Source organism: Vulpes lagopus, chromosome 8, assembly GCF_018345385.1.
Source record: "Vulpes lagopus strain Blue_001 chromosome 8, ASM1834538v1, whole genome shotgun sequence".
In the NCBI taxonomy this organism is placed as follows: Eukaryota; Metazoa; Chordata; class Mammalia; order Carnivora; family Canidae; genus Vulpes; species Vulpes lagopus.
In genome coordinates, this window is record NC_054831.1 from 121,244,717 (window position 1) to 121,315,602 (window position 70,886).

A 70,886-nucleotide genomic window follows, 5' to 3' on the forward strand; every position below is an offset into this window, starting at 1 on the left:
AAAGCAATCATGTTATCCATGTTACCTCTTGTAACTTTGTAGGTAGAGTTTTTACCAATACATTCTTTTCTCTAAATGGGCAAACTATGATTATTTTTGTCTCTAATTAGCTACTGTCTATGTATCTAATGACTTCTGTGTTCATTAGCAAATGCCCCAGAATGAAAATATTCTCTAAAGCCTAGTGAAGAAATATGTTTTTTTGTACTTATGTTTTTGTTCTAATGTTTGAATGCAGAACTTCATGATTTGCTAATGAAAAAATGAGTCATTAAGGAAATGAACTTGTAGTGACAGGAAGCAGAGAGTGGTTGTCTCGGGGAACACATGAAAAGAGATTGGAGATTCGCTGCAAAGGGTCACACTGGAATTTGATTTGGGTGGTGTTGCATAGGTGTGCTCTTGCCAAAACTCATGGAACTGTGTGCATTTAAAACCTATGCATTTTTTAAAAAATAAAAATAAATAAAATAAAAATAAATAAATAAAACCTATGCATTTTATTGTAGGCAAATTATACTTTCATAAGTTTGATTTGAAAGGAAAAATAAATTGGGGTAGGGAAGAGCAGATTAGAGAATATCAACCAGAAGGGGAAGACAGTAGAGCTCAGAGGGTCCTGCTTTGGTTGGTCTGTGACTTTGGATCTTTGCTTCTCCAAAATCTTACCTATCTTTTTTTAAAAAAAATATTTATTTATTCATGAGAGACACACAGAAAGAGAGGCAGAGACATAGGCAGAGAGAGAAGCAGGCCCCATGTAGGGAGCCCAATGTGGGACTCGATCCCAGGACCCGAGGATCATGCCCTGGGTGGAAGGCATGTGTTCAACCACTGAGCCACCCAGATGTCCCAAAATCTTACCTATTTTTAAGGCCTTGCTGAAATGCCACTGCTCTAAGGAAGTTACCCTGGCTTCCCCAGCCCATGGAGATTTATCTTTGATGTCAATGCTGATTCTGTATATTAATACAAAAAAAATCTTCCATCAACAAGTATAGTGCTTTCAGTTTATTAAATACTTTCAGCTCATTATCTCAGCTGATTCTCACCTTAACCACCATTCAGGGCAAGGGCTATTTTTCCCATTTAGAGTTGGAGAAACTAAGGCTCAGGAAAGGAAGTAACTTACCTAAATCTACAACCACAAGTTAAACAGAACTTGAACTAGAATCCCGGCCTCCCGTGCTTCTTCCCCTGGAAGGCAGTGTGGGTGGAAAGAGCACTGCCCAAAGGGTCTAGAACTCCTACGAATTTGGGAAATTCCTGGGCAATATTAGTTTTGCTAGATCTCAGTTCCTGCAGCTATCAAATAGGTGAAATCCCTGCCCTTCCTATGTCCTAGGCTTGTGGTTAGGATTGCCTTGAACAGTCCTCCTTGTTCACTGGTTCCAGTGTGACCCTTTGCACCGAGACCCCAGCCTCTTTTCACTGATAAGTATCAATAAATATTTAATGCAAAAAAATATTTAATGCAATTAACCAATATGTACTGAGCACTTACTCAGGAACTGTGGTGGATGGTGGGGATGACCAGTGAACAAGGAGATGGGTGAGAAAAGAGATGGCGGGGTAGAGTCAGGTTAAGAAACAGGAATCAAGTCAGAAGTCTGATGAGGTGATGTTCAAGGTGAGAAGTGAAGGTTTAGAAGGAGCTAACCACACACAGGTCTGAGAGAAGAGCATTCTAGGTCTTTGGAATTCTGTATTATCTTGCATTTCGCAGCTCCTCTTCACAGATGAGGAGACTGAGGCTATTAGTCTACAGAAATAACATTGACCCAATTCCTGTCTTCCACTGAAGGGACTCAAGCACTCTATCAATATTTTCTCACTTGATCCTAACAACAATAATTGTCGATGGTAATGTTCCCATTTTATAGGTGAGGAAATTAAAGAAAATCAAATCTCATATAGGTACTTGGTTCTGTTTATTTATACTATGCTGCCTTGTTCCAGATGGACTTGCACTCAAATGTGAGCCTCATCTATCTGGTTCCAAAGTCCAAGCTCTTTCCCCAACATCAGCCTGACGCAGAGTGTCTGAGAGCTGGCAACGTAACAACCAGCCAGGCAAAGACAGCCAGAGCAGAGGCCAAGTCCAAAACGTGGGGGAGGTTGTTATTTCTGGAACATCCCCTCCCACCCAGATCCTGCACTATACTAAGCATCCTAGTGGATGGAAATATATATATATATATATATTTTTGGAAACATATATTCTACATATTTTATTTACTCAGTCCCTACTACCTGCAAGGTCCTGCTCTAGGCTCTGGAGATAAAGCCTTGAACAAAAGCTTCTGCCCCCACCGGGCTTGCAATTAAATGCGGAGATGAGTGAGCTACATGAATGATTATCAAACTAGACAGAAAAAAAAATGTCTTGGAAAACCAGAAGGATTTGGTAAGCTTAGGTGAAAGCAGGAAAATGTATACCCAGGGTAGAGATGGGGAGCCAGAGAAAGCTTTCTGGATGAGGGGATTTTTTTTTATTTTTTTATTTTTATTTTTTTAATTTATTTATGATAGTCACAGAGAGAGAGAGAGAGGCAGAGACACAGGCAGAGGGAGAAGCAGGCTCCATGCACCAGGAGCCTGATGTGGGATTCGATCCCGGGTCTCCAGGATCGCGCCCTGGGCCAAAGGCAGGCGCCAAACCGCTGCGCCTCCCAGGGATCCCGAGGGGATTTTAAGTCTAGGTTCAATTATGCTCATCCCTGAAACAGAGTTAATAATAGGCTTTACTATACAGGGCTGTCGTGAGGATCAGATAAGGTCATGGCCATGATGTGCTTCAGTGGAAGCGCCCGGCACATGGGAAATCCTAAATAAGTCTTACTAAGTTCTCTGTTCCTTCTTCCAGTAAATACTATCTATGGTCTAAGTTTAGCTGCTATAACAAAAATACCTTAGTCTGAATGGCTCAAACAGTAGAAATTTCTTTCTTGTGCTTCCGGAGTCTGGGAAGTCCATGATCAAGGTACCAGCCAATTTGGTTCCTGATGAGAAAACCCTTATCCAGGTGATGTCCTCACAGGTCTGGGTGGGGACAGTCACTCTCCTGTCTCTTCTTATTAGGACGCTAATCCCACCATGGGGGCCCCCAGGCTCATGACCTAATTCCCTCCCAAGCCCCCATCTCCAAATACCATCATCCTGGAGATCAGGGTTTCAGCATATGAATTTGAGGAGGACATGAACATTCAGTCCATAGCATCTATTTTGTGCTACGCAACCAAACCTCCTTTGAAGACTTCCCATGGCCCATAGGATAGGGCCCAAAATTCTAACACGCCTGCCAAGGCCATGACTGATCTGGCCTAGGCTTCCTTCTGCGCCTCGCCCTTCCTCGCGTCCTCCCTGCTCCCTCTGTCCCCACCAGGCTGCCTTCTTCCTGCTTTTCCAGATCTTCCCCCAGGCTGCTTCCTCTGCCAGAAATCTTTGCACCACACTCCTCTCTCCCCTCCCATCCTTGGCCAGCCCTTTCTTATCTGCCCGGTCCAGGGTATTTCCCAGGGAACTGCCACAAGTGTGGGAGTCCCACTGCTATAACTCTCTCATAGCTGTACTTTTTATTCTCCCAGGACTAATCACAAGTACTTGTGTGTTTTGTCTTTTCCACTGGACTTAAAGGAGCATGAGGGCCAGGACTGCGTCTGTCTCATTCGTGGGTGCTGCCAGCATCCGGTAGCATCTGGAACATAGTAAGCAGTCGATAATATTGGCATGACTCCTCTTTGAAGTATGAGTTCAGATACTCAGAACTGGGACAGAAGCTCCAGGTACCCCCCCACACACAAACCAGCAGTGAGGTCAGAGGTGGTTCAGACATGAGGGGTAAGGATCTCTGCTGCTATCAGCAGCTGAGCCCTGGCTTTTCTCAGGGGCAGAGCCATGGCACACAGGCAGACTTGGGAGAAGATGGGGACGGCCAGACAGGGTACTTAACCTTCTACCCACAAACGGGAAGTGACCAGCCCAAGGTCTCCAGCCACGGGAGTGGGGATGGGAGGGAACATCTCTTCTGGCCCTTTCACACTGCAGCTGTTGCCTCCAACCTCAGGAAGAGGAGGTTGAGACAGGAAGTTGTGGGACTGATGCAGGTGGTTACCAACTATGACAAGGATCTGAAGGCTCAGGCTTGTGAGACCTCAAGTAAGTCATCTCCCCTCTCTGCTCTGTGAGCAAACTCTGAGGTGGAAATTTGTAAACAGGGGGTTTAGCAGGGATCAAAACCAGAGGGCAGAGCACAGTAGGACGGGGCACAAGTTGGGCAGGGGTGTAGCTGCAGCATTGACCTCATAAAGGGGGCCCTGGAGCTGGGACAACCCTTCAGAGTTGTTTCCAATGGGGGCAGGCAGCCAGGCCTTTGTATTCTCCTCTCCCATCCACCAGTCATTGAAGGCAGGCTAGACTGCCTGGCATGGCCCTGACCATCAGCCAAGTAGTTCCAGGGCAGTTCCCAGAGAGGGGCTCTGCTGAGATTGTGCAGCAACCTACACTCCCAATGGGGTGGGGGTGCAGGATGAAATGAGGGCCAGGGTCCCGGTTGCACACAGCAGCACCCATTAGTAGGAATGTAGATTAGCAGCTTTCCAACTGTCCCATGGAGCCCTCGTGTCCCAAGAGGGTGCAGTGGGTAAGAAACTGCTCTTCTGGAATGTGTTTTAGTTTCTGCAAAGGTCCCACATATTTCCTTGGAAGAAAAAGCTCTGTTGCTAGTTTGTAAATGCTCCTACAGCACCTCCCTATTTCTCCTTTCAGGTACTGATCACATTTAGAATAATTTTTAAAAATATTTTATTTATTTATTCTTGAGAGACGGGAGGTGTGGGGGGCAGAGACATAGGCAGAGAGAGAAGCATGCTCCAATGCAGGGAGCCTGATGTGGGACTCAATCCCAGGATTCCAGGACTTCGCCCTGGGCCAAAGGCAGATGCTTAACTGCTGAGCCATCTAGGGATCCCCCTAGAATTTTTTTTTAAGATTTTATTTATTTATTTGACAGAGAGCGAGAGCACAGCAGGCAGAGGCCCACTGAGCAGAGAGCCTGAAACAGGACTCGATCCCAGGACCCTGGGATCATGACATGAGCTGAAGGCAGATGCCTAACCAACTGAGCCACCCAGGCCTCCCCACAATTATAACTTTTTTCCCCACAATTATAATTTAAATAATTAGTTGTGTGCTAATCTAATCTGTCTCTTCCTCCGACAATAAATCCCCAAAGGGCAGTAACCATGCCTGCCTTGTTTCCTGCTCTATGCCCAACATTATCTATGTAGTCAGTGCACAAGATCTGTTGACTGAAAGGATGCCCCTGGCATGGGAACATCAGGAAAGTTGCTCAAGATGCAAATTTCTCAGCTCTACCTCCAAACACTGGTCCTCTGGGAGGTTACAAGGCACAAAAAGTTTGAGAACCACTTTGTTCCACTTGTCCCAGAGCTCTGGTGAATGTTTGGAACAGCTGGCAGAGACTCACCCAGCTCCTGCCTCTCTACCCATTACCAGCGGTCCTCAATCCCAGCGTGGCTTCAAAAGCCAAACAAAGAATCAAGCCAAGGGCAACCCTAAACAAACTCCAACCTCGATAGGTAGGTCCAGGTCCTGGATTACAAGATGCAGAAGCCTAAAATGGATTCATTAGACCCGATCTGGAGCCCAGAGTTTTCAATTCCACATGCAAATTTTTAAAAATGCAGATTGAGGGCCTAGGGAGTTTGGGCACAAAAGCAATGATCTGGAATCAGACTGACAAGGGTTGAAATCCTACGCTGGGTGATGTTGGGGAGATAACTAAATACTCAATGGCTCACTGGGGCTAGGTGCCAGGCACCTGAACTGTGTGAGGTGTTTCTCATGCACTATTTAATCCACACAAGCCTCCTGTGTCCATGGTATTGAGGATTGAACTAATTTGCTTTTGGTCCAGACAGACTTTAAATATTAAAGCTGGAATTTGAACCTGGGTGTAACTGTTAAGTTGGTGTTCCATAGACTCTCCCTTGAGGCTCCTTTTCCACATCTGTAAAATGGGAACACCACTCCTTTCTCACAGGGCTGTGAAGATGGAGATACCAAATTCGAAAACATTCGGCAAAAGTCATTCAATAATGTGATCTGGAGAACTGAAGACACATCGCCTCTGTTTTCATGGCAGAGGAAACTTAAGTCAGGACCAGAATCCCAGTTTTCTATTCTAGTCTGGTTTGTTCTCTCAACACCCTCTCAAATGACTTTAGAAAGAAGAACAAGTATATAGGACGCCACAAAAATGAAGAGAGGAAAGAGAAAGGGAACGTGAAGTTATCAGGGGGGGCTTCCTGGAGGAGACCCCAGTTTTCATTTTATGATGGCAGTGTTCGGAGGAAGTGGGAAGCCAACAGAAGAGGTCTTGGTTCTTAGTCATAATGTGATTTCCCTGATACGCTTTACTAAAGTTCCCGGTGCCCAGAGAAGCTAAGAAGCTTGACCGAGATCACACAGCTGCTGAATGGCAGTGGCACCATGTGGAGATCACATCTAACCCTCTTCACCTGGTTCTGTCTCCTTGGTGCTGAGAAAGTGATGAGAAGCAGATAAGCACAATGTGGTGGGGCAGGGGACACAAGGGAGGGATTCCCAGATATCTCAAAAACTTCCCTCTGCTACAGGGGGAGCCCCGCAGTGGGGAAAAGCAGCAAGGTGAAATGCTGAGGCCTACAAGTCAGGCAGACCCTGGTTGGAATCCTGGTTCCACCAGTGACCACCTATGTGGCTGTAGCAATGTCACTTTATCTCTGGGTCTGAATTTTCTCACAGATTCAGAAAAATGGCCTCCAAGTACCCAGTCCAAGGCCAGGCTTAGTGAGATAAATAACATGGCCATTATTCTCCCACAGTGGCAGGGCTGGGCACCCAAGGGACAGAATAGACTTTTAATGCCAACTACTCTCAACCCAGCAGTCACTGGGCACAAGTGCCCAGCAGGGTAGGGGCCAGCAGGTCAGGTCCATGATGCAACCACGGCTTGCTGTTGATGCTAAGAGATGAACCATGACCCTTGGAAAAACAGCCCATTAACAAGAAGTACAAAACAAAACCTCAGTGAACTTTTATTTTTCATCATACAGAACTGGTAGCAAAGCCGAAGATTTCTGCACTTGAACACTAGATATCCCTCCCTATCCCCCCGGGGGGACATTTACAGAGTCATCATGTCCCTTCTAGAATCCAAACCCCAATGCTGGGGCCTCTTCCCTCCTGCCCAACTTCATTGCAGGGAGGGCTCTGAGGCCGGAAGGGGGTGCCAGTCGCTTCCCCATGCCTGCATGGGTTTGAAATGTGGCACGCTGACCAGGCTCCGTTCTTGCCCCTCTCCAGAGAGGAGGGTCAGAAGCAGCAGCAGCATGACCCCCGCCTTTCTTCAGTCACCTCCAAACTGGTCAGAGAGGAGGCACTGCCAGAAGAAGGGCATGGGATGTCACCATTCACAGCTTATTTGCTACAGAAAGTGCCTGGGATCGGTCCTTGGCTGCTTCTGCCTCCAAGCAATCCACCTAAAATCGAGGAAAGGACAGAAACTGGGATTGGGGGGTGGGGATGGGGGGGCTATCCTAGGAAGGCAGCCAGGAGAGACTGCCTGCCAAGGGGGCAGGCTATCCCTAGAGGCCTTTGAGATTCTGCAAGCTTTGCAGTTTGCTGCTGGCAGGTTGGCCTGCGAAGCCCAGAGTAGACTCAGACATCACAGAAAGTCTCAGCCCTCCGTTGCAACTATATAAATGGAGGTCAAAAGGGTTTGGCAACGTAGCTATGGTCACACAGGTGAGTTTGGGCAGGACCCAAACAAAAACCCTGGCATCTCCTGACTCTCCCCCTGAACCCCTGCCTCTGAAACCATCTAGAAAGGCTCACTTGGTGGGAAATGTCTGTAGCAGAGCCGTGAGAGGTTGGAGAGTGGGGTGCCAGCACCTGCAGAGCAGGCCCAGTTCTGGGGAGAACAGATTTCTCCCTGTGCCCCTCCTCTCAGGCATTGACTGTGGCTATAGAGGTGTGGTCCTGAGAACGTTCCCCTTAAAGAACCGAAATACAGAGAATTGCTAATGCTCCCTCCTCTTCAGAAGGCAAAGGGACCCACAGAAGACCCAAACCCTCTAGAGATAATCTACTTTTTTGATGTGCTTGGTCTCTCTTATGGGGCCTCCCACCACCAGGTATGGGAGAGAAGGGGAACAGGGGTGGGTAAGGGGAGGTCAAAGGAGCTAAACCAGGATCAGGATAACTAGGGAAAAGGGGCCTTCAGGCTGCCCGAAAGAACAGGCTCTGGGGGAGCCGAACACACAGACCAGCTGTGACACTGAGTTTCACATTGACGGGTGAATGGCAGGTGGGAGGAAATGAAATCTGGGAGTGAGGGAGGAGGCGGAAAGGCAAAGCTGCTTGGAGTGTCAGCCCCTGGAGATTTTGCCCCCTCTCCTTCAGGGGCCAGCCAGGGACTTCCCAGTCCAGGAAGGCCACCATACTTGTGATGCCCGTGGCCCAGCCTGCTGGCACATAAATGAGCTCAGTTCATTTCCCTTCTTGTGCCTTTTGCCTCTGGGGTCAGGGACAGGAAGAAGGGCATGGTCCCTTGGGATCTGCTGGTCCTCTTCCAGCTCCAGGGGCAGAACTGAGGTCCCAGAGTCAGTGCAATGATCCTGTCCATTCCAGTGAGAAGAAGAGAGGGGACAGCTCAGGGGCTGCACGTCACACACAAGCCCACCTCCAGCGTGGGGTGGGAGGCCTGGGACAGAAAGGGATCAGGGTCTGTCTCCAGACAGAGAAGTCCTTGCAGGGAGGAGGATGCCCCCAGGGTCAGTTGCTCTGGGCCCAGATCCTGCTTGGAGTCAGGTCATGTAGCGGGTGATGGCACGGAGGGCGTAGAGCAAGGCAGCCTGCATACGGGCCTCCAAGAGCAGCAAGTTCACGTGGACCTGGGGTGTAGACAAGGACTTGTTGGTGACTGATGTCACTCCTCACCATTCCTATCCTGACTAATCTCTTTATTTCCCAAAGTTAAAAACCAGAGCTGCTCCTGGGCATTCATTTTCTAATTTCACCCTCCCAGCAACCTTGAAATGCAGGCAGTGTTTGCTCTTATTATAAAGTTAACTAGCTCAGGGGGCAAAGCAACTTGCCCAGGGTCACCAGGCTACTGAGTGATCATGTCAGGCTGGCTGCCACTGAGGACCTTGTGAAGCATACTCCCATTTTATAGGTGAGTAAATGGAGTCAGAAATCACACAGTGGGACCAGGACTTGAACCCAGGATGGTACACCCAGGTGTCCCAACTGGTGGAAAACTCAGCCTGGGAAAGCACATTGGGTCCTGACCCCATTCTCTCCTGTACCTTCTCTGAGTGGCGGAAGTGCCTCCAGAAGAGGTTGTACATTCTTCGCGTGGTCTTCTCTGGGTAGCAGGCCACCGTCTTGATATAGACCTTGAGGTTCCGTTCCAAGAGCTGGTTCACCTCCCCGTAGTCGTAGTCATCATATCTGAATAGAAAGACCTTGATAGCATCACTCTCCAAGTGACTTCTCTCCCCTACCCCCACCCTATAGAAGGAGGAACAGAGTGTAGCAAGAAAAAGCAGAAGGTAGGAAGCAAGTAAAAGCTTGGTTCCTCTTAGAAAAACAGCTGATGTCATATGTTGTAGGCCACTAGACTGGTAGGGGACCACTCCAAAGACTGCAGACAATTAGCATGCCATATTGAGTACCAGTCGTGTGCTGTGTGAATATGTGCTCATGGAATCCTCAAAACTACTACAGAAGCTGTCTACAGAACTATTATATATAAAACACCATATTCATCAGCCCCATTGTATAACTGAAAGGGAAAGAGAGAGGTGAAATCACTTGTCCTGGGAATGATTTCAAACCCAGCTCTGCCCAGCTCCAAGGTCATATTCATTACAGTAAAAGCCATGGAAGAAGGGGCAGGAGGTCAGTACAACTACTTTCCCTGGAGAAGGCAGAGAGAAAGGGAAAAAGAAGTGGTACTCGTTTTACAGATGGCCAAACTAAGGCCTGGAGCAGATAATTAACTTGTTCAAAGTCAAAGAGCAAGTTGGTGACAAGTCTGGAAGCCACTTTGTCACTCTCCAGTCCAGTGAGCCAGTGAGTCATCACAGATCAGTTTGGATGGGGTAAATTGGCTGAAAACTGGAGGACAGATTCAGTAGACAGAGGCATGAGAGCAAGAACCATGCTGGAGAATGGGGAAGCGTGGACTAGGGAACTGGGCAGAAGCAGCCTGTGTCACACTCTAAGACGCTTGTCCCTCTTCTACCTCCCCTGGGCTGGAAAACTGTCCATGACTAGCAAGAAGATGCCCAATTAAATACAAATGAATCCACCCAGTGAAATATAATTTACAGCCAGTAGTACAAAAACACACATTTTCTACAGGGAACATTTACCTTTCTAAAAACGTAGGGTTTTTTTTTAGATGCTTGGACTAAACCATTAAATGAAAAAAGCAAGATCACATATTCAAAATAGCCACAACACATTTGATTAAATGAGTAAAATAAGTGAAATGAGTAGGGAGAAAATCTTGTTTGTAAAATTATGTGTGTTTTGGTTATTGGCGTGTGGAAAAAAGCCAGGAGAGAAATACTTGACAATAAGAAGAGCAGGTGGGATCATGGATGATCTTTATTTTCTCCTTTTTGTTACTTCTATTTTCTAGATTTACTATAAATCTAGTTCTCTCTATAAACATCAAATACACATTTAAAAAATGTAATAACTGTTATAACTCCAACTACAGAAAAGCAACTACATCTACATTAGAAAGAAGAAAAGCAACGGAGAAAGACTGTCACAGGATGGGGATGTGGTTGTTAAGTAGCTGAATTTGGGAAATGTTTTTTTTTTCCCTTAATTCTCTGAATTTCTTACAATGTTATCCATTGTATCCATGTTATCCAATCGCACTCTTCCAGAGTGAGATTTCTTAAAAAAAAAAAAAAAAAAAATTGGTCTGGGGGCACCTGGGAGGCTCAGTCGGTCTGACTCTTGGTTTTGGCTCAGGTCATGATCTCAGGGTCATGAGATCAAGCCCCACTTTGGGCTCTGCACTCAGCCTGGAGTCTGCTGGAGATTCTCTCTCTCTCTCCCTTTGTCCCCCCCCAGCTCACACACTTGCTATCTTTCTCCTTCTCAAAAATAAATAAACACAATCTTTTTAAAAAATTAATTTTTAAAAAATACGGGTGCCTGGGCAGCTCAGACAGTTAAATGGCTTAAGATTTTATTTACTTATTTGAGAGATGAAGAGAGAGTGACTGAGAGAGACCACATGAACTATTATATATATAGGGTATATATATATTATATATATATACCCTGGCAGGGTACCTGCCAGGCTCGATCCTAGGACTCTGGGATCACGATCTGAGCAAAGGGAGATGCTTAACTGATTGAGCCACTCAGGCACCCCATGGTCTGTGTATATTCTTGACAATTTCACATCTAGGGATCATCTATAAGGACTTAGGTATAAGGGTAGCCAGTGCACATGGTGTTTTTAATAGTGAAAAACTGCAAACTATCTACACGTCCAATAATTGAGGCGTGGTTGAATTAAGCTATATCCATAATGGAACACCATTCAGTGGTTAAAAAACATAAAAGATCTATTCATACTGACAAGGAAGGCAGTTCACAATAGATGACTAGGTGAAAAAAAAAAGCAAGTTGTAGAATATATCAAGCATGATTCCATCAATTAAAAAAAATCTACTTAAATCAGAAAATACTTAAATAACAAGATGAAAATGTTAATTAATCATACAGTATCCAGAGACAATCATTATTAATTAACATTTTAGTGTGTAGCCTTCCACACATTTTCCATGCATGCACACATTTTTAGTAAAGAAAAGGGGGGAACAAAAGGAAGATTCTGGTTGGTAACCAGCTTTCTTTTTTCTCAATAAATTTTGTACAATTTCCTATAGCAATATAAAAAAACCATTATTATAATTTGTAATAGCTGCATACTTTTTCACTGAGTGGATATAACGTTATTTGAAGTCTTCCTACTGATGTGCATTTATGTCATCCTTATTTATTGTAAGAGAAGAGCTCCTACTTGGAATGGAAACACACACTCTCTCTCCCTCCTGACTCTTCTAAGTATCTCCTTAGTTATCTCTAGAGGGTGGGATTAAAGAGTTTCCTTTACAAGGTTCAAACAGCACATCTATTGTCTTTTATAATCAGCAAAGAAATGAATTTGCTTTGAAAAATACTATAGGCAGGAAGAAGGGAAAAGAAATAAACAAAGAACAAAAGGAAAGAGCTGTGAGCTGAGATTGAGGGTTTGTAGCACACATGCACACTGGATGAGGGGCTCTATGCTCACCTGATCCCAAAGACACAGTGGATGTAATTCCAGATGGCCCTTCGGAGCATGGAGGTGTCTACTCCACTGTGCATGGCAATGGTGTTGTAGGTAAGGCTATAGGCTGCCTGGAACTTCTCATCCAGCAGCTGCCCACCCTCAGGGTAAAGCCGCTGGATCAGTGAATAGCCATGGTCTTCCCAGGTATAATCCTGAAAAATGCGGGAAGGGGTCAGGGAGTATAATCTTGGGGGTCCAAGGTTGGCCATAGGGACCCCATCCTCTGGAGCACAATTTCACTCTTTATAGTTTCTTTCCTGCCCCACATATCTAACCTGCTGCTTGATTTGGGCCTGCTGCTTGGTCTGGGAGAAGCCAAAGAGAATGCACCTTGGTGATGACCTTCTCCCTGTGACCAGGATCCCCTGAGCGTAGGGCACAGATAGGTCCTGACACGATCTAGGGTCTCCCATTTCCCTCACAAAATCTCAAGGGAGAAGATGCCTGGCTTTCTAACCACTCAAGCCATCCACCCCTTGCTTGTTTGTAAACCCAGTGCAATGCCAACAAGAGCCTAGAGAACCTACCTGGGCACGGAAGGTGGGGGGCGCCTCAGCCCCTCGCCGGGTAAAGTCCTCATATCCGAAAGTCGGGTCCTCCACAAAGCACAGCATGTCTGGGTGTGGAGAAGGCTCCAGGATGTCGGCTAAGGATGTCAGAAACAGGTCACAGTGAGCCCAAGGCATGGAGTACAGGAGCATCTACTCCTGATTAATCAGTAATGGGTGGGGGTAGATGAGGCTGCCCATGGACCCGGCAGATAAGGCCCCCAGTAATAATCATAGCAATCCTGACAACAGTAGTTATTCGTGGAGCCACTTACTCTGTGCTAAGAGTTTTGCTTCCATTGTCCCATTTACCCCACAAACCAATTCTTCACGTGGGAGGAGACTGAGGCCCCAAGAAGAAAGTGAATTCTCAGGGGTCACATTGCCAGAGGGGCTGACCCTAAAGTCCATGCTCGGAACCTCCTAGAAGAAGTGGTTGAGATGTGGCTGCCTCCAAAATATAAGAGGGGCCATGCATGGAGTTGCCTACTCCGCAGCAGAGATGGTGTAAGAAGGGGGCAGCCCCTGGAATCTGGCTTCCTGTGACGCTGTACCTGAGGGAGTCACCAGAAGGCTCTCCGACTTCTCCAGCTCAAAGCGGCTCTCCATCTCCTCCTGGGATGCTCCCTCATCCCGTAACAGACTCTCCTGGAGCTGCCTCATGCGTTCCATCAAAGCTTCCACATCTCGGGCAGCCTCAAAGCCCTGCAGGAGGGACCCCGTGGTGACCACTTACTCCTCAGCCCCAGGAAATTCCACACATCCTTCCCATAAGCCAGGCCATCCCGAGCGACCACAGGGGCACACTGCCTCCCAAGGCAGCCAGTGGGCCGGGCAGCTAGTGTGTTGTGCTTTCCAAAGCGAAGTTCAAGGGGCATCTGGGTGGCTTAGTCGGTTAAGTGTCTGCCTACGGCTCTCAGGTCCTGGGATCAAGCCCTGCCATATCCTGGCTCCCTCTTCTGCAGGGAGACTGCTCTTGCCTTGCCCTCTGCCCCTCCCCCTGCCTGTGCTTGTTCTCTCGCTCTCCCTAATAAAAAAATAAAATCTTTAAAAAAAAAAATGATGCCTGGGTGGCTCAGCAATTGAGCATCTGTCTCTGGCTCAGGGCGTGATCCTGGAGTCCTGGGATCAAGTCCCACATTGGACTTCCTGCATGGAGCCTGCTTCTCCCTCTGTTTGTGTCTCTGCCTCTCTCTCTGTGTCTCTCATGAATAAATTAAAAAAATCTTCAAAAAAAAAAAAGTGAAGTTTAAGAAGCTGTGGAATAGACACGTCTTCTCTGACCATCAACCTCCCTCACTGGAAAGGGGATTATTAAAGTATCTGTAATTTTATATTAAAACAAACAAGGCAATCTGATGGAGTAAGAGGCAAACTTTCTAAAGTGCTAATACTCAGGAGACCTTATGCCTAAGACGCTACATGCCAAGGGGCCTACCACATGGTTATTTCATTTGATCCTCACAACCCCTATGAAGTAGGGGTCTGTAGCCTCATTTCACAGATGAGGAAACCAAGTTTCAAAGTCAACTAACTTTTCTGAGGCCTCTCAGTGTGAGATAGGGAAGCACTGGCTTCCATGCAAGGACCAGAGGCCATGCGAGCTTCTTCTCCCAACAAAACCCAGGCCCACGACTTACCCCAGAGTTGTTCATTGGGTCCCTGCTGGGTGGGCTACTCTGCCCACTGGGGGGTGAAGGTGCCTGGGGGGCAGGGCTGCCCTCTAAGTCCCCCTCAGGGAGGATGCCACAGCCAAACACAAAGGAGGCCAGTGAATGGCAGTGGGTGAGCAGGACCAGTGCCTGGATGAGCTCTGCCAGAGACCAGCTGTGCTCGCCTGTCTTCAGCAAGGCCTGGAGAGGAAAGAAGGCCAGACTGGCTCAGTGCCTGGCCCTGGGCTGACTGCCTGACATGCCCCAGCCCGGCCCCTTTGCTCCCACTGCCTCTCTGCCCACAGCACCTGGATATGTTCCTTGGTGATGAGCCACGGCCGGTGTGCCAGCAACTTGTTGATCTCACTGAGCTTGCGTAGCTTCTCGGGGGCACGATGGAGACCAAGTAGCCACTCAGGGTCACCACCCGTCTGCAGAAACTCAGCCATGTGAGAACCCACCAAGTAAGAACACTGATGGCGGGCGGCAGCCTGTGGAGGGGGTGGACAGATCCTTGCTCAGGGTAGATACCCCATGGAGGGAGAAATCCCAGACCTCACTGTGGCCAGAGAGGCAGGACTCTGAGGTCCTGACCCCAGGTCCACTAGTTTGCTCTCCTTCCTTGGGCAGGTCACCTGACTCCTTTGTGCCTGTTTCCTTCTTCATAAAGTAGGCACTAAAAATGCCTCTTTGGAGTGCCTGGGTGGCTCAGTCAATTAAGTATCTGATTTGCTATCAGCTCAGGTCTTGATTTATCTCAGGGTTATGAGTTCAATCCCTGCATTGGGCTCCATGCTGAGTATGGAGCCTACTTAATTAAAAAAAAAAAGAAAGAAAAAGAAAGCCTCTCTTTATAATTCTGTGGGTGATTAGATAAAGTGAGGGCTTTCCTCTGCACTGTGCAACCTTACCTCCTGGGCTATGAAATGAATTTAGGAAGCACCCAGCAAAGAGATCTCAAGACCAAAGCCCCCCATGTGGCCAACCCTACAAGAGTTGGACTCAGACAGGCTCACCATGATGGCAATGTAGTGGCGCCAGGAGCTGGCCAGGGGCCCGTCTGTGTGCAGCAAGAGGTAGTGCAGACGCCAAAAGCAGCTAAGATAGTCAGGGTGCAGGCCCATCACCACTGCCAGATTGTCCACCCGTCCAGAGGACATCAGTGCCTCTAGCCTCAGGTGCTGCTCCAGGCTCTCAGCTCCCTCCTGAAGGACCTGCCAAGCAAAGGAGAGAGGGTGAGTTCCCAGACCACCCTCCACATCAAAGAGACCAATGTATTCATTGTGTTGGGACTATAATAGCCGAGAAACTAAAAACTGACCATCATGTCCAAAAAAAAGGAAAATAGGGGAGGAAAAGAGAATTCTTTAAGTGATCTCTTTGCTCAAGGTTACAGATCTAGTAAATGACCAGAACGTGGATTCAAATCCAGATTAGCACCAAAGCCTGTTTATTTCCTTCATTATAAAAGAGGACTGGTTATTTACAAATGAAAAAGAAAATACAAGAACAATACTTGAGTTTAAAAACTCTGGGCTGGATATAAATAATCAGCAGGTGGTTGTTTGCTTTCCATTTACAAAGGGTGGAGAGGGAACTGGGGGTGGAGAGGGGGGCAAGTTAGACATTTGTTAACAGCTCATTAACTGCTTGGCTACACATTTAGGAGAGCAAACAGGACGACAAAACAAAACATTTATTTTTGTTCCCTGAAGGCCAAAGAAATAGGAGGAAACTATTATTTTAAAATTCTTCTGGCATGTAGTTTGAAGGTAACGCCCCTCCCCCCCAACCCCATGCTAGAATGTCGTCAGCTCCGTGATGGCAAGGGTTTTGGCTGTCTGGTTCTGTCTTAGCCCCAGCACCTACAACAGTGCCTGACATGGATTAATCATTCAATAGATATCTGTTAAATAAATGAATAAATGATCTGACTCAGTGGATAAATTATGTCTCTTGTATTAGATGTTTCTTGTAGTGATGAAAATAAAGAACATGATGATAACCGCCTCCCCCATATGTTGTAAACTATGACCTTGGTTCTATATGAAAAAAAGCCCCAAAACAGTGATAAACAGTTAAGTAACAGTGATTATCTCTGTGGGAGGTCGGATTACAGGAGACCAGAGCCTTCTGAGACATTAAAAATTTTCTTATAATGAACATAATATCACTTTTGAAGTTGAAAAAAAGTAATTTATGTACAGTCAAAGAAGAGCAGTTAATATAGACAGTTTATCTTTTTAAAGAACAGGCCTGGGGCACCAGGGTAGCTCAGTAGATTAAGCGTCTGCCTTTGGTTTAGGTCATGATCCCAGGGATCGAGCCCCTGTGTCAGGCTCCCTCCTCAATGGAGAGTCTGCTTCTCCCTTTCCCTCTGCCACTCGCCCTGCTTGTACTTTTGCTCTGTCAAATAAATAAAATAAAATAAAATAAAATAAAATAAAATAAAATAAATAAGGAAGGAAAGAAAGAAAGAAAAGAAAGAAAAGAAAAGAAAAGAAAGAAAGAAAAGAAAAGAAAAGAAAGAAAAGAAAAGAAAAGAAAAGAAAAGAAAAGAAAGAAAAGAAAAGAAAAGAAAAGAAGAAAGAAAGAGCCTTGTTCTGGGAATCAAAAGTTTGTTCATTACCTAGCTGTGTCATTATCACTTTATCTCTTTGAGCCTGTTTCTTCCCAGCAACGTGGGGTTGATATGCATGCTTCACAGAGCTGTTTGTGGGTTAAATGAGTCAAGAACCTGAAGCTAGTTTCAAAGCTGCTATTTCAAGAGACAGGAAAAGACCCCCACCCACACAATGTCCCATGTCCTTTCTTCCCAGAGTCCAAAAATTCCTAACCCCTTCCAAGCCTACCTCCTCTACTGGGATGAAGGCACTGGGCCCTCGGGGGCCTCGCCGAGCCCGGCTTTCCCTCTGCTCCTAGAAGGAAACACATCATGATTATTGGAGGTAAAAGTGAGGACTTATGAGTATAGTTATCTCTCCAGCTTTTTCTTCCTACTCAAGGGGGCACACAGAGCTTTTAAAACCACTCTTTGGGGCAGCCCGGGTGGCTCAGCGGTTTAGCGCTTCAGCCCAGGGTGTGATCCTGGAGACCCGGGATAGAGTCCCACATCAGACTCCCTGCATGGAGCCTGCTTCTCCCTCTGCCTGTGCCTTTGTCTCTCTCTCTCTTTCTCTCTCTCTCGAATAAATATTTTTAAAAATAAATAAAACCACCCTTTGGTGCACACTGTACGGAAGAGTCAGGTGGGAGATATACACATGTTGGCAAGTGGAGAAAGGATAAGCAAGGAAGAGCTCACCCTACAGGCTGAGGTTTTCTTTTCTTTTCTTTTTTTTTTTTTATTTATTTATGATAGTCACAGAGAGAGAGAGAGAGAGAGGCAGAGACACAGGCTGAGGAAGAAGCAGGCTCCATGCACCGGGAGCCTGATGTGGGATTCGATCCCGGGTCTCCAGGATCGCGCCCTGGGCCAAAGGCAGGCGCCAAACCGTTGCGCCACCCAGGGATCCCAGGCTGAGGTTTTCAGGAACTGGGCAGGGACCCAGGAGCCCCAGTTTTAGGTGGGAGGGGGATGGGAAGGGGAAAAATATATAGCAACCATGGTACACATCTCTAGGAGGCCACCTTTTTAGTAGCCCTGGAGATCCCATACAAGAAATCCTGAAACTAGATTAGCATCTACCTTACTTAGATTCCTATGATACAGCCTCAATTGCTTTCCAACTGTCACTTCTTCATCCCTCCCACTTCCATCACCTTAGACTACACCATCCCTTGTCTGGACCGCCACCCACAGCCCTACCAATGTTCTTCCTGCTTCCATTGCCCTGCCCTCTCCTACCTATCCTCCAACAAATGAACAAAACAAATGCATAAAGAAAATATCCTGCCCAAACTACACCTCTAGAACTGGAAGCACATTTAGTGAGTCCGTGACACTGGTGATTTCTAGGAGGGCAAACTTTCTGTAGCCAAGGGAAATTTTCTCAAGTGCAAATCTGGTCAACTGGCTTAAAACCCTGCCTCTAGTACTCATACCTTTCCAGGAAAATTAGTAGTCCTGGCCTACTGTTCTCCCACTGGTCACTCCTTTTGCCAAATTAACTCATAGTCTTCCAAGGCTGGGGAACCTTCTTCTGACCCTCATCTGTGACCCTACAATTCCTGGTGCTTTTGCTTCTGATAACATTGTCTTCTAATTGTCTGATTCAGATCTCCCACTACCAGATCACATTTTGAGGACAGCAGGGCTAGGTCATTCATACCAGCCTGTGAATGAATAAAACAGAGAAAATAGAGAGGAATGGAGGGAATCTAAGCAGGGCATACAAGGCTGACAGTAGCAGTTCTTCTGATGTCATGCACTGGAGTCTCTTTGGAACCCACCATTCATGTACTCACTGAATCTGCTCCTAGTCTGAGAGGTAGGGTTCAGAGAGAATGTTTTATTTATTTATTTATTTATTTGTTTTGATAACTGGGAGGGGAGCTCTCAGTACTGGCCTTGGAAACAGTTTACCCAAATCAGAGTCATGCTCTACTGGACAGAGACAGTATCCCCCTAACTCTCCCCTCACTGGAAACCAGACTGAGTATCAATCCACAGGTGTCCAGGGACTAAAGATTATAATTGAACTTCCTTCTCAGATGGCCAAAACACCCCAGAGAGAGACAGAACTTTGGGACTCTGAAAGACCACACAGAAAGAACAATGGGATCTGGAAGTCCCAGGTCTGAGGACCAATTCTGCTACTAACTTGCTGTTTGACTTCGAGAAAGTGACCTAGACCCTCTGGGTCTTAATCTTAGACAAAAAAGGTAGTTGGGCTAATTGCTCAGCCCCTTTCAGCCCACACTTCTGGGAGCTACCAGGCCAGGCTGGTCCAAGTCCAGTACAGAAATCCCAGCAATCTCCAAGTACTCTCTTTCAGCTTCCCTCCTCCCTCACCAAAGAAAAAAAGCCTAACAGCTCTGTCTAGTAGGAGATAAGGACTGCTGACTCCACATTCTGGGCCTCTCCCTTAGGGGACCTGAGGACAGATAGAAAACCAGGGTGGGGGTAGGGGTGGGGGACCTGGAGGGCCCCTCAGGGTGCTGAGGAGGTACAGGGACCAGCTTTGGGTACCCCTTGTTACTCTAAAATTTGCCCCAGGACCTGTTAAGGGAAAGATCTGATGCCTGTAGGTCTTTAGGTGATAAGTCGGGACCCACCAACATTTTCAGTCCTGAGCAGGATGATGATGATGATGATGATGGTGATGATGATGATGATGATGGTAACAGCCATGATGGTAATTATAGAGTACAGTTAAAAGATACAGGTTCTTGGCCCAGAATTCCTGGGATCATATGACAACTCCACAACCTATTATCTGCTAGCTATGGGAGCCTCGGTTTCCCCACCAAATAATGGGGATAATAGTAGCCACTTTCACTGGGCAGTCATGAGGATTTAATGAGATAATGCCCCTATAGCCTTTACCTCAGTACCTCTGTCACACAAAGCACTTAATAAAAGGCAGCAGTCAGCGATCATTAACCTTGTAATTTTCAAACAAGGACTTCACAACCCATGAGGTACAAAACCCCTTTGAGAAGCTTTCAAAAAGATGCCAATGCCAAGGTCCCACCTCCAGCAATTCTGATTTAATTGGGTGGGGCCCAACATAATTTACAGCTAGGGTGGAGGGCCACGGTTTCACACCCTTTATTGATCATTTTCTCAAGTCTAAGGCACTGTGCTAAGTGCTTTCCAGGTGGAACCAGAATTAATTTGTTCATTCAACAAATATTTTTGATGAGTATAATGCAGACAGCTAGAGAACAGGAATGAAAAGACAGTCTCAGCCTTCACAGAATTTATGATCTAAAGGAGAATGACAGATGAATAGGATTTTAAATCATAGATTGTGTAAAGTAAATGAAATAGAGAACGAGACAGTGTATGATGGAGTGGGGGTGTACCTCAGACCTCAGTCGGAGGAAACAGGGAAAGCTACTGGGGAGCTAACCTTTGTGTCAATATCTAAATATCAAATATCTAAATAAGTTGATGAGAAGGCAGCAGGGCCCATAGAGATCTAGGGGACCAGCATTCCAGCCACAGGGAACAGAAAATACAAAGTCCTGAAGGCAAGACCAAGTAGATTCTAATCCAGAGCTCCAATACCCCGAAAGCTTCTCTGATCTTGACACCCAGAACTTCAGGGGGAAGTAGACAGAACAAGGTCCCACTACCGAGAGATGATGCCCCCAGCTCAGCCCTCCCCTATTTCCCAGGGTAGGGAGTCATAATAACAATGGTAGATAACACTACCGATTACCATCAGCTAGGCGTTTTTCATGCACTTAAGGTAGGATCTACTACTACTCCTAGAGCTCCCATTTTACAGATGGTGAACAAGTCCCAGGGAGGTCAAGTCAGACTTTGTTCCTGCGGTTCACCAGGAGTGAGAATCTCCTTCTCCCTGGCCACGTTCCCTGGGATCCACTGCTCCCAGTCACAGCACCTGCATATTGTGTTTTTTCTTACTTGGAGGGCACACTGGATCTAGCTCCCTGTGACCCCAGTAACACTGAAGTCAGCCCTCTCAGTGGCCACTGAACAGGGAAGGCTTTAGGCAAGTTGTAAAAGGGGGATAATCACCCCTCAAGCTCAGTGCCAGGCTCCTAATTTAAATACTCGCTAAATGTTAATTTTTATATTAGCTCAGGCATTTGCACTCAGGTTCCATTGACTCTTCATCAGTTTTGTGGGTAAGGGCTGGGGGTCTCTATGTTGCATACAAGATTAAGGTTCCAAAGGTTAAGCACCAGCTGACAAGTGGCCAGTTTGAGATGGGAGCTCAGTTCAGTTTGGCTTCCAAGGGAAGTGATCACCCACATCAGCCTCTTGGAGTAGCCCCAGCCTTTATTCCCAGTATCCTATCCAGAGCCTGTAACCCCCAGGACTCAGCTACACACACCTATGAAGTCATTCGGCCAGCTGGGAAGGGACAGAGACTCCCCCAACCTCACTCCACGGCAGAACTCAGGTACCTGCCACAATTTACACATGAGAGGGAGACCAACAGCCCAAGCAGCCTCTTACTCCAGCCTTGGAAGGAGGGGGTGTGAGTGGCGCCATGGGCTGGGCACTAGGCTAAGTGCTTTACACATATGATCTGGCTGATTTTTCACAACTACCCTGAGGGAAATAGGTCTTATTCCTTCTTCAGAGACAGCTCATTGAGGCTCCTTCTGAGTCCTGTTCCAGATGTGCACAGCTCAGATCTGACTTCAAAGCACATGCAGGTCACAAGGGTCAGCTAAGCCAACAAGGGACAAAGAGTTAGGAGCACTTACTAGGTGCTAAGAACAGTGCTGGAAAGGTGACCAACAGAACGTTTCTAGTCTAGCAAAGGAGACACACAAAATGCCGATTACATGACTGTTACACTATAAGTGGATTAAAGCTCCAACAACCGAATTGAAGGAGGGTATGCAGAAGGGCCTTATCGGGTGGGGGAGGGAGAGAGTTTCCCTGAGGAAGTGATGTTTGAGGAAGTGATTCTAGAGCTCAAGAGGGCTCAAAACATATACCATTGGTCCTAGAGTGAAGTCCTAGGGTCTGTAGGCTTTGACCCCTTTAGGTTAAGGGCATGTGGTGAAATGCTGGGAGGTGAGGGGCCAGCATGTCTGGTGTTCCCTTGGGCACCAGGCTCTGTAAGTTCAGTGCCCTATAGTCTTCTAAGGGTGCTGCTTAAAGCAGGCATCTTCCCAAGGTCCTCTTCTTGAGAGAGAAGACTATGTGGACAGTGTTCAGATATCTTGCTGCTGACAAGTGGCTTCCATCTAAAGGCCACTCCCTAGAGCCTGCCCAGACCACCTGGGGCACTCTCTTCTCCCCAGGCCACTTCCCAGGCACTAGGAGAGGGATGGGCCAATTCTCACCTCAGGCAAGAGGGACAGGTTCAGGCACTCCATTGTGACACACTCTGGGGAAAGGGAAATGACCACATTCTAGCGATACCCAGCATCTCTGACTCAGTTACTATGTTCCAGGAGTTGTGCTTTAGCCTTTGCTTGTATTATCATTTCTCCCAACAATCCTCAGAGATACTATCAAATCTCCATGGGAAGAAGCTGCAGGAGGGAAAAATGATCACTTGGCCAAGATCACACAGCAAATGAATGAGAGGGCTGGGATATGAACCCAGAACGCTCCCCTCTAGGGGCCAGGTGCCCTCAATAATTCTGTGATTCACCCAGCCTCCTCCAGAAAGAACTAGACTCAGAGTAAAGTGACTTGGTCAAAGCCACTTGGCAAAGTGACAGGATGGGTTTCATTCCTCCACCTGGGGTTCTTAAACCATGATGGCGAAGGGCAGAGATCCCCACAGAAAACCCAGGACACAAACCATCCACCGCTGGAGGTAGGACCCCAAGAAATCATGCTGCTCCGAGAAGGGCAGCAATTTTCCCAGGGTCACCCAGGTTAGGACTAGCACTTGTCACACTCCCAGCCCCAGCAATATACTTACACCATGCTCCAGGCCTGGAACCTAAAACAAGCTAAATTCTCTGTAGTGTCAAGCACACTACGGAATCCCAGATACGCCCAGCAAAGAGCTACTTGGTGGGGCTAGTGAAGGAAGTCCCTCCTGGGCCTCAATTTCCTCACCCTGGAAAATGGGGCTATAGTGTAGCTCTATTTAGCTAGTTTAGTACTTGAGGACTCAGAAAAGGCAAAACCCGAGACCAGCACCTAGTAGTGCTAGTTGCTTAAATGATAAGAAGTCCCCTGTCGCTGGGGGGGGGGGGGGGGGTGGGGGGGGTTGGGGAGGAGGCAGGAGGTGTGTCAGATTAGGCCCGGCCTCTTCCTAGCTTCACTGCAAAGAGTTCCTGCGAAACAAACTTCTGGGACCTCAGACCGCTTAGTAGGGCTCGGCCTAAAGGACGCTTGCCTTCCCGAGCCGGGTCCAGGGTTTCTTCCCTCTTCCCCCAGCTTTGGCCGCCGCCGCGTACCCCGCGGCCAGCCGAGGCCCGGGAACGCGGACGCTCCCCCGCTCCCAACTGGGGGTGCAGGCGTGGGAGGGGGACGCGCTCGACCTCGGCTGGCAAGTCCCAGGTGCCCCAATCCCCGCCCTGGGAGACGGGAACCGGGTCGTACCCTGGAAAGAGTCCTCCGCCAGCAGCCCCAGCCTAGAGGAAGGGAATCTGCGGAAGGGGGCGGGGAGGAGGAGTGGTCCGGCCGCAGCGCCGGGGATCTGCCTGGACTTGAAGATTCTCCCGTCGAGAGCCCAAACCCAAGATAACCTCGAGAAGGCTCCCCTCTCATTGGCCGGGAGTCCGAGGGAGCCAGGGAAGGTTCCACAGCCCTGGGGGGGGGGGGGCGGAGAGGGCCGCCACTGCCAGTTGATGCAACCCCATTCCCAGGTTACGCGCTCCACTCCGCCTCCCCCCCCACCCGACCCCCGAGCCCGGGGCGTTGTGGGGGGGCCGAGGGGGGGCTGCGCAAAGACTCATTTCGGGACTCAAACGAAGAGTGGCGTCGCTCGGCCGCTGCTTACCTCTCCCGCCCCGGGGCCGCCGCCGCCGCCGCCGCCGCCGCCGCCGCCGCCGCCCGGGGCGAACGGCAGGTAGCCCTTGAGCTCTGCGCGGCACTCGGAGTCTGCAACGATCATGGTGTGTGCCAGGATCTGGCCACGGCTCGCCGGGCACCCGAGGGGGGTTGGCACGCACGCACCCAGGAAGCCGGGGCTAGGGGCCGCTGGGGAGGTCCTAGAGCCCCGGGGAGTCTCTCGGGGTTCCAGAACGCTCCGAGAGCCCAGAACCAGCGACCGCGCGCTCCTCCGCCGGACTCTCCCGTCGGCCGCTTCTGGAAGGCTGAATGGCCTCGGGAGTCGGGGACTGGCCGCGGCCCTGGGGTTTTCACGGCCCGGAGTGCCTCGGAAGTCCGCAGTGGCCACGGCCGCTCGCCAAGCCAGCGCTCCCCAGCATCCCCGCCGCGGAACTGCCAGCGCTCGCCGGGCTCTGACACCAGCAGCGCCGCTCAGCCTGCTGCGGTCCCCGGGGGAGGGCGGGGACACAAAAGCTCCGCGCCGCAGCCAATCAGAGGCCTGTTTCCCGGGGAGGCGGGGGCGGCACCGCCCCCTGGAACCCAACGCCCGGCCAATCCGCACCGGGAAGCGCCCGGGAACTCTGGGAGCTGTAGTCAGCCGGGATGCATGCTGCAAACTTTTGCAAAAGGGTTTAGTCAGATTGTGGGCAGTATCAGCCGAGAGTGACAGCCAAAAGAGTCATTAGGGCTGCGTGATGAAACGGGACTTCACCGGGCTGGGCCGGAGAGCCGGGTGTGAAATCCCTCCCAAGTTCGTTCTTCAGCTTTTCAGTTCCTGCAGGGACTGGTTAGGGTTAGGAGAGGTGGTGCTAATTACAGAGCTGAACCCCAGATTTTTGGAGATTAGAGGGCACAGCCCTGCCCCCCACCCCCTTACCCCCCCACCCCCGGCCTCCGGGAGAGCTCCGTCTTAAAATGTACCAGGCACTGGGAATCCATCTATTTGTGGAGTCCCTGGAAAAGCCTCCATTCGTCGAAAGGTCCTTGGCAACCTCACGTCTAACCTCAATCCCTAATGCTGCAGTTTTCTCTCGTGCTTCCTTGGGGTTTCCTCCAGGCCTGTCTTCCATACCCACCACTCCCTTTTTAGAAACTTTGAGGCAAGGTGTCCTACTGGGTCTTTTCTCACGTCTCTCTCTGGCCACTCCTTCTCTGACTCTCTGGAACGTGGGTGTTCCTCAGTTTCTGTTTTTTTCCCTCCTCTCTCCAGACACTCCGTCCCTCTCTGATCTCATCCATTTCCTGGCCTTCAGTAATCCTTTTGGGAGTAAGTTGCTTACACCAGAACCTCAGCACCTCAAAGTGAATTCATCTCTTGTTCCCTTCCCACAGTCTCTTCCTTCAGTTTTTCTTTAGAGTTCCACTGTTTGTTTCCATCTTAAAGTCATTTACTCTGGATAGGAAATCCTGGGTGGGCTAGATTACCTCCAAGTTTCTCCCTGGGACTTTCTGAGACTAGGCTTACCATTCCAAGGATGACCCTCTGATTTGGCCTGCTGCCTCCAGCTCTTGGAAGAAGAAAATGAATTTCACCTTTTGTTGAGCAACAAAGGCACTTGGGCTAGGGCTCTATCATAACACTTATCCCACTCTACTTTATACTGTAATTTTCTGTGTACATGTCTTATCTCACCTTCTTGACTATAAGCTCCTTGAGGACAGGGTCCATGTCTTGACACCTTTGTCTCTGCCCTATGCCACCAAGGGTGTCCTGCCAATAAAATGCCCTTGGTGACTGAATCTTTCTTTGAATTGTATTCCCCTCTAAATTAACATATTTCAGATTCAGATTTCATTTTTTTAAAAAAAGATTTTATTTATTCATTTTGAGAGGGGGAGCACAGGCTGGAGTAAAGGCAGAGGCAGAGGGAGAGAAAGAATCTCAAGCAGACTTCATGCCCTGCAAGGAGCCCAATGCAGGGCTCTATGTCACAACCCTGAAACCATGACCTGAGCCAAAATAAATAGGTGCTCAACTGACTGAGCCACCAAGGCACCCTAAGATTCATTTTTAAAATCTACTCTGTAATATCAATGTTTAAAGATTTATTTGAGAGAGAGAGAGAGAGACAGAGAGAGGAGGAGCAGAAGGAGTTGGAGAGAGAATCTCCAGCAGATTCCCCACTGAGTGTGAAGACTGATGCAGGGTTCCATCGTAGGACCCTGGGATCACCACCTGAGCCAAAAGCAAGAGTCAGCTGCTCAACCGACTGAACTACCAGGTAATGTTTAGATCATAAAGCTTTACTGGTATTTCATCGGCTACAGAATAAAGGTCAAACCTCTAGATTGACATTCAGTATCTGCCAAGATCTGCCCCAGTCTACCTTGCCAGTCTTATCACCTGCCACATCCATGTTTCTTGTTTGGCTTTCAAACCTTTTTTCCAGTAGTTCTCTCTGCAAATCTCTGCCCACTGGAATCCTACCCAGCATTCAATGCTTTCATGTGTGTTTGTGGCCTGAATGATGCCTTCAAAATGCCACTTCCTACAGAAAGGTTTCTTTTTCAGCTCAGCTGAAAATAATCTCTTCCACTCCTCCACTCCTCAACACATTGTTTCTACCTCTCTATGCCACTGATCTCCAAATTTGAGGCAGCCTTGTTATCATCTCTGCGTGTCTTACCCTTCTTTCTAACTGACAGTGGAATATATTACCGATCACTTTTGCAAAGCGAGGAAACTTGAGCTCAGAAAGGTAAAGCTTCATGTCAAGGTCATACAATATCTTCTTTTGACTGCACCAGGCTGTGCTAGAGCTCTTTGAGGCAGTGTCTGATTGCCTTTGCATCCCCCATTAGCGTATTGTGGGTCCTCAGCAAATATTTTTGAATGAATAAATATGAGTGATTGTCTTCTGTAGAATACTCCCATAGAATCTTCAAGGAAGCCACTAAATCATTCCCATGACTTCACTTACAAAGTTAGTGATTTTGTGAAAAGGAAAATCAAAGGATACTGATATTCTCAATTTGATGAACTTTTGTGACCCAATCTCCAAGGAAGGAAAGCTCAGAAGAGGCACAGATACTAACATTTACTGAGCTCCAATAGTAGGCCAGGATGCATCTATTATCCCATGTAACTCTGACCACAACCTGGTGAGGTATGCATTATGCCCCCATTTGACAGAGGAAGAAACTAAGGCTCAAGACGTTTGTTGGACAAGATAGCTTAGGTATGTGTTGAGGATGGATTTCAAACCCAGGCAGAAATGACTCCAGAGCAGAAACTACACACACCATGGATGAGAGAAGGACCAGTAAGAACCAGGCTGGCACAAGAAGTAATGCATAAAGCAGAATTACAATATATTAATTGGGAGTGACAAACATAATTGTCAAGTGGCCTATAATTGGTGGGCAAGCACTTCCCTCTGTATAGGACAGCCTCCATGAAAAGCCAAGTAATCATCTGAAAGTGGCTAGAACAGTTGAAATCTGAGCAAAAGAACCAGTAAAAAGATGAATCATTGAACCATCTCCACTCAGAGCAAACCTGCTGGTCAGGGCTCCCACTTCTTTTCCTCTCTCTTTTATTCAGTAAATATTTATTAACCATCTAGTGTGTACTAAGCACTGTCCTGGCCTCTAGAAATCCAGCCAGCAGTGAAGCTTCTTGCCCAGCAGGGCATGGCCTGGTGACACAGGCTGGGCTTATTCCTCCCCTCCCCCACACCTTGTATTTTTGGTTCAGTAAAGATCTCCACCTCCTGTTGCCATACTCACTCGACTCTTGCATCAGCTATGTTGAGGCCACTGATTGGCCAAAGCTTTTTTTATTCTTCAATCACATTCCAGCCCTGAAGATACATCTAGATTGGATTTGAAATGTTTTTGAGGTTTCTTCAGCTTCAGACCCTCTCACAGATTTTAACCCTAATGGGATTCTCATCTGTTCTGTGTTCATTCTTCCTGAATTAATTTTCCAATCCCAAATTCTGGAATCACTTTGCTGTAATATCCCTGCACCAAGACCATACCTGGGGCTGTGATTTATCACCCCAGGTGTAATTTTCTGGGCTCTTTTTATTGTTTTCACCCCATCTCAGAATATAATTCCTGCCTTGAGGGAGCTTTCAGGAAAGAAACCTAACTCCAACTGGTTTGATAAATCAGACCCACCCTCCATGGATCATTCACATGTTCTTTCATTTAATTACTCATTAAGCAGGCATTGTGCTAGGTGCTGAGGAAGATCCTTCTGGCTGACTGGTCCTGAGCCTTATAACCAAAATTGAAATTGTCCCCTGGAGTTGTGCATTAGGAGATAGGACAGCCACAGACTCTAGGAAACAAAGCCAACTGTCTACTAAGACCACTGGCCAGGAGTCAGGGTCTAGCCTAGGGTGCTAGTTTTTAGTTATGTGACCCAAAGTGATTTTTTTAAAGCTTTTATTTTATTTTATTTTATTTTATTTATTTATTTAATTTAATTTAATTTTATTTTATTTTATTTTAAGATTTTATTCATGAGAGAGGCAGAGACATAGGCAAAGGGAGAAGCAGGCTCCCTATGGGGAGCCCGATGTGGGACTTAATCCCAGAACCCCAGGATCACAGCCTGAGCCAAAGGTAGAGGCTCAACCACTGAGCCACCCAGGTACCCCTTTTTTAAGCTTTTAGAATTTGTTTCCTCGTTTGTAAAACAAAGGGACTAAAATGATCTCTAACCCTTTAGAGCTATTGTGGAGAGGATTCCAGTTGGGCAATACATATAACTCAGTTTCATCAATCGTATGATGACAGAAACCAACTGTGGACAGAAACCTTCAGGTTTCTCACTCCTCACTCCTCTTAATAAACAAAATACAAAAACTGACCTGCTGGATGCTTTTGGATAGTTCACTAAGAATTTCAATTTGGTTTTGTCGGCTCAGTGAGCCCTCGGCGCCCCCTGCAGGCAACACTCTGCTACAGTTCAGAACGGACCGGGCAAAAGGGTGGATTGAGGCCCACCCCAAAACCATTTTGAGTTTATAGGATTGACAGGTCCCATGTCACCACCTGAAGGTCCTGAAAAGAGTCCAGGCAACAGCTAAATAAAGATTGTGTGGTTGCTGAGAATTCCTCTAATGCCAGCAGGGACCAGACTCCCCAAAGACCTCCCAGCCTGAATGTACTTCCCGTTGTTTTGGCTTACTCTTTCATCTTACAGGCAGGAAGCTTGAGGGCCCCCAGAAAGTTGGTCACAGGCAAAGACTACAACAGACCTCCAAGACCCCACTTGCGGGGTCACTTGCAGCATTATAAGCTGCCTCAGGAGCCTCAATTTCCAGAAAAACAAAACAAAACAGATTTTGCTCTGCTGTTCTCTCCATTTTTCCCTTCCTCCTTCATTCCTAGAACCCCTACACATCCCGTTTTCAGACAGTCACTCTGAGGTGTGTCCTTGGAGTGATGTCTCTGGCCCTTGCCACCATCCTGTACCCAATTCCCTCCTTCCCCCCCCAAACAAGTTGGACTTGGAACCAGGATATCGGAATTGAAGTTTCCAGTTCTAATCCTTTCTAGCTGTGTGAATCTAGGTAAGTCATTTCTCTGAAACTCAGTTTCCTGCCATGTAAAACGGGGCAATCAAGTTCACCTCCACTGGGGCCGTTGCGACGACGCGGGCTAAGGCATACAGATTCCTTAACAAGGCTTGATGCGGATTAAGCCCTCAATAAAGTGTAATTATTGTTTCTATGTTGCTGTTCTTATTTTTAAATACCTGACTCATGACTGGCAGATAGTGGGTGTTTAAGAAAGGTGATTGAACTATTAATATTTAAAAGCCTGGAGCCCAGAGCCTGGCACTTAGCAGGAAACGAATAAATGGTGGTTAGTATCATTGCTTTTTTAACCCAAAGGCGCCAAGCACGGCTGCAGTCCTAAGCCTCTTCCTAGAGAAAGCTGCACCACTGCTTTTCGCTCGGCAACAGGCTCCTGTGACGTAAACTGCGGCAGCCAATGATGAGGGAGGTGGGCGGGGCTACCCGGCAGCCAATAGCGGCCCGCAGCGGCGCGCAGGCCAGGCGCAGGCGGGGTTCCTGACTGGTTAAGGGAACCAAGCCCCGGGGCTATTTGCGGGGCGGGGAGGATCTTCAAATCTCCAGACTCTGCCTATCAACCGAGCTGTGATTGGTGCAGGCCGGCCCCGCCCGCCCCCCTCCTCCGTCCGGCCCAGGCCTGGGGGAAGCCAGCCCCTACTGCTCCGTCTGCTTTCTATTTCTTTCTTGTTTTCCCTTTCCTTTTCTTCTTTTTAACGAACGTTTGGTTTTAGTTTTCGTTTCCTCTCTAAGTTATAGGTGACATATGTTGTTGCAGAAAAATTTAGAAAACACAGAAAAGTATAAAGGTAAAAAAAAAAAAAAAGAAAACACGAAATGATGTCTTTCCCTTTTTGAATTTTTTATGTTTTTCAAGGCTTTTCTGCTCTAACTGGTATTACTCCTGTTGGTTGTTCTGTCGTTGTAAAAGCATAAAACTGGAAGCGATCAAAATACCCATCAAAGGGGATTGGTTAAAGTAAAAAAACATTCGCCCACACAAGGGAACAACTTGCAAAAGAAACAGAAGGAGGTGGCTTTGTGGAATGAGAAGGTGTGCAAGATTTACTGTTAAAACAAGCTGCACGATGGTATATATAGAATAATCTCATAGACATCTCTATGATTCACAGAGGCAACAACTGTCTGGAAAAATACACAAGTTTGCAACAAACTTAGTATCCAGCTACATCTGGGGTGAAGGGGGAATAGAAAAATTATAAGATTCTTTACACACTTCTTCAACTTTTTTATGATGACAAAATATATTATGTCTGTAACTTTAAAAATTCCTTTATTTATGTATTGATTAGACACGTGGAGGAAGGACAGAGGGAAAAGGAGAGAGAATCAAACAGGTTCCCAGCAGGCTGCCAGCCCAGCATGGAGCCCCCACATCGGCTGGATATCACAACTCTTGAGATTATGACCTGAGCTGAAATCAAGGACCTTAACCAACTGAGCCACCCAGGCATCAGTTGGAAAAAAAATTTTTAAAGGAAAAAAAAAATCCCTTTAAAAAGGGAAGGAATAAATGTCCTGATAAAAAGAAAGATCCTAATCCCACTACCAAGAGAAAACTGATAATAACATATTGGGTTTTAGTCTTTGCATATATTTATTTATTATGTATATCATATATTACTATCATATGTATATTCTGCCTCTAATTTATGCTTATATTTGTAGTATATAAATTATAGTTGTGTAGCCTGCTTTTTCCACTTACTACATTTCATGATACTTTTCATCTTATTAAATATTCCTTAAACATAATTTTTTTTTCTTAAACATAATTTTTAATGAATTTTGTAAAGTTTTTTTTTTTTTTTTTAATTCATAGAGACACACAGAGAGAGAGGCAGAGACACAGGCAGAGAGAGAAGCAGGCTCCATGCAGGGAGCCCAATGTGGGACTCAATCCAGGATCTCTAGGATCATGCCCTGGGCTGCAGGCAACGCTAAACGGCTGCACCACTGGGGCTGCCCTTTAATGACTTTTCTGAGAGAGAGAGATAGAGAGAGAGAGGGAGAGAGCAAGAGTGCTAGCAGGGTATGGGGGGCAGAGGGAAAAGAGAGAGTCTTAAGCAGCTCAGCTCAACATGGGGCCTGATGCAGGGCTCAATCCCACAATCCTGAGATCATGACCTGGGCGGAAACCAAGAGTCCAATGCTTAAACAACTGAGCCACCTAGGTGCCCCTTTTATGATTTTTTAAAAAATTAGTTCTATGTGCAAGTGGGGTTTGAATTCATGATGTCAAGATCAAGAGTTCCATGCTCTACCAACTGAGCCAGCCTGCTACCCGAAATATAATTTTTTTTTTTTTTGGACACAGAGAGAGAGGCCGAAACACAGGCAGAGGGAGAGGGAGAAGCAGGCTCCATGCAGGGAGCCGGATGTGGGACTTGATCCCGGGTCTCCAGGATCACACCCCAGGCTGCAGGCAGCGCCAAACCACTGCGCCACCGGGGCTGCCCCAAATATAATTGTTTTTTAAAAAAATATTTTATTTATGAGAGAGAAAGAGAGAGAGAGAGAGAGAGAGAGAGTACTTGCGAGTGGAGAGGGACAGAGAGGGAAGAAAAATCTGAAAGAATCTGAAGCCGACTCTCCACTGAAAATGGAGCCAAATCAGGGCTCGATCTCATGACCCTGAGATCATGACCTGAGCTGAAACCAAGAATTGGACACCCAACTGACTGAGCCACACAGGCACTACAAAAATAGTTTTTAATGGTTGCAAAATGCTTATGTGTGATATAATTTGTTCCTTGATCCCTACTGCTGGAAGTTTAGGGTTTTCCTTCCAATTTTTCATGACAGTATAACAAGATGAGATAAAACTCTTAGCATAAAAAGTATTGTATTATATCCCTGATTCATTCCTTAGGTTCAATTTCTAGAAGCATATTCGTGCGTTGAAGGCTATGAGCAAATATATTTCAGACTATTTTTTTTTTAAAGATTTTATTTCTTCATCCTCATTCATGAGAGACACAGAGAGAGAGAGAGAGGCAGAGACACAGGCAGAGGGAGAAGCAGGCTTGCCTTGACTACTTGAGGTGGGACATAGTTCTTCTGCACTTGGACTAACACGCTATTGGTTTTCTTCATTCTCAGGCCTTTGATCTCTTAGTGGGAGTACACCACTGGCTTTTCTAGGTTTCCAGTTTGCAGGTGGCAGATGGCAGGACTTCTCAGCCTCCATAATTGCTGAACTAATTCTATATAGCCTATACATGGTGTTGGTGCTGTTTTTCTGGAGAACACTGACTACTACATATACCTGGTTAAGCCAGCAACAGACCCTCACTGTTATGCCTTAGGAATGTATCAGTTCTCCAAATCTGGGGGATCCCTGGGTGGCTCAGCGGTTTGGCGCCTGCCTTTGGCCCAGGGCGCAATCCTGGAGTCCCGGGATCGAGTCCCGGGATCGAGTCCCACGTCGGGTTCCCTGCATGGAGCCTGCTTCTCCTTCTGCCTCTCTCTCTCTCTCTATGTCTATCATGAATAAATAATAAATAAAATATTTTTTAAAAATTATCCAAATCTGTCAATATTTGGTTTAAGGGAAATTGATCACTGTCTTAGCCCATTCAGGCTGCTATAACAGAGCACCACAGACTGGGTGGCTTATAAACAACAGAAATTTATTTCTCACAGTTCTGGGGACTAGAAGTCCAAGATCAGATAGACAGAATGATTAGGTTTTGGTGAGATCCCTTTTCAAGGTTGTTGACTGCTGGACTTTTCATAGTATCCTCACATGGCAGAAAGAGAGTGAGAGCTCTCTGGGGTCACTTTTATAGGGGTACTAATCCCATTTGTGAGGGCTCCACCCTCATGACCTAATTACTTTTGAAATCCCTAACTTATAATACCATCACACTAGGGGTTATGATTTCAACATATGAATTTTGGGGGACACAAACATTAGGCCATTACTATCATCTGTCCCTTCCACAAGATATCACACTGGTCCATTACATTGATGACATCATGCTAATGGGATCTAGTGAGCAAGAACTAGCAACTACTTTACACTTATTGGTAAGAAATTTGTGTGTCAGAGGATAAAAAATCAATCTGCCAAAAATTCAAGGGCCTTCTACCTTTGTTAAATTTCTAGGAATCCAATGACATGAGGCATGCTGTGATATCCCTTCTAAAATGAAAGATAAAAAAATAAATAAAATAAAATAAAATAAAATAAAATAAAATAAAATAAAATGAAGGATAAGTTGTTTCATCTGTCACTTCCTACAACTAAAAGAGAGGCCTAACACTTAGTAGAACTTTTTTGGAGTTTGGAGGCAACACTCTTCATTTGAGTGTATTATTCCAACCTGTTTACTGAAAAATCTGTAAAATTACTAGTTATGAGTGGGGATCAGAGCAAGAGAGAAGGCCAGGCTGCTGTGCAAGCTGTACTGCCAATTGGGTCATATAATCCAGCAGATTCAATGGTACCTAAAATGTCAGTGGCATATGGGGAGGCTGTTTGGAGTCTTTGGCAGGCCCATACAGGTGATTTGCAGCATAGGCTCTTAGGACTTTGGAGCAAAAACTATGCCATCCCCTGCTGAAAACTACTCTCTTTTTGAGAAATAGCTCTTGGCCTGCTATTGGGCCTTAGTAGAAACTGAATGCTTAACCATGGACGAACCAAATTACCATCAGGCTTAAGATGCCTATCATGAACTGAGTATTTTCTGACCCATCAAACTATAAAGTTGGCATGCACAGCAGCACTTTATCATCAAATGGAAGTGGCACATATATATGACTGAGCCTGAGCAAACCCAAAAGGTACAAGTTAGTTACATGAAGTATCCTAAATGCCCAAGGTTCCACTCCTGTTCTGTTTCTTTCTCTTTCCCAGAGAAAGAGAAAGTGGCTTAATGTGGAATTCCCTATAACCAGTTGACAGAGAAAGAAAAGACTCAGGCCTGGTTTATAAGTGGTTATATATAATATGCAGGTACCACATGAATGTGGACAGCTGTAGTGCTATAGTCCCTTTCCAGGGCATCGTGAAGGTCAGCAGTGAAGGAAAATCCTCCCAGGGGCAGAACTTCAAGTATTGCTCCTGGTTGTTCACTTTTTTTTTGGAGGAAGAAATGGCTAGACGTACAATTATATATTCAGGGACTGTGGCCAATTCATTGGCTGGATATAAGGGACACAGAAGAAATGTGATTGGAAAATTGATGATAAGAGAATTTGGGGGGCAGCCCTGGTGGCTCAGCGGTTTAGCATCGCCTTCAGCCTGGGGTGTGATCCTGGAGACCCAGGATCAAGTCCCACGTCAGGCTCCCTGCATGGAGCCTGCTTCTCCCTCTGCCTGTGTCTCTGCCTCTCTCTCTCTCTGTCTCTCATGCATAAATAAATAGAATATTTTTTTAAAAAAAGAGAATTTGGGAAAGATGTATGTAGATTGACTTCTCTAAATGAGCAAAAAATGTGAAGATATTTGTGTCATACCTGAATGTTCACCAAAGAGTGACCTTAGCAAAGGAAATGTTAATAATCAAGCGGACAGGATGACCTATTTTGTGGATACCAGTCAACCTTTGTCTCCAGCCACACCTGTCATCACCTAATGGGCTCATCCACAGAGTGGCCATGGTAGCAAGAATGGAGGTTATTCTGGTCTCAGCAATATGGACTTCCACTTATCAACGCCAACCTGGCTATTGCTACTGCTGAGTACCAAGTCTGCCAGAAGTAATGACCAACACTGAGCTCCTGATATGACACCATTCTTCAGGGTAATCACCCACTGGTGGTAGGTTGGTTACATTGCACCCCTTCCATCATGAAAGAAGCAATGTTTGATGCTCACTGGAATAGGCACCCTTGTTAACAAAGTTGTTTTCCTTTTGCTAAAACCATCATTCATGGGCTTACAGAATGTATTATGCACTATTATAATATTCCACACAGCATTGGTTCTAATCAAGGAACTCATTTTACAGCAGATGGAGTGTAGTGGTGGGCCCATGCTTATGGAGTTCACTGGTTTTACCATGTTCCCTACCATCCTGAAGCAACTAGCTTGATATGACAGCGGAATGGAGACAGTGGAGTCTTTTGAAGACTCAGTGCTGGCTGAGTGGCAATACTCTGCAGGGCTGGGGTAAGGTTCTTCCAAAAGCTGTGTATGCTCTGGGTCAGCATCTAGTATATAGTGATCTATATGTATATGTTTATCTATATCTATATATCTATATATCTATATCTATACCTATATCTATATAACTAGCTTCTCCCATAGCTAGGATTCACAGGTCTAGGAATCAGGGGGTGGAAATGGGAATAACACCACTCACTATATTACCGCTAGTGATCCACTAGCAAAATTTTGCTTTTTCTGTGAACTTATGCTGTACTGACCTAGAAGTCTTAGTTCCAAACAATGGTTCCATTGAAGTGGAAGGTAAGACTGCTGCCTGGCCATTTTTGACTCCTTATGCCTCTGAAGCAACAGGCAAAGTGAGTTACTGAGCTGGCTAGGGTGATTGATCCTGACTACCAAGGAGAAATTGGACTACTCCTCCACAGTAGAAGTAAGGAAGAGTATGTCTGAAACACAGGATACCCTTAAGGCATCTCTTAGTATTTATCATACCCTATGTTAAGGTTAATGGAAAACTGCAGCTCAATCCTGGCAGGACTACTAATGTCCCAGACCCTTTAGGAATGAAGGTTTGGGTCAACCTAACAAGTAAAGAACCATAACCAGCTGAGGTGCTTGTAGGCTTCCCTTTGAAGGCAAAGGGAATACAGTGGAAGAAGGCAGTTAAAAATACCAGCTATAGGGGTGCCTATGTGATTCAGTCAGTTAAGTGTCTGACTCTTGATCTCAGCTGAAGTCTTGTTCTCAGGGTCATGAGCTTGAGCCCCGCGTGGAGCCTACTTTATTTTTTTTAAAGATTTTATTTATTTATTCATGATAGACATAGAGAAAGAGAGAGAGAGGCAGAGACACAGGCAGAGGGAGAAGCAGGCTCCATGTAGGGAGCCCGACGCGGAACTCGATCCTGGGACTTCAGGATGGCACCCTGGGCCAAAGGCAGGCGCTAAACAGCTGAGCCAACCAGGGATCCCCCTGGAGCCTACTTTAAAAAACAAAACAAAACAGCTACAGCCATATGACTTAGTTACAGAAATGAGGACTATAATTGATATGAGTATTTCCTCCTTATTTTGTTATGAATATACATACAGATACATACACACATACATATATATGTAGCAAATATCTATATTTGTGGTAAATATATATATATGTAGCAAATTATACATATACTCTTTTACAACTGCCAGACAGAACAGAGGATGGGTCTGCAGACAGATCTTGTTTCCAGAATATATAAAGAATTCTTAAAACTCAATGACCATGGGTACCTAGGTGGCTCAGTTGCTTAAGTGTCTGACTTTAGCTCAGGTCATATCTCAGGGTCCTGGGATCAAGCCCCATGTCGGGGCTTGTGCTCAGTGGTGAATCTGCTTGTCCCTCTTTCCTCTCCCTACTACTTGTGCTCTTTCTCTCTGTCAGATATATAAAATCTTAAAAAAAAAATACAACTCAGCAACCAAAAGACAAACAATACAATTCAAAATAAGTAAAGGACTTGAATAGACATTTTTTTTTTTAGACATTTTTTTAAAAAAGATTTTATTTAGGGATGCCTGGGTGGCTCAGCAGTTAAAGCATCTACCTTCAGCTCAGGGCGTGATCCTGGGGTACTAGGATCGAGTCCCACATCAGGCTCCCTGCATGGACCCTGCTACTCCCTCTGCCTGTGTGTCCCCCTCTCTCTGTGTGTCTCTCATGAATGAATAAATAAAATCTTTAAAAAATAAATAGAAATTAAAATATTTTATTTATTTACTTATCCATTTATTCTAGAGAGAGCAAGCACATGTGTGTGGGGAGGGGCAAAGGGAGAGGAAGAGAGAAAGAATCTTGAGCAGACGTCCTGCTGAGCACAGAGCCCCATATGGGGCTCAATCTCATGACACTGAGATCATAACCTGAGCTAAAACCAAGAGTCAGATGCCTAATTGAGTCACCCAGGAGCCCCTTAAATAGATATCTCTTAAAAGAAGGTATACAAAGGCCAACAGGCACACAAAAAGATGCTCCATAACATTAGCCATCAGGGAAATGCTAATCAAAACCATAACATAATACTATTTTATGACCACTAGACAGCTAGAATCAAATGGTCAGAATTAACAAATGTTGGTGAGGATACAGGGAAATTGGAACTCTTATATACTGCTGATGGGAACACAAAATGCTGCAGCTGCTGTGGGAAACGTTTAGGAATTCTCCAGTAAGTTAAACATGGAATTGCCGTGTGACTCAGCAACTATGCTCCTAGGTATGTATCCAGAACTGAAGGCAGGTGTCCAAACAAGTATCACTACATGAATGTTTTTAGCAGCACTATTTATAATAGCAAAAAATGGAAACAAGCCAAATGCCCATAAACTGTTGAATGAATAACCAAGTGGTACTCCATACAATGGAATATTACTCTGCCATAAAAATATGAATGAAAAAAATATGAATGAAGCACTGTAAAATGCTACATGGATGAACCTTGCAAACATTAAGTGAAAGAAGCCATATTCCAAAGGTCACCTATCCTATAATCACATTTATTTATTTATTTTAAAATATTTTATTTATTTATTCATGAGAGACACACACACACAGAGGCAGAGACACAGGCAGAAGAAGCAGGCTCCATGCAGAGAGCCCGATGCGGGACTCGATCCTGGGTCTCCAGGATCATGCCCTGGGCTCAAGGCAGCTCTAAACCACTGAGCCACCGGGGCTGCCCGCTGTAATCACATTTATATGAAATATTCAGAATAGGCAAATCTTTAGAGATAAAAAGCAGACTAGTAGTTAGGTGGAGGGGGGAATGAAGAGCAACTGCTTAATGGGTTTGGAATTTTTGAGGTGATTAAAATGTCTCAGATGACTAGAGGTAATATTTGCATATCATTGTGAATATACGAAATGCCACTGAATTTTACACTTTATATGGTTAATGATTAATTTTACGTGAAGTTTATGTGAGTTTTACCTCAATTAAAAAAGAGTGGTAAGCAAAAAGGAATTTGTGGGGTCTGCTACTTGTGAGGTTGTGCCAGGTTGCATGACACCAAGTGAAACAGTGGCATGTGTGTCCCCATGCTTCTTTGTTTCTTTGCCTGCTTGAAAGCTTTTTGTTCATTTTTGTGCTTGAAGTTAAGAGTTCTCAATGTGCAGTACAAGTAGTTTAGTTGTTTTCTGCTCTAATAAGGGGCTGTAGCTAAAAAGGATAGGGAAAGGAGGAAGAGAGAGAGGGAGGGGATGGAAAGAAGGAAGGAAGAAGGAAGGTGAGGAGTAAGACATAATGAGTAAGCTTGTCAGTGGTCAACCCAGCCCTTAGAAGATTGGCAGAAACTAGCACACTACCTCCTCCTCCTCCCCATCATTCCCTCCATCCTCCAGATGAACAGGGTGAACTATTATCAATTCCCAGTAACTTGTGGTATCCCTCAATGCCAACTTCTCCAAATGCTGTCACTCAGCCTTGGATGTCACTCCATCCCTTTTACCTGGCCTGTTATACCTCTCCCATCATGAGGTCCCTTTGAGTCCCAGGTCTGGGTGGAATGCCGGTCCAGTGTCCTTCTTACAGCACTCTGCACTCACTCCCATTAGAACACTTCCCACATTGCTTAACCACTTGTTTTTCACAATAGGCTGTGGGTTCTGTAAAGACAGGAGCTGGCAGGGGGGTGGGGGGGTTGGAGCACCTGGCTGGCTCAGTGGGTAGAGCATGTGGCTCTTGATCTCTGGGTCATGAGTTTGAGTTGTATGTTGGGCATACAACTAATTGAAAAAAAAAAAAAAAGACAGGAGCTGTCATTATTTTGTAGTTGTATTTCCAGTGCATACCAAGTACCCAACATGTAGTAGTTAAATATAATTTTTAATGAACACATTTTTAAAATCTGAAAATGGAATATGTGGAATATACAGTAATGCATATTCAAGAATAGTGGAATGAGGGACGCCTGGGTGGCTCAGTGGTTGAGCATCTGCCTTTGGTTCAGGGTGTGATCCTGGAGTCCTGGGATCAAGTCCCGCATTGGGCTCCCTGCATGGAGCCTGCTTCTCTCTCTGCCTGTGTCTCTGCCTCTCTCTGTATGTCTCTCATGAATAAATAAATAAAAATCTTAAAAAAATTATAGTGGAATGACCTAAGGTCCTCCTGGTAGAAATTAATTAAAAGATGTCTCTTTCAGAGTAGATGCCACCCTTAAACTGAGTACACTGTTTGATGAGCAGGGCGTGAGCTGAATTTTAGTTCTCCTTGGCCCCTTTAGTGAGGTGTCCTTATCCAGTGAACAACTTGCCCAACCATATCTACAGATCTGCAGGGATCCTTTATACCAATGGTTCACAACTCTGACCACATATTGGAAAAAGGGGGAGCTTTTTGAAAATACTCAAGCTCACACCCTAATCTCAGAGATTTGGATTTATTGGTCCTGAGGATTTGGCTTACTTTTAAAGCTCTCAGGTATTTTGAGGTGCTGCCTGGGTTGGGAATTACAACTTTGGACTCACTGATGTGAAAATCTCAAACTAGACTCTACTGCAAATGTGTGTTTGCACCATACAGGCATGCACTGACATACTGATAGGGTTCATGATGCAGCCAAAATGCTAATGCCAATGCCAACACCAACCGCTGGCACTTCTATATTTACACTCAGGAGTCTTCACCTTTACCGCTCATTCCCAGATGTCCAGGCATGCCCCCAACTTGTTCAACATTTTGAGTTGAGAACTAATAATGGGCAGCTAAACCACTACACTGAGATTGCAACTTAAGTTTGTGGGAACAGAGCTTTTTTTTTTTTTTTTTTCTTAAGATTTTAAAATTTATTTGAGAGAGCAAACAAACTGGGGGGAGGGGCAGAGAAAGAAATAGACTCCTCACTGAGCAAGGACCCTAATGTGGGGCTCAATCCCAGGACCCTGAGATCATGACCTGAGCCAAAGGCAGATGCTTAACTGACTGAGCCACCCAGGTGCCCCTGTGGGAGCAGCAGCTTTGAAGAAAAGTTCTTGCTCAGGAGAAGCCTGGTTGTGTGACCTTGAGAAACTTCACAATCCCGTTTCAGTTACTTTGCTTATAAATTAAACTAATGGTATGGATCTATTTGCCAAAAATCACACAAGATTTAATGAGCAAGTAATTGCCACATGATTATAAATATAAATTGTGCAATTGTTAAATAACTTCATTGTATAAAATTCTACAGAAATCTTTAAAAAAAAAAGCACTCCAACGATTCTGACACAGATGGTTAGGACGCTGCTTCAACAGATCTGCTCTTGCAGTTCTCAGGCTTCTCTGGTCCCTGCCTATCCTGAGTTTTATTTGTGCATGTTTTCTTGAGATTCTGAGACAATAGCCTCTGTTCTTTCAAAAATGGTCTTTTTCTCCTCCTTTAAGCCAGACTGTGTTGGTTGTCTGTTATCTGTAAACAAAAAGGATTATATTCCAGGGAATGCTATGCTCTAAAATGTTAATATGTTTTGTACAAGAATAACCTCAACATATCTTTATTTTTATCCTGAAATGGCATTCATATGAAAAACTATGTTAGAGACATGTATTCTTATTATATTTAAAATTTTGCCTTTGTTCTATGCCCAAGAATGCCAGCAAATGTCATGAGAAACTGCTTGTACTGAAGTCCTCAAACGTCAGAGGACATTAGAATCACTTGGGGAAGCTTGTTAAACAGGTTTCTGGGTCCAACCCTCAGTTTTAGCAGTTCTGTGATGGGACTTGAGAACTTGCTTTTTTTTTTAAAGATTTTATTTATTTATTCATGAGAGACACAGAATGAGAGAGAGAGAGAGAGAGAGAGAGGCAGAGACACAGGCAGAGGGAGAAGCAGGCTCCCCACAAAGAGCCTGGGATCATGCCTGAGCCAAAGGCAGATGCTCATCCACTGAGCCACTCAGGAATCCCGAGAACTTGCATTTCTAACAAGTTCCCAGGTGATGCTGATGCTGCTGGCTTGTGGGCACTTTAAGAACCCCTGCTGTAGTATTTTCCAAATTCTAAGAAACATCTGGGGTGCTTTTGCAGAATCTTATGACCTGTGCTATGTGTCTGTGGTTACTGATTCATACCACATAAATTATCTCATGATTTTAACAAAGATATATTTAAACAAATATACTTAAAAGGTATTTTAAAATGTATTTTTAAAAAATATTTTATTTATTTTTTCATGAGAGACACACACGGAGAGAGGCAGAGACACAGGCAGAGGGAGAAGCAGGCTTCATGCCGGGAGCCCGACGTGGGACTCGATCCTGGGTCTCCAGGATCACACCCTGGGCTGCAGGCAACGCTAAACCGCTGCGCCACTGGGGCTGCCCTTAAAATGTATTTTTAAACAGTATTTATATCTTGCTTTTACTATAGCATGATAGAAAAATTAACCATGGGTACATCACAACAAAAATACCACAACAAAGATATATTTAAACAAATATACTTAAAAGGTATTTTAAAATGTATTTTTTTTTTTTAAAGATTTTATTTATTTATTCATGAGAGACACACACGCACAGAGAGAGGCAGAGACACAGGCAAAGGGAGAAGCAGGCTCCATGCACCGGGAGCCTGATGTGGGACTCGATCCCGGGTCTCCAGGATCGCGCCCTGGGCCAAAGTCAGGCGCTAAACCGCTGCGCCACCCAGGGATCCCTAAAATGTATTTTTAAACAGTATTTATATCTCGTTTTTATTATAGCATGATAGAAAAATTAACCATGGGTACGTCACAACAAAAAGACCACGAGTTACCACTTTCGTAAAGTTCAGGTAGTCTTAAATTAAGCTGCTCCAAAAATTATTCATTTTGTCTAAGAATTCAAGCTTACTCTTCATCTTACTCTTCATCTTCAAAGTTTCAACTTTTTGCTTACTTTATTTGATCATCATTAGACTGATTTAGATCTCAAGGGCAGATGGTATACTCAGGAACTCCTAACAAGGTAATTACTGATTAGAAGTCATGAAAACACTATTTACAAACTTAAGGGATTTTGTAAGCCTTTTAGTAGGCTCTGGGGGAGAGGCTCACAAAAACGTAAAATGGAAGATGTTACTTGTCCAACTGATTTTTAGCTTTTCAAACTTTGTACTGTTGTAAGGTTAAAAAAAAGGTATGTGACTTATGATCATTTTTTTGCACTACATCTTTGAGGTAACTTTATTTCTGGCCACTTGAATCTCAGCATTCATATCTCAGGAGTGTCTATAAACTCTCCACTAGGAGCATAATGGGCATGTGTTTTGGAAACAGATATCTAGTGTCTTGTCTGCAGGAGCAAGGTCAGTGACTTGTCCGAACTTTTATCATTCAACAGCCCTAAAGACCTTTTTGTAATAGTTTCTCGCAACAAAGGACTCATCACAATTCTAGGGCAAATGATCTATTTAACTGGTAAATTGAAACTGTCTTGCTTTTGGCCCAAAATGTCACTTTTTTTTTTCATCTGGAGTAATTACACTACTAGTTTGTATAAATTTAAATGAGCCTTACAGTCAAATTTGAATCAAGAGCACACTCAGGGGCAGCCCTGGTGGCGCAGTGGTTTGGTGCCACCTGCAGCCTGGGGTGTGATCCTGGAAGACCTGGGATCGAGTCCCACATCGGGCTCCCTGCATGAAGCCTGCTTCTCCCTCTGCCTGTGTCTCTGCCTCTCTCTGTGTCTATGAATAAGTAAATAAAATCTTTAAAAAAAAAAGAGCACACTCAGCAAAATATAATCTAAGAAATTTTTTTTAAGAAATAATTCTGATTGTTATTAATAAACTTCGAAATCTCAACTCCACAATACTGGGTGACTGACTGTAGGCAAAACCTAAGTTTCTAATTCCAGTTCTTTCAATTTGCACAAAGCTAATTAGAACAAAGATAACTAGCTCATATGAAGAGTTCTCTTTTTTTCAATAAGCTCTATACCCAATCCTGGGATGAAGAGTAACTTGGCCTACTGAGCCAGCCAGGTACCCCTTTCTAATCACTTTATAAATGCAAAATGGACTGATGGTGCCTTGAATTGTATCCTTTTAAGCAATCATCATTCTTATTTTCCAGACTGCTCTTGACCTTTTATCTTGGATTAGGGTTTATTTTTCAAGCTTTCTCTGAATACTTCTTAGTATCACACAGAGAAAGGGGCCTTTCCTTGTGTCATAGTCCCCTTCCCCTGTAAATTGCATAGCATTCATCACACTGTGCTCTTTGAGCTCCCTATTGCAGGTACCCTGATTTATTTTTTTGTAAACATTTATTTGAGAGAGAGAAAGAGAGTGAGTGCAAGCAGGTGCAAGAGCAGGAGGGCAGAGGGAGAGGGAGAATCTCAAGCAGACTTGGCCCTGAGCGTGGAGCTTGAAGTAGGGCTTGATCCCATGACCCCGAGATCATGACCTGAGCCCAAATCAAGTGCTAGAAGCTTAACCAAGTAACCCACCCAGGTGACCCTGACTCATTTTAGAAGTCCAGTAGTATGTCCCCCTACCCATCTCCAGATAGTGGAAGAAGGCATTAGACACAATTCACTGACGACAATTTATTATAATCTGTTGGCAGCACACAGACAGATAATAAAACCAGAACTATGTTTCCATGGAAGTGGGTGATGATATGTAGCCATTCTATGGGAACTGTGTGCATTTAATCATCATCAGATTTTAGATTTTTGATTTTCTTCTTGTGCCGCTCAATTTCTTTCTGCAGACGCTCAATCTCCTTTATATGATGACTGATCTCATCTTCATGGTGTTTCTTCAAGGCTGCCAGTTGTTCTCTAGTGCGTGCTCTACAAGGATACAGTGGTTCTGCATTTAATCCCAATGCCTCACCCCACAGAGATCTCTAAGCATAACCGGTAATACCTAAGGCAAAGAACAGGAGTCCCAGTCCCATTGGAGTTTCGCTGGCCACATCCTCTTCTACCCCCTCAAGCCCCACCAGTGAAAGAATACTCCATCTTGAGATATATCCATCTTAAGGAAATAACCAAATGATTCCATTTTCCTGGTGCTAGTGCCTGAAATTCCATTATTTTTTAAAATGATTTTATTTATTTATTCATGAGAGACAGAGAGAGAGAGAGAGAGAGAGAGAGAGAGAGGCAGACACAGACAGAGGAAGAAGCAGGCCCCCCACAAAGAGCCCAGTATGGGACTCCATTCCGGATCCTGGGATCACGCCCTGAGCTGAAGGTAGGTGCTCAACCGCTGAGCCACCGTGGTGTCCCTGAAATTCCATTATTTAGGAGTTATTCCTTTCAGGTTTCTCTTTAGAAAACTCCAGAGAGGTGTGACATTAATTCTGCAATACCTTAGGATAGGAACCCCCCAGGGATCAGAATCCCTTTTTTGGGGGGAAAAAAGAAAAAAGAGCAAAAGGAGGGAAGGATGGACAAATGGGTATAAAGGACAAATACCCATATCCTATCTCAATTTATCTAGGGCCTCCTCTGCCTGGGGAAATGCATGGCTCACTGTAAAGGCCAAAATGAATAGGAAGAAAAGTACCTGGCAGTCTGATTTAGGTCTCAAGAAGGGACATTCAAATGGTGGTTTGGGCACATTTGGGCCTCGGTTTTCCTTATCTGTAAAATGTTGATGCCCAATTAGATGGTCTCTTAGAGTTGTGCCTTGGCTCTCTGGTATGGCAGGTGCCATAGTGATAAAATTCTTAAGAGTAAGCAATAAAGGGCAGAAGTTAAAAGCTAGACCAAAGGAGAAGCAGAAGCGAGATTAGTTCCATGCTGCTCCCCACTGTGGACAGAAGTCAGTAAATGATAACTTAGGGCTAGAAAGAGTCCCTAGCCCCAGCCTGCTCTGTACTCTTATGCAGGAGAGAAATCTATCCAGCCCAGGAGCTGGGTTGGGCTGCACTGTGCAGGGCAGGGCAGAGCAAAAGTCTCCAAGAAGTGGGAGAGGAGGGTTCCAACCAGGAGCTGCTGCTATCAGCTCTTATGACCCACTCACTCCGGCAAAATTGAAGACAGGTGGGCTCTAGAAATGGCTGACAGTCTGTAAAGCCAGGGAATCCATTCATGTGAAGGAGAAAACAAAGTGCACAGGGATTATGGCGGGTGAGGGCTGAGGTAATCAGGCTCAGGAGTCCTGCCAATAGTGGGCAGTGGGATCTAGACACTCTCAGAAGAACCTGGAAGCATCTGGAAGCCATTTTGCAACACGGGGGAGAACTCCATGGGTGGGCATGGTAAATGATTCAGGAAAAGTCGAGCATGGTTTGAGAATTCTGGAAACCCGGGGGTGGAAATGGCTTCGGTTTGGGGACCCTGAACTGTTGTGCAGGGTACTGGGAGCGTCCTATAGGTGGCAACAGTCAGGACCTCAAGCGAGTGTAATGGGTTCGGCTTGCTAGTTCTATTGGGGGATGGGTGCCCCAAGGCCCAGGGAAGTAAGGGTAGGGCTATTGGAAGTTTGTTTGCTTTTTCTTTCTTTCTTTCTTTCTTTTTTTTTTTTTTTTTTTTTAGATTTATTTATCTATATATGAGGGGCGCCTGGGTGGCTCAGTGAGTTAAGTGCGTATCTCTTCGCTTCGGCTCAGGTCATGATCCCAGGGTCCTGGGATCGAGCCTCACATCTGGGCTCTCTGCTCATTGGGGAGCCTGCTTCCTCCCTCTCCTTCTGCAGCCACCCCTGCTTGTGCTCTCCCTGTCTCTCTCTCTTTGTGAAATAAATCAATTTAGGAGAATCTTAAGAAAAAAAAAAAGATTTATCTATTCGAGAGAGAAAGAGTGGAGCGGCAGTGGGGAGGCGCTGAGGGAGGGGGAGAGAGGAAATCCCAAACTCCCCCCCCAGCTCGGTCCCACCGCCCGCGATCACCACCACCACAGCGGAAGCCGAGAGTCAGCTGCTCAGCCCACTGAGCCGCCCAGGTGCCCGGGAGGGCTGTAAGTTAGAGAAGGATAGGAGGGCCCTGAGGGCCTGAGAGCCTCGGACTGGACGCGGGGCTCCGTGGACCTCACCGGAAGTATCGTTCCTCTTCAGCTTGCTCTTTCTTTCCGAAGGCCCCACCTGCCTCCCGGATCGAGCCCGCGGAGCCCGGGTCCTCTGACTGCGGAGAGAGATGGGAACATCCGTCAAGGTGCGAAAGGGCGAAGGGGGATACGCGCTCAGGGCTGGGGCAGCGGACGCTACAGCCGGCGTACCCGTTCCGAGCCGAAGCCTCGGGTTTGCAGGGCCCTAACACCCCACATGCCCAGCCACACCCGCGAGGACACCGCCGTGACAGCCATAGTCGGAGCAGCCCTTCGCAGTCACCCGGGCGTGCAGCCTCTCCGCAGGCGCTAACGACGCTGGGAAGCCCCGGCAGCCAATCGTTTCAGTGGAGAGGCGGGATGAGCCCAGGAGTAGCGAATTATGAGGCGGAGGAGGCGGGGCTCCTGCAGCTCGCAGCGAATCCTGAGCGAGAGGCGGGCCTACTCTTAGCCAATCCCTAGCAAGGGCTTTGGGGCGAAAGGCCTGGAGAATAATAATGGAGGAGGGACACTGTCAGAAGTCCAAGTCTGGACTCTTGAACTCAACAGACTCCACTCCATACCACAATTCCAGTCCTGAAGTTCTTATTAACACCCGAAGGAAGCCTTCCTTTTCCTGGACTGCTAGCATCAATAAGATGGCCAATGTAGGGGTGGCGGGGGCCTATGTCCAGGATAATCCCACTTAGAGTTCTGGGGAAATTTTTTTTTTATATGGGTATGTGTATGTAGTCTCTTAAGAGGTGCCAGTGTTCTTTTGTTGCATTGACATGTCACTCAAGTCAAAGCTTAAAAGTCACCTTCTCAGAAGTCTTCCCAGACCTCCTTAGTCATGCTCTTATAGCTACGTTTTGTTCTTTTTCTCTCTTTGTACTTTTCACCATTTGAAGTTATCAGAGCCTTGGTCAAACAGGCACTGAATTAATATTTGTAAAATGCATTAACATGTAATCGAACGGGCTTGATAACTGGACTTTTGGCAATGTGATGTATTGAAGTAGAAAAGGCCATAAGTAGGATTCTGGGGCAGGCTTTGTTGTGACCTTCCTTCTGCTATCTAACAGGTGTGAACAGGACCATAGTTGTTTATAGCCTTTTCCTAAGTCATTTTCTCTCTTGGCCCAGTTTTTCCTCCTTTAGATGAGGGAGTTGTGCCATATTATCTTATATCTTATGATTATAAAAATATCTGCTTTCTATGAAATTGTAGAACTGTTTTTATTGATATTTTTTGGTTGGAAAAATACCAGCCTTAGTTTGTATGACTTAAATGAGAGGAGTTGCATGCAGGGCACATTTTCAAAAGTTCATGGCAGAAAGCTTGGAAAAATACAAAAGCAGAAGGATAGAAATAATAATCACTTAGAAGCCCACTACTAGTGGTATATAAGTTTCTAGACAGTATATAAGTGCTATTCTAGTTTCAGAAACTCTGTTTTTAGTTTTCAGGGATTGCTGTTTCTTGATTATCTCCTAGGCTGGGCATTCAATGGAGGGTCTTGCTGAGTTTGTGCAAAGGATTGTATAGGCACTAGGATGGCTGTAATTTTTAAAAAATGGAAAATAACAAGTGTTGGTGAGGATGTGGAGAAACCGTAACCCCTGTACATCGCTGGTGGTAATGTAAAATGGTTCAGCTACTGTGGAAAATAGTTTGGCAGGTGCTTAAAAAGTTAAATACAGAATTATCATAAGAGTCAGCACTTTCATTTGTAGATATGTACCACCCCCCCCAAACTGAAAACTGGTACTCAAATACATGTACAGACATTTTCATAGCAGCATCATTTCACAATAGCTAGAATATGGAAACAATCTAAATGTTTATCAATTAAAAATTTTTAAAAAATATTTTATTTATTTATCCACAAGAGAGACACAGAGAGAGGCAGAGACATAGGCAGAGGGAGGAGAAGCAGGCTCCGGGCAGGGAGCGTGATGTGGGACTCGATCCGGGGACTCCAGAATCACACCCTGAGCTTGAAGGCAGACGCTTAACCGCTGAGCCAGCCAGGCGTCCCTCAATTTTTAAAATTTAATTTTATTTATTTATTCACGAGAGACATAGATTGAAAGGTAGAGACATAGGCAGAAGGAGAAGCAGGCTTCCCTGGTGAGCCCGATATGGGACTTGATCCCAGGATCCCAGGATCCCAGGATCCCAGGATTGTGACCTGAGCCAAAGGCAGATGCTCAACCACCAAGCCACCCAGGCGTCCCCGAATGTTTATCAATTGATGAATGAAAACAAAGTGTGGTATATTTATATAGCAGAATAACATCCAGCCATAAAAAGTAATGAAATGACGACACACGCTACACCTTGGATGAAACTTGAAAACATTGTGCACAGTGAAAGAAGGCAGACACAAAAGGTCATATACTGTGATTGCAATTATTTGAGATGTTCAGAATAGGTAAGTCCATAGAGGCAGAACACAGATTGGTTGTTGTCAGGGGTTGAGTAGAAGGGGGAATGGGGAGGAAATGCTCAATAGGTGCCAGGTATCCTTTTGGGGCGATGAAACTGTTTTGGAACTAGATAGTGACGTGCTCCTTAGGCAACACATATACTAAAATCGGAACTAGATAGAGGTTGGTAGTCGCACAACACTGTAAGTGTACTCAAAAACACCGAATTATTAATTTCAATGACATATTTTGTGGATCCCACCTGAATTTAGAAACGAGTGTTTGTTTAGGTTAGAGGTCTCTAGCTGGGCTGCGAACCCTTTAAGAGTCACAAGGAAAGGGGCGGGGCTAGAGAAGCGGGCCTGTAAGAATCACAGGAGGCTGCGCCTGCGCAGGAGAGTCACGTGGTTGCTGGGCCGGGGAAATGGCGGCTCCAGGAGAGAGCGGGGCTTCGGCTGGCGGAGGGAGCACCGAGGAAGCATTTATGACCTTTTACAGTGAGGTGAACACCGAGTGGGGTGTAATGGCACCGGGGCAACCCCTCCCGGTCCTACTTTCCCAGCGGGCAAAGGCAGTGGTCTTCCTGGCCTGGACCGTTGGGCGGCTCCTCCTGTCCGGCCTTCGGGAAGGCGGGGGATGGGGGGGGCGAGCTGGGGGTGTGTTTGTGTCTCTGCCTGATAGCTGCTAGGGGATCCCTTGGGCTTGGAAAAAGGGGCCAGGGTCCCACGTCTGCGGGTAGACGACGAGTGTGGCCAACGAAGTGCCTGGGCGCGTGCAGAGGTCTCCGAAGTCCGCGGAGTCGGAGGCTGGCAGGGGCCGGCAGAGGCTGACCTTCTTGGGGGCGACTTAACTAATCTTGGACCTCATTTTTATTCTAAACGGAAGCACTGTCCACTTTTAGTTCTCTGTCATGAGTTGTATTAGTGGTTGTTTCTGACGTTTGTGGACGCCAGGCACTATGCATCATGCCAGGTAGCATTCTCTGTTTTACAGATGACAAGCCTGAGGTTTAGGGAGGTGAAATAATTTGTTCTGGATCCTAAAGCAGATCACAGCTTGGTATCTATCATGTTAGGACTGGAGTCACTTTGGTCTGAGCCTCGCTTACTGTCGTGTTTCCAGCGCCTAGAACATAGTGATTCCTTGGTAAATATTTGTTGAATAAGTGAATGAATAAATGAAAGAAAAGCATGCCATTTGGAATCAGAGGACCTTGGATTGGATTTTTGCAACGCAGTTTATTGGACCGTGATTGAATTTTTTCAAGGCATTGATTTTACAGATCTTCGGTGTCCACTTCTGTAAAGCGAGAGTTAATATTAAAATGAGTTTTATGAGCGTTAAAGGAATTATTGTATAAGAAAGGGTCTTTCAAAGAGTTAAAGCTGAAGATGGACTTCTGTTGCAATTATACTGAAAATTGTTTCGCTTACTATCCCTTAGTTAAAAGAAAAAAGAAAACAAAAAAGAAAAGCAATCTTGGTTTGTTTGAATCTAATGAGAGAAAGTACCTAAAAGAGCACCCTTCATTTACCATTGGAGACAACAGAGACAAATCCTGTCTTCATAGAGTTTGCATTCTATAGAGAAGGATAAGCAATAAACAAACATATACAATATTGTGTCAGGTAGTGATAGGTGCCATGAGGAAAATAAATCCGGGAAAGAAGGTAGAGTAGAGGGGGTGGGGAGTGGCATGTTGTTTTAAAGAAAGCGAAAAGGAAGGATACTGAGAAGGAAGGGCCTTTTATATTACTGAAATTATTCCTAAACTCTTTTTCTTCATAGGAATAAAGATGGTATATAACATATCAGTGATTCATTTCAACTAGTATTATAACTCTGACAGTGGCACCAAGAATGTTTTCCTGGCACTACCTGATGTCTGTTCTCCTTAGCATTGTCTTTGGGTCAGGGGTTTTTCTTTCCTTCTTTTCCTTTTTTTTTTTTTTTTTTTTTAAAGATTTTTATGTATGTATGTGGGGGGAAGGGCAGAGAGAGAGAAAAAGAAAGAATTCCAAGCTGACTCTGCACAGAGTACAGAGCCAGACACAGGGCTTTTCCCCACGACCCTGAGATCACTACCTGAGTGGAAATGAGCTCGGCATCCAGCCAACTGAGCCCCTGGGCCAGGGATTTTTCTAATTCTTAGGTTAGAAGAGTTAGGTAGGCAGGTTAGGTAGGCAGAGTTACTTGCCCTTCCCATATACTTTTTTAAATGCTATTTTATTCTTTTAAATGCTGTTTTAGTATATATTTTAGTGTAATTATATTTTTCTTAAATAAAAAGCTGTAAATTAAGTATGAACAGCACAAGTACATCTTCCATCATTATAGTGGAAGCTCTTTGAAGGTGGTGGCTGTGACATATTTATGTTTGAAGGTTCTTGATTCCTCAGACTGTTGGAATTAAAATTCTAGTTACAAGTTGGGTAGTTGAGAACAAGACAGTTAACCTCTCTAAATCTCAGTTTTCTTAACTGTAAAATGGGGTAATAGTAAAAACTACTGTATAGGATGGTTGAGAGGGATAAATATGGTCAAGTTTTTATATTATTAGAACTCAGTGAATGATAGCTCTTGGAATTATTCCTCAAAACATTTAAAAAATTGTCTTCCACATGTAGACAAATGTTTGCTGAACATGTCAGTAGCTTAATATTCAGAGTTTATTATTGAACTTTACTAATGAAGTTTTTATCTCCCTTCATTTTAGGTGAAACAGATAGAGAAGAGAGATTCCGTTCTAACATCCAAAAATCAAATTGAAAGATTGACCCGTCCTGGTTCTTCCTACTTCAATTTGAACCCATTTGAGGTGAGCTGTCTGATGTTGCTGTGGCCTTGTGATGGGGAGCTTTGCATAGCTGGAGGCAGGCTTACATCAGAACACACACCTAATTTGTCTGATAGTTGGAACTGAGATTTGGTGATTTTATTTATTTATTTATTTATTTATTTATTTATTTATTTATTCATTCATTCATTCATTCATTCATTCATTCATTTATTCATTCATTCATTTATTTTTAAGATTCTATTTATTCATGAGAGATACAGAGAGAGGCAGAGACACAGGCAGAGAGACAAGTAGGCTCCCTGTGGGGAACCCAATACAAGACTCCATTCCAGGACCCCTGGACCATGACCTGAGCCGAAGGCAGATGCTCAGTCACTGAGCTACCCAGGCATCTCAAGATTTGGTGGTTTTATTGTGAGCAGAGTTTCAGAGGCAGTATATTAAGGAAATTGAGGTCTTGCCTTGTCAAATATTCTCCATCTTTTACCAACCCAGATATATAGGACTTTATTGTCAGATGTAAAGGGATAGTTAGCCTTGATATATTTAGAATCTTTGATTTAGTTTGCTTGTTACAACTTTTCTGAACCCAAGAACCAAAAAATGATCACAAGGTTGTAAACAATCAAATGTATTTTTTGGGTTTCCTTAATTTTATAATTTAAAATTTTTCCTAATTATAAAAGTAAACTATTTCTTTTTTTTTTTTTTAATTAATTTTTATTGGTGTTCAATTTACCAACATACAGAAAAACACCCAGTGCTCATCCCGTCAAGTGTCCACCTCAGTGCCCGTCACCCATTCCCCTCCAACATCCGCCCTCCTCCCGTTCCACCACCCCTAGTTCGTTTCCCTGAGTTAGGAGTCTTTATGTTCTGTCTCCCTTCCTGATATTTCCCAACATTTCTTTTCCCTTCCTTTATATTCCCTTTCACTATTATTTATATTCCCCAAATGAATGAGAACATAAGTAAACTATTTCTTATAAAGATTTGAAATAGGGGATCCCTGGGTGGCTCAGCGGTTTGGCTCCTGTCTTTGGCCCAAGGCGGTCCTGGAGTCCTGGAATTGAGTCCCACGTCAGGCTCCCGGCATGGAGCCTGCTTCTCCCTCTGCCTGTGTCTGCCTCTCTCTCCCTCTCTATGTCTATCATTAATAAATAAATAAATAAATAAATAAATAAATAAATAAATAAATAAATAAATAAATAAAATCATTCATAAACAAACAAACAAACAAGTAAGTAAGTCTTAAAAAAAAAAAAAGATTTGAAATATAAAGAAAGCAAGAGGATGCTTGGATGGCTCAGCGGTTGAGCGCCTGCCTTCGGCCCAGGCTGTGATCCTGGAGTTGCATGATCCTGGAGTCCCAGGATCGAGTCCCCAGTCGGGCTCCCTGCATGAATCCTGCTTCTCTCTCTCTCTGCCTGTGTCTCTACTTCTCTTTCTGTGTCTCTCATGAATAAATACAGTATTTATAAAAAAGGAAAGAAAGAAGCAAGAATAATCATATATAATCCCACCTAAGAGAAGTAGCCACTCTTAATTGTTTATACTTTAACTGTTTTAAATGTTTTATTTTAGGGGCACCTGCATGGCTCAGTTGATTGGGCATTTGACTTGATATCAGTAGTTCAAGTCCCACATTGGGCTCCATGCTGGGTGTAGAGCCTATTTAAAAAAAAAAAATTATTTATTTTGTAAAATTTTTATTTAATTATTTGAGAGAGAGAGAGAAGCAGCAGCAGAGGGAGCAGCAGGCAGAGGGAGAGAGAGAAGCAGACTTCCTATTGAGTGGGGAGCCCAAATGGGGCTCGATCGGAGGACCTTGGGATCATGACCGATCTGAAGATAGCAGCTCACCTGACTGAGCCACTCAGGTGCCCCAAAAGTTTTATTTTAAAACAAGGAGGATAATGCACTTTGTGCTGTTCTCAATGCTGTATTGTTATGTAAAGTATTTGTATATATTTCTTAAAGTCTCTGTAATTACTGTTTAAACAATTCTTTTATTATAGGATATTTAAACTGGTTTCTAATTATTCACAGTTATAAATAATATTGACATGAATATTGTTACATTTTATAAAAACATTTATTGAGTATTATAAACCTTTTTGTTCCCACTTTATTTGGTAAAATATACATAAAATTAACCATTTTAACCATTTTTAAGTGTAGAGTTCAGTGGCATTAAGTACATTCAGTGTTGTACAACCATCACAACTATCATTTCCAGAACTTTTTCGTCATTCCAAACAGAAACTCCAAACCCATTAAATAATAACTCCCCATTCCTCCTACCCCCACTCTCTGGTAATTTCTATTCTACTTTCTATGAATTTGCCTGTTCTAAGTGCCTCATATAGATAGAATCACATAATATTTGTTCTTTTGTGTTTGGCTTATTTCATTTAGCATAATGTCTTCAAGGTTTATCCATTGCTTCTGTTTTTTGAAGAGTATTTTTTAAAGAATTTTTACATTTTAAAGCATTCTCAGATTTGCAGAAAGGTTTCAAGTATACTATGAAGAGTTTCTTAGACAGTGATAACTAAGTTGTCAATATGATGCCTCTTTGCCCGGCAATACTTCAGTGTATTTTTCCTACAAATGACACTCTCCTACTGAAGCACAGTATAACAATAAAAAATCAGGAAATAAACATTGATGCATTGTTACCATGTAGTTCTCAGACCCCATTCAAATTTGGCAGTTGTCTCAATAATGTCCTGTATAGCAGAAGGATTCAGCCCAGAATCAACTGTTATATTTAGTTGTCATGTCCCTTTAGTCTTCATTCTGGAACAGTTTCATAGGATTCCCTTAACACTGGTGACTTTATCATTTCTGCAGATTACAGGCCAGTTATTTTGTAGCATATCTCTCAATTTGAGTTTGTTTGATGTTTCTTCAGCTGGATTCAGCTGCCCCAACACCAGCTTTATGCAACCTTGGCAGGAATATCACAGAAGCGATACTTGTGTTGTTATCTTGCACCTTATAAAGTATATGATATTTCCATTGTCACAGGTTTACTTCCATTACTAATGATGTTAATCTGATCACTTCAGGAGGCGCTTGCTGTGTTTGTTCATGAAGTTACTTTTTTCCCCCTCTTTGTAATAAGTATTTTATGGGGAGATATTTTGAGACTATATAAATATTCTCTCCTTATCAAAGTTTCAATTTATTCATTTATTGGTCAGTATAGATTTGGGCTTCCTATTTTATTCAGTGTGTTATGTTTTGACATTATTTTATTGCTCAAGTTGTCCCAAATTTGGCCAGCAGGTTACTTTTCAAGCCAGATCTGTCTTTTGGTAATTTTCTTCATCATTCTTTGATTACTAGGCACTCTTGTACTTTTCCTGACCCAGCCTAAAATTAATCATTTTAGTGAGGAGGTCTGGTTCCTTTTAGTGATGAATGGTATTTAGAAATCAAGATTTGGGTGCTAGGTGTACTTATTGCTGTTGGAATTGTCACCACCCCTAGGCCCTATTAAGTAGAAAGGGCTAAGGAGTGGGGTGAGTGTGTGTGTGCATGTGTATGTACATGTACTTACATCCAATTTCAATCCAACACTATAGGATTTATTCTCATTTTTTTTCTTTCCATGTTTGTGGTTCCCTTTCATAGTGAGAAATCAGGCTCCCACTACCTTAAATATATATATGTGTGTATATATATATTTACTTAATTGATCCTCCTGTTTGCATCTGATCTCCCAACTGCCATTCCTTCCCTCTTGTGAATGCCCTCCTCAGCCCAGTTTATTCTGACCCCAACACTAGGCTGCTTCAGTGTGCAAAACCCTTCTCACCATACCTGAGCTCAAAGTTACCTTGCCAGGTTACCCTTCCATGTGAGTGTGTTCCTCACCCAGCTCAGACTCCTGTGCTTGCTCTGTACCCTCTGTGGGCTCTCTTTATCCCCTTTGGGCTTCATCCCTCCCCATCAAGCAGACACCTTCCTACTCTGCTCTGGCTTTGACATTCTACATCAGGCTACCTTCCTCTGAGAACACCTTCCTCATCTTACTTGGGCTCTGACTCCACCCTCCAGGGCATCCCTGTGCATGGAGGCCCTCTTCACTTCCATACAAGTGCTTTCTACATCCTGCTTGGGTTCTGACACCTCTTATTGGGCAGCCTTCTTATACTGGATGCCCTCCTACATGGGGATCCATCTTACCAAGCACAGGTTTCCCATGCTAGGCCATCCCATTGTAGAGGTGTTCTTGCTTGGGCTCCTATATTCCGTGTCAGACCACCTTCCCTTGTGGACACTTTGCTTACCCTGCTCAGCCTCAGATACCCTGTGTTGGGCTCTACTACCATGTGGATGCCTTGCTTATCCCTCTTGGGCTCTGAAACCCTATACTTGGCTACCCTCTCGTGTTCACAGTCTCACCTTGCTTAAGTTTTAACATCCTGTGCCAGGCATCCAGCCTGTCCACTGAGATGCCCTACTCAAACCCCTTTGTACTTCCATGTCAGGCTGCACTTCTATGTGGATGCTCTTCTCACCGATTTATACTCCACCAATGTGTGACTGGCCACTACTCCCAGTGTGTTCACCATTGTCTTCATCCCAGACGGACTCTGACACTACTCTGGGCCATTTTGACGCCCCACCCAATGTAGGTGTCTACGTTGCCTGGCTCCATTTAATGTGTTTGGATTGTATTGCTCAGAAAGGGAAAGGGAAGATGAGAAGCTTAAAGAATACTTTTAAGGGTGCCTGGCTGGTCCAGTTGGTAGAACATGCAACTCTTGATCTCAGAGTCATGAATTCAAGCCTCATATTAGGTGTAGAGTTTACTTAAAAAATAAACAAAATCTTAAAAAAAAAGGACTTTTGATTTGATTTTTGGGAGGGCATGGAGAAGGTAATTTGAGAAGTGATAAAGAATTTGATGGTATATCCTTTTTATTTAACTGCACTCTTAAACTGTACATAGTACCGTCAAAAGGAGATGTGATCATTTAGCTTACCCATTTATTAAGGTAATTTGTGTTTCCTGTGGAGATCTGATTGACAAGAAATGACAGATTGTTGGAACTAATATAAAGGCTAGGATTTTTAATATTTTTTTTAATTTTAAAGATTTTATTTATTCATGAGAGACAGAGAGAGGGAGGCAGAGACACAGGCAGAGGGAGAAGCAGGCTCCATCAGGGAGCCCGACGACGTGGAACTTGATCCCAGGACTCCAGGACCACGCCCCAGGCTGCAGGCAGGTGCTAAACCACTGAGCCACCCAGGGATTCCCAAAGGCTAGGATTTTAATGCCTTTTTAAAAAAAGTTTTTATTTATTTATTCATGAGAGACACAGAGAGAGGCAGAGTCACAGGCAGAGGGAGAAGCAGGCTCCATGCAGGGAGCCCGACGTGGGACTCAATCTTGGGTCTCCGGGGTCATGCCCTGGGCCGAAGGCAGGTGCCAAACTGCTGAGCCATCCAGGGATCCCTTAATGCCTTTTTAAAAAAGATTTTATTTGAGAGTGGGAGAGAGTATAAGCAGGGGGAGGGGCATAGGGAGAAGGAGAAGCAGACTCCCCATTGAGCAGGGAGGCCGATGTGGGACTTGATCCCAGGACCCTGAGACTAGGACTGAGCCAAAGGCAGATACTCAACCACTGAGCCACCCAGGCGTCCTGCTAATAACTACTATTGACTGGAAGCCTCACTGATAATATAAACCATTGATAAATGCATATTTTGTATGTTACGTGTATTAAATACTGTGTTCTTGTAATAAAGTAAGCTAGAGAAAATATTAAAATCATGAGAGAAAATACATTTATAGTTGTGTACTATATATATATTTTTAAAAAATCCGTACATAAGTTGACCCACACAATTCAAATCTGTATTGTTCAAGGGTTGACTGTATGTATGTGTATTTGAATATCTATTTCTCTATCCATCTATCTATATCTTTACACAAAAAGATGTTAAGGTCAACACACTTGGGAAGATGGGAGATTGTATTCAAATGGGCAGGACTCCATGACTATCCTTTAGAACATTTTCTTTTCTATTTTCTACAAATGTCCTGGCCTCTTTATAGGGTGGATGTCAAAAAGTCAAGTTGCTTTTTTATTCTAAGTCAGAATTAGATGTTCTGGAGATATAAGTAATGAGTGACTTTTGTTTCTTATGCAACAAGTAACTGTTGAGCCATCTAAATGAAGCTGATTTTTCTACAGAGGTAAGCAGCCTGGTCGTCTTCTAGTAAAGGGAGTAATGCAGTGATAGCTGTCATCTCAGCTGTCAAGTCAACTAAAGTGTGAGTGGTCTTCCTTGACACCGCCTCACTGAGCAGCAGGTAGAAATGGAAGGAAATAAATTAGGAATCTGAGGGATCTTCTCACAGGAATCCTTCTCGAGGGTGCATTTTCTTTTCTCTTCCTGCCATCTCTGTGCCTCCCTATTTGGACATATATCTAACCTTCAGCCATTATGCAAGAAACATCATTCTTAGGCATTCTATAGTAATTCTTAAGTTGGGGGCCCTTCCCCACTTCCTTCCCGAGGCTTAGATGAACCCATGTCCCTGTTCCTTCCTGTCCTATTTATGTTCCTTATTTTGATTTAACTTTAAGATGCCAGCAGGGAGCACCATGGACTTTATTTTCTGTTTATCTTAAGTACCTTGGAAAGAAGGGTAGTTATCTCATGTAACTCTGGGACTTGTTACATTATTAACAGGTTGTAGAGTTCAGATGTGCCTAAGACTGGATTCCTTTTTTCAAGCAGAAGATCCCAAAGGAGGCTTTTAGAGTTTGAGTTCAGAAACTTGTATAAATGTCAAATGTTTTTGTTAATGTGAGATGATTAATTAACTCTTTGAAGTCTAAGACTGTGGATTTTTCATTACAATATCCCCAAAGCCTGAGACAGTAGGAATTCAGAAAAACCTTCAAGGAATCTGAATGTTCTGTGTGCTTCCTAAGAGCCATATTGATAATATGGCATTTATCATGCTATTGGAATTACTACTTGTCTGTTCCTCCTCTGATGGAGCTTAAATTTCATGAGAATAGTAGTGAGCAGAGTATCTAGCAATCCTAGGTGTTCCAAACATTTGTACTGAGTGGGAAACTGGCTTTACAGTGGTTTGGGCCACAGGGCTAGGCCCACTATTTTAAAATTGTATTTCATGGCCATATATGGCACCTCCAACTCTTAGAGATAGAAAAGGAGTTGGATTAGCTTTGAAGGCACTCAGTGAATATTTATTGCCAGTGATCACATGTGCACATGTGATATAACTCTTGGAAAATAACTTTTGATTGGTGTGTATGTGTTTGTGTGTATATACATGCCTTCTTCATTTTTGCCAAATCATCTGAAAGTAAGCTGTAGACATTGTGATGCTTTATGCCTGAATAATTTACTATGCATCTCCTCAGAATAAGAAGAAATTTCCACATAAGGTATGAGGGGACACAAAGAATCTTGAAAATTCTTTGCTCTAAAGTTCTTTTCCCTCACCCTGAATGTCTCCTCAGCATTGGAGACTGGGTATGCACCTGTCATAACCTTCCAAAGTGTGCCGAATGCAGTGGTGATTCAGCTTTATTGGTTTCCAATAACTTTATTACGGTAGATAGGCTGTTGGAATGTTTTGAAAGCTTACAGTAAATCTTGACATTACTTGTTGCCATGTTTTTAAAAAATACCGCAAGCATCCGGTGGATTACTTTGCAGTTTTAATTTCTAGTATATATTTTCCTTTCAAGGTTTATTTTTATTTTTTATTTTTTATTTTTGCCGCTGTTCCTCACCCCCTGCCCATTACTGACTGATCCTTACTTCTACTAACTTTGAACACACATTTTTTCTAACCTCCATTGTTTCTTGCCAGTGCTTCTCAGGCTTTAAAAGATTCAAACCATTTGGGGATCTTGTTATGTGTTGATTCTGATTCAGTTGCACTGAATGGGGCCTTCTCTTAATTTCTAACTCTCCTCACCCTATGCCCTTTCAGGACCTTCCTCTGGCTTTGAATACTAAGTAAATAAATACTAGGTGCTATGTTGAATCCATGGACTATACTGTGAAATCATCTGCTTTATTGTATGTAACATTCCCTTCCCCCAAAAGCACTTATTATATGGTAATTTAAAAAATATGTTTTCCCTGTTTATCTTTGCATTTCTAGCACATAGCATTGTGTTCAGCAGGTAGTAGCTACTGTGTAAATGTTTAATGAATGTATGTATTTGTGGTGATGTGGTCAGGATGCTTGATGAGTACTGTCAACACCAGCTTACCTAGGCTTGGGAAAAAATGATTAGATTTATTTTTAAGAATGCCAAGTCCCACATCAGGCTCCATGCAAGGAGCTTGCTTCTCCCTCTCCTTGTGTCTCTGCCTTTCTCTCTGTCTCTCTCATGAATGAATGATGAATCTTTAAAAAAAAAAAAAAAAAAAAGAATAACATTGCTCAGAAAATACAGAGGGTCCTTCCATTGGCTGTACCTCAGTTCTCATGAATTGTAATCAGACTTTTCTTCCTTTTTTTTTTTTTTCAAAGATTTTATTTATTTATTTGAGAGAGTGAGCACAAGCAGGGGGGAGGAGCAGAGGGAGAGGGAGAAGCAGACTCCCTGCTCAGCAGAGAGCCTGATGCTGGGGCTTAATCCCAGGACCCTGAGATCACGACTTGAGCCAAAGCCAGATGCTTAACTGAGCCACCCAGGTGTCCAGGAATCGGACTTTTCTAGAGTAGGCCCAGCCATTAGTCACAGATCCTCACAGGTAATTCTGATGTTCTCTCTGGGCTGAGAATCATTTGCCCACATGAATCACAGATATAACATGGAGTCCAGTGGACCTTTCTGGATTGAAAATCAGGGGGCCAGCCTGATTTTTTCCCAACTGCATGCTTCTGCTTTCTCTTACTTGTAAAGATAAGTAGAGGTGGGTAGAGAGGGTCCTTTTCTTTCTTTGCTTTTTTGTTTTTTTAAGATTTTATCTACTTATTCAAAAAAAAAAAAAGATTTTATCTACTTATTCATGAGAGACACAGAGAGAAAGGCAGAGACATGGGCAGAGGGAGAAGCAGGCTCCCTGTGGGGAGCCCGATGTGGGACTTGATCCCAGGACAGTGGGATTATCACCTGAGCCAAAGGCAGACGCTCAACCACTGAGCCACCCAGGTGCCCCAGGAGAGTCCTTTTCTTAATGAATGAAGGCAAAATTCAGCATGGTCTGGAACATGCCTCTGGGTATATGATAAATTCTTCTGATAGAGTAAAGGTAGCTACTGTATTAATTGAGAACCCTAAAATGGGATAACTATTATTCTGTTAACTGATTTGTTCATCTATATTTCTTTTTTCTTTTTAAAAATATTTTATTTTTTAAAAATTTTTTGTTTTTAAAGATTTTATTTATTCATGAGAGACACAGAGAGAGGCAGAGATATAGGCAGAGGGAGAAGCAGGCTTCCTGCAGGGAGCCCGATGTGGGACTCGATCCTGGGAACTCCAGGATCACACCCTGAGCCAAAGGCAGACACTCAACCGCTGAGCCATCCAGGTGTCCCAAAAATATTTTATTTTTTAAAAGTAATTCTACGCCCAACATGGGGCTGAAACTTAGAACCCCAAGATAAGAGTTGTACACTCTACTGACTGAGCCAGCCAGGGACCCCTCATTTACATTTGAGCATTTTTAAGAACTGTGTGCCAGGCATTGTTCTGGAATGCTGAGTGAGTTGCTGATTATAATATGTGTAATTATTGGATACCTGTTAAATTCATAAATTCTCTTAATCTCCTTTACAGTTCTGATTTTGATTCTTCTAGGTTCTTCAGATAGATCCTGAAGTGACAGATGAAGAAATAAAAAAGAGATTTCGACAGGTACAGTACTATTTTCCTATAGTAGTTGGAGTCTGAACCTTTTGGAAATATAGTAAGCACATGATTGTCTTAGGACTTGCTATTATGATTTTTGGCCCAAAATTTAACTTTTTTTTTTTTTTTTTTTTTTTTTTTAAGATTTAGTTAGCAAGAGAGAAAGCACACATGTGCATGAACTTGTGGAGGGAGGAGCGGAGGGAGAGTCTCAAGTGGACTTCCCACTGAGCGAGAAGTCCAAACTAGGGCTCCATCTCAAGACTCTAAGATCATACCTGAGCCATTATCAAGAGTTGGATGCTCAACCATCTGAGCCACCTAGATGTCCCTTAACTTTTCTTTATTTAAATTTAAGGCTGTGTAACTCTTTAAAAAAAAAAAAAAAAAAAACCAGTGACAAAATTCGTAAGTAATTTAATGACTATGGCTTACCTCTGACATTCACACAGCCTCCCCACAACAGTAGTTATTGGTAGGCCATGAAGTTTAATGACCACTGCATTCAGCAGACTTCGGAAGATTATGACAGGAGTATACCCACTCTCAAATCTAGGCACACAGTTGGAAGTTAGAAGAATAGAACGAATTTAACCTATGAATAGAATGAAGTTTATATCCAAATAGAATCTTTCCAGCCTCTTAATTAAGTAGGAAGAGTACAAGATAGAATAGTAGAGCTTACATGGAGTCATGCTTATTAAATTTCCTGCCTTCTCCCCAGGAGAATGTGTTAAATGATTTGTAACAATTATTAATATTTTATTTTTTTATTTTTAGAGAGAGAGTGAGCAGGGAGAGGAGCAGAGGGGGTGGGAGGTGGGGGCAGGAAAGAATCTCAGGCTTGATTTCACAACCCTGAGATCCTGACCTGAGCCGAAACTGAGTTGTACGCTTAACCAGCTGAGCCACCCAGGTGCCCCTCATAACAGTATTTTAGTTTTAAGACCTCCTCCCTCAATAATTTTATGTTTTGCAAACAAATACCCAAGAGATACCTGGTTCATATAAAGAGTGCTTTCTTCTCAGTCTCATGTTTCGTAACTTGAGCTTCGAAATGTTTATAGTAGCCTTTTAAAAAAAACTTCCAATTTTGATAGTTGAGTAACCCTCTTTCCTTCTAGGAGTTGAATAATCACACTCCCTGCAATCTGTCTTTACTAATTGGATTTTCTGTATATTTTATGTCTTTTTTTTTTTTTTTAACTTTCCCCAACTTTTTTTTTTTTTTAAGTTTTAATTTTCTATTTGAGAGAGAGTGAGCACAAGCAGGGGGAGTGGCAGAGGAAGAGGGAGAAGCAGGCTCCACCCTGAGCAGAGATGTGGGGCTTGATCCCAGGACCCTGGGATCATGACCTGAGCCACCCAGGTGCCCTTCCACAACTTTTTTATATCTCTTATATACTTCATATTTTAATAGGACCTGACCAGTGCTGGATATGATTCTCAGCTCCTGCATGACATACTTGGTAATATCCAGTATTATGTCTGCTTCTTTGATTCCTTGGTTGCCCCCATGGTGCTGACTCACAATCATCTTCTGATCTACTGTTAAGCCAAGATGTTTATCTTTGCCTACTCAGGCATTTGTCATTATATAACCTTATAACTTTTTTTTTTTTTTACCTTATAACTTTTTATAGAGTTACTCTGTACTTATATTCAGCATTTTTTTCCTAAAATTTCAAATTTCCTAATGTAAGGCATTAGCAGTCTTTCCCAGTTTAATAAGTAAGCATTCAAATCCGTAGCTATACAAAGAGCTCAGTAAGTTCTTTAGTCATTAATACGATTTAATAGTTAAGAGTCTGAGCCCTGGCAGCTCCTGGGTGGCTGAGTTGGTTAAGCATCTGACTCTTGATTTCAGCTCAGGTCATGATCTCAGGGTTGTGAGATCCAGTCCCACATCGGTGTCTGTGCTCTGGAGAGTCTGCTTCTCTCTCTCTCTGATTCTCTCCCTGTCTCTCTCTCCCTCCCCTCTGTGCCTCCCCCTGCTTGTGCATGTTTCTCTCTCTCTCAAATAAATAAATATTTGAAAAAAAAAAAAGGAATGTGGGCTCTAGAGCTATATGACTTGAGTTCCAGTCTTGGCCATACATCTTATAAGCAATTTGAACAAGTTACTTTCAATCTTTCTGTGCATTTGTAAAATGCACATAATAATGGTGTCTACTCAATGGGGTGATTATGAGGATTTAGAGGTAATACACAATAGAATAATGTATCTTTTTTCTTGGTATATAGTATCTCCTTTTTATATGTTAACTGTTGTCAACGTGTGTTAGACATTATTCTATATTTCTTACTTGCATTGGTTCATTCTTAACAACCTAGTGAGTTAGAGGTACCTAGTACTGTCCCATTTACAGAGGAGGAAACTGGTGCAGAGATAGGTTAAGTGAATTGCTTAACGTCTCACAGCCACTGGGTGATTAAAGTTGGAATTAGAACCCAGGATTTTGGCTCCAGTAATGCTGGATTAGCATTGGATTCCTACTTGCTGTCATTCCCCTGACCCAGTCACACTGTTCCAACTAGTTGATTTTGGTCTGTCAATGATAGTAGGTCAGTGGTTCTAATCCTGGCTGTCTAAAAGAATTCACCTATGGAGATTATTGCTTTTTTTTTTTTTTTTTTAACTTTTTTACTATAAGAAATTTAAATTACATTTTAAAAAGAAAGACTAGAGCAGTGAACACCAATATACTCACCGTCTGTATGCATTGGTTTCAGTTTTTGGCTGAATTGTTGTAAATTACAGACATATGATACTTTACCCCAAATGCTTCATCATGTATCTCCCCAAGAAGAAAAAGGATATTTTCTTGCATAACTACTTGTCACACTTAACAGAATTAACACTAATTCCTTACTGTCACCTGATATTCAATCCAGTAGAAGTCTAAAAAGTATAGGTGCCAGAGACTGATCAGAGGGTCTGAAAGTAGAAAGTAGACCTGTATTTTTAAGCTTTACAGGGTTGGGGTTGCCTGGGTGGCTCAGTCAGTTGGGCATCTGACTCTTGATTTCTGCTTGGGTCATGGTCACAGGATCATGGGATTGGGCCCTGTATTGGACTCCATGCTTAGCAGGGAGTCTGCTTCTCCCTCTCCCTCTGCTTCTCCCCCTGCTTGTGCTGCTCTCTCTCTCTCTCTCTCTTAAATAAATAAATAAATAAATAAATAAATAAATAAATAAATAAATAAATAAATAAAATCTTTAAAAAAAATAAAAAGCTTTGCAGGGTTGGAGCATAGCCAGAACTAAGAACCACTACTTTGTTTTCTTAAATTTTAATTTTATTTTAATTTTAGTTTTTATTTTAACTCTAGTTAATATACAGTGTATATTAGTTTCAGGTGTATAATACAGTGATTCAGCACTTCCATACATCACTTGGTGCTCACTAGTGTACTGCTTAGTCCCCATCACCTATTTAATCCATCCCTCCAGACTCCCTCTTGAGAACCACTACTTTATTTATTTATTTATTTATTATTTATTTATTTTTAAAATATTTTATTTATTTATTCGAGAAACAGAGAGGCAGAGACACAGGCAGAGGGAGAAGCAGGCTCCATGCAGGAAGCCCGACGTGGGACTCGATCCAGGGTCTCCAGGATCATGCCCTGGGCTGAAGGTGGCACTAAACCGCTGAGCCACCTGGGCTGCCCAGAACCACTACTTTAAATTAAAAGTTCTTTTAAGAAAGATGATGTCTCATATCTGCTTTTTAGCCTCTTTAGTGTTCAGTATAAGGGACATAATAGGAACTGGGTACTTTTCAATCTCTCTTCTGTATCCTCACAGCATCCTCATAAATGCTAGGCTTATATTTGTTCTCAACTTTGTGATTACATGTTTCCCAGCTGTGCATTTACAAATCTTTTGGTGCTTGAATTTTAAGGACCAGTATATCTGCGCATTTTATGATATTTATTAACTTGTTAAAAATGCTTCTGGCTTACAGTCTTTTTTGCCTTAGAGCTTTTGGTTGTAAAGAGGCACAGTGTAGGCGAAGAGTTACTAAATATTATTCTTATTGACAAACCTAACTTTCTTCTTATTTTAGTTATCCATATTGGTACACCCCGACAAAAATCAAGATGATGCTGACAGAGCACAAAAGGCTTTTGAAGGTATTTGTAAATTTACCTGCTCCTGAGTAATATTTTATCAATGCTAGGGACTAACTGTTCCTTGTTCTGGATCAAAAAAGGAATGTTACAGATTTGTCTTCTGGTGATGAAGAAGCTGTGGTTTTCAGTAGAACAGTTGTCATTCCAAAGCAGAATGTTGCTGTTTAAGACATAGATCTTAACTTTGCTTTGTTAAAACTCTTATGTACCAAGAAAGACTGTTACTGCATAGGATCATTTTTCTTCTTTGAAACAAAAAAAATTATTGGAAGTATTTTATCACTGAATTAAATCTGGATGTGGTGTATTTAGTCTTGAGGGTATATTTAATTCTTTCCAAGGCTCTCAAGGAAAGTCATTGCTTATAGTTGTATGTTTTTAAATTAGTTTAACAACAATAAATAATTTAACAAAGTAGGGGATGCTTGTAGATGGCACAAGTCCATTTACACTGCCTGAGTATAGTTCAGACTTTCAGAGGGTGTTTGCAGAAACAGTTAATTTCAATGTTTTGCATTAGCTGTGGACAAAGCTTACAAGTTGCTACTGGATCAGGAACAAAAGAAGAGGGCCCTGGATGTAATTCAGGCAGGAAAAGAATACGTGGAACACACTGTAAGTATTTATAGTGCTGCTGTGTTTACAGGAAGTATTAGCAAGCCTTGGGCACCTTGCAGGAGGGTAAATGTTAACATAGCAATACCTACCGGTGTAACTTGTGACCAGATAAGGTCTCCATAAGTTTGCTGTGGTGCTCATGCATAGTGTGTGCCCTAGAGCTCAGGATGTGGAGTGCTTAGGATGCTCCTCCCTCTTTCCTTACCAGCCTCATGCTGTGAAGAGAGGTCTTTTCTTCTCATCACGTGTTATCACATTACCCAGTTCTGAGAGTGGAAGAGTGGAGCAGCCAGGATGATCCTTGACCCTTTATTTTGATTCTTGTCTCTGTGAAGGGGTTGGAACATGGGCTTGAGAAAGATTGGCAAGGGGACGTGAGTAAATTTTTTTTAAATAGGAGGAGGTGCGTAACTGTATTAACAGGGTTGGGAACGAGTCAAATAAATTCAGTTATAGCTGGATTTATTTTTTTGCATTACCTAAATTTCCTGAGTGGTGGGAAGTGTTCAGATGGCTTGCTTGAGGTAAGAAAGGTCTTTGTTTTAATTTTTAACTTGCTGGGGTAAGAATCACGAGGCCATTTGTAAGAGCTCTTTCAATTGGGAGTGAATATGGGTGTGACCTTTTCTTTGAAGAGCTTTGGAATATCTCATAGCTGTATAACCAATAATAATAATGAGTCCAATTTAGATGAAGAAAAGGAGTAAAAAGAGGAGATGGATGGCCATAACTATGTCTTGCTGGTCATGTGTTGGAAGTGATGTGTGTAGGCCAAATTTTGGTAAAAATCATAAAAGGACCTGACAAATTCTTAAATTCTTGTGGTACTTCTCTTATGTATTTTGCCTATAAAGGAGCCATCCTCAGGCTTTCTGGCCACAAGGTGGCAGTAGGGCTGCTCTGAGCTTGGAAGGCACTGACTGCTGGAGCAGTAGTGGATGGTTATTTAATAGAATAATGACATTCTTGTGTGAATGCATATATTTAATTTTTTGTTAGATCTCAGTGGTGGCCAAAGGAATAAAAAACGTCAGTTAATATGATGTGAAAATTATTGGTTTAGGGGGTGTCACAGTGAAAATGATCAATACAGTTGTTGAAATATCAGAAAGCAATTATACTTAATGCCACAAATTTGGTAGCTTCTTCTAAAACTTGACAAATATATTTTCTTTGCCATAAACATGTAACTACAGACCTCAAAAGAGAGATGGGTAATTTATTCACCGTGTTCAAGACTCTTTGGCTCTGGCCTAGGATCTGATGAGCTGGGGACAAGTTCCCTGCTGGTCCCTATGCATTCTTCTGGTGGATTGGATTTTAGATGAGGTTAGAGGAAGGACCCCTGGTTGCTTGTTCTCCTTTGATTGCATTGCTGTTGTGGAGGGGAGGGGAAGAAGCTCATTTTTTTCCGTGTAAACCTTTTGTTATACCCATACCTGCAGAAAAGTGCACATGTCATATGTGTGCAACTTAAAGGATGTTCTCAATTTTTGATGAAAAAAAATTCTTTTTAGGTGAAAGAGAGAAAAAAGCAATTAAAGAAGGAAGGAAAACCTACAAATGTGGAGGAGGATGACCCTGAGCTGGTGAGTGAGATATGGGAAAAGCCACACTATTTCTTGTGCTTGAGCATACTGATTGGTGGGTTAAAGAGAAGGAAGCCTAAAGAAGGACACATACGTGTTAGAAACATTTTGTTTTAGTATATGTGCTGCTGAAGCAAGCACTAGAAACATTTTGTTTTAACCTAAAATATTTGAATATATGTCCATGCACATTTTTTTAAGCTTTAGTCTTTTTTTGTCATAGGGCCACAGCCTTTTCTTTGAATGTTGTGTGTCTGCTGATTGGAGTTTGCAGTTGATTTCATTTTAGAAAACACACACACAAAGCATTATTCATAATTTCTCCTTGTAATGTTCTTTGAAGTACATTGAAACTTAGGTATTTATGAAACAAACCAAGATCAAAATCCTAGCTATATATGATTCATTGGTTGTTTTGGTTTGTTTTGTTTTGTTTTGTTTTGGTTTGTTTTGTTTTTGGATAAAGAGGAACAACAGCTTTATTGCTCTCCTGGGCAAAGGAGGCTGCACCTTGGCTTGCACCTTAAAAGTGCAAGCCCACCGGGATGATTCGCTTTTCAGATGTCTCACCTGTACCTAATTCAACAGCAGTATTTTTAGGGACTTAATGTTTATTGAATCTTTCTAAAGCACTCGCCTTAGTTTTAAAAAGAAACTACGGGCAGCCCCGGTGGCTCAGTGGTTTAGTGCCGCCTTCAGCCCAGGGTGTGATCCTGGAGACCCAGGATCCAGTCCCATGTCAGACTCCCTGCTTCTCCCTCTGCCTGTGTCTCTGCCTCTCTCTCTGTGTGTCTCTCATGAATAAATAAAATCTTTAAAAAAAGAAACTACAAGCATTTATTTGTGTAACCACATTCATCAATTTCTGTGGTATTTACATCTATAAGGTAGTAATTGCAACTGGCATAGGCAACTTTGAGAGCAACCATAGGTGACTCTAAGCAGCTAGTAGATGGCACTCCACCTGCTACGAGTGCTCACTGTGCTCTAGGTCGTAATTTCCGACAAACAGAGGACATTGCATCATCTATTGGATTCTTTAGTGTGAATTGGCTGAGAGAGAGATTCCACTTAGGTATTTGTGTCTGATTGCCTTCCTAGCCTGAAAAAAATCAAATCCTATTAATCTTGCCTCAATTTAGGTCAATAAGTAACTTATCATGACTTTACCTTGTTTTTAAAGATATACACAAGACAGGCTATCTTGCTAGGGAAACTTGCCTGCAACTTCTTGCTTCAGTGATTTTTCTGGGAGTGACTGGTCTCGTCTTCTGTGTAGTGACACTACTTGGCGAATTGTGAGGTCACCTTTTGCATTAGCCACCTGTTTTGGATTTACTCTGTCCGGTATTTCAGTTTTTTCTCCACAGTCTTATTTTTTCTTCCCATCTCTTTAATGACCCTTTTAGGTCTTTTCTGAAGATCCTATTAAATACTCCTTGGTCCTCCTGAGTTTCTGAGAACCCTAACTTTTTTAAGTTGTCTCCCCCCCACCCCCCCGATTATAAAGGAACACATGCTAATGATAGAAAATTTGGAAAAAGCAGAAGAATATAAAAAATTCAAAATCATCAGTAATTGTCCAGCCAAGAGAGTTTGGAGCCTTTAAAGATATTGAAACAATTCATTATAGACTCCTTCACTCCTTTGATGTTTGTCCTTGTTAGGGACTGGCGTTTGTGAATATGGCTTTTATTGAGCAATGCTGGGCATTAAACCGCATTAAAAAGAAGTGACAAATTTTGGGGCTCTTTTACTTCCCTTTCTTTTTGTACTCTTGGCTCCCGTGTCTCTGCTTTGGGATTTAAGCTCTGTGAAATCTGCATGATGGGTTATTTTCTATTTTTATTTGCATATTTAAAATACTTTATATTTTGGGGAAAAAAGCTTTAAAGATAGAGTTCTGTTTTCTGTCTTATATTGTGTTATTTTTTTCTGTCTGAGTATTAGTTGGAATATAAGTTGAACTGCATACAACTGAGACCCAAAATTATGGTGGTTTGAACAAGACAGTGATTTGTTTTCTGTCCTGTATAATATAGTCTTTGGGAAGATGGCCGCTGGTATGGCAGCGCTGGACCATGTGTCATCCAAGGACTCATTCTCCTCTCTGTGGCTCTGCCAACAAGGATGTCGCCCCCATCCTCACAGTCCAGGATGTGTCATCACCTCACCCATGTGCCAAACAGCAGAATAGAGGAAGGGGACGAGGGATAAGCGTACTCCCTCTAAGAACATTCCAAGAAATTGCTGCATCACTTCTCCTTATATCCCATTGGCTAAAACCTAAGTTACATGGCCACACCTAGCTACAAAGAAGCCTAGGAAATACGGGCTTCTACATTGGGTGACCAGGTACCTAAAGATAAGGGATTTTACATGGAAGGAGAACAGATAATGGGGTGGTGGGGGTCACACAACTAATAACTCTTAATAGCTATGCCATATTTGGTAGAGACTCGTCTGCCTGGTAGCAACTTCTAGTACCTAGCTGGGTGCCTCGCACAGAGTAATTTTAAAATGTTTGTGAAAAGAAAGC

The 70,886-nt window shown here is 43.8% G+C and overlaps 3 protein-coding genes across 3 annotated transcripts in view; 1 reads left to right on the plus strand and 2 right to left on the minus strand.

The window, feature by feature from the left end:
* Positions 1-7,075: 7,075 nt before the first annotated feature.
* SESN2 (sestrin 2) lies at positions 7,076-24,668 on the minus strand. Its single transcript, XM_041768045.1, has 10 exons — positions 24,194-24,668; positions 17,489-17,554; positions 15,653-15,850; positions 14,945-15,127; positions 14,625-14,837; positions 13,539-13,689; positions 12,964-13,082; positions 12,398-12,588; positions 9,375-9,519; positions 7,076-8,957 (listed from the first exon to the last, which is right to left on the minus strand). The coding sequence occupies exons 1-10, from the start codon at positions 24,305-24,307 to the stop codon at positions 8,871-8,873; spliced, it is 1,467 nt and encodes a 488-aa protein (XP_041623979.1). The 5' UTR covers positions 24,308-24,668; the 3' UTR covers positions 7,076-8,870.
* Positions 24,669-44,445: 19,777 nt separating this feature from the next.
* On the minus strand, positions 44,446-47,243 carry ATP5IF1 (ATP synthase inhibitory factor subunit 1). The gene is made up of 3 exons (XM_041764915.1): positions 47,083-47,243; positions 46,900-46,988; positions 44,446-44,709 (listed from the first exon to the last, which is right to left on the minus strand). Exons 1-3 carry the CDS (start codon positions 47,167-47,169, stop codon positions 44,565-44,567), a joined length of 321 nt encoding a protein of 106 aa, XP_041620849.1. The 5' UTR covers positions 47,170-47,243; the 3' UTR covers positions 44,446-44,564.
* A 2,481-nt stretch (positions 47,244-49,724) lies between these two features.
* DNAJC8 (DnaJ heat shock protein family (Hsp40) member C8) overlaps positions 49,725-70,886 on the plus strand; it is a 24,668-nt gene continuing 3,506 nt past the window's right edge. Inside the window, exons 1-6 of the mRNA XM_041768014.1 lie at positions 49,725-49,825; positions 52,040-52,141; positions 61,951-62,007; positions 66,074-66,140; positions 66,661-66,755; positions 68,276-68,347. Coding sequence (XP_041623948.1) covers positions 49,748-49,825; positions 52,040-52,141; positions 61,951-62,007; positions 66,074-66,140; positions 66,661-66,755; positions 68,276-68,347 — 471 coding nt within the window. The 5' untranslated portion in view covers positions 49,725-49,747. The remainder of the gene's footprint in view (positions 49,826-52,039; positions 52,142-61,950; positions 62,008-66,073; positions 66,141-66,660; positions 66,756-68,275; positions 68,348-70,886) is intronic.

Excerpts from the sequence above, each read along its gene's own strand:
- SESN2 (XM_041768045.1), bottom strand. The coding sequence starts at position 24,307 with ATGATCGTTGCAGACTCCGAGTGCCGCGCAGAGCTCAAGGGCTACCTG. Across the intron at positions 14,838-14,944 it reads TCACCAAGGAACATATCCAG|GCCTTGCTGAAGACAGGCGA; the intron begins GTGCTGTGGGCA and ends TTTCCTCTCCAG. Across the intron at positions 13,083-13,538 it reads CCTTCTGGTGACTCCCTCAG|CCGACATCCTGGAGCCTTCT; the intron begins GTACAGCGTCAC and ends TGACATCCTTAG.
- ATP5IF1 (XM_041764915.1), bottom strand. The coding sequence starts at position 47,169 with ATGGCTGTCACGGCGGTGTCCTCGCGGGTGTGGCTGGGCATGTGGGGT. Across the intron at positions 46,989-47,082 it reads GAGGCTTCGGCTCGGAACGG|TCAGAGGACCCGGGCTCCGC; the intron begins GTACGCCGGCTG and ends CTCTCTCCGCAG. Across the intron at positions 44,710-46,899 it reads GAAGAGGAACGATACTTCCG|AGCACGCACTAGAGAACAAC; the intron begins GTGAGGTCCACG and ends GTATCCTTGTAG.